At 45.5% G+C, this 72089-nt stretch overlaps 1 protein-coding gene across 1 annotated transcript; it reads left to right on the top strand.

Moving 5' to 3' along the window:
* Positions 1-36622: 36622 nt before the first annotated feature.
* On the top strand, positions 36623-57995 carry CA6 (carbonic anhydrase 6; the record flags this gene model as incomplete). The annotated part of the gene is made up of 8 exons (XM_079719688.1): positions 36623-36701; positions 38877-39056; positions 45311-45459; positions 46109-46201; positions 50322-50391; positions 53648-53805; positions 56701-56824; positions 57877-57995. The coding sequence occupies 8 exons, from the start codon at positions 36623-36625 to the stop codon at positions 57993-57995; spliced, it is 972 nt and encodes a 323-aa protein (XP_079575814.1).
* Positions 57996-72089: the final 14094 nt, after the last annotated feature.

The following is a 72089-nucleotide window of genomic DNA, read 5'->3' on the forward strand; positions in this document are numbered from 1 at the left end:
TGCAGGTAGTGCCTGCATGACATTTGCAGGGGGACATCAGAATTGAGGGAAGATGAATCTTCAGCAGCCTGTGACCCACCTGGATTACTGATTGTATCTGTGGTCTGCGCACCCCTGGTTGAAAACTGCTGGTCGGTGGAAAAAGTGACATACCTCTTTTGGAAGGCAGGTCTTTAGACAAATAGGAAACTTATGGGTTGGAGAAGCAGCCCAAGGGAGATCAGATGAGTGAGGAAGGCCCTCAGGGGATCTAGGTGGATCGCCCCTCCCCTTAACAGACTAGGAAGTTTTTGTGTTTGTTTACCACTGAGGACAAAGAATGTCACCTGCCTTATCAGTAAACAAAGGATGTTACAGCCATCAAGTCATCAGCCACTGCAGCCACCTCCAGCACTTTGTGGGGATTCAGGATGGAGAAGAATAAGAGACTGGCCCTAGATAGTTAAGGTGCATCTCAAAGCAATAATTTCATTTAGCCCGGATTCTTGTATCTTCCCATACACAGAAAAGTACTAAATTCATTAATTTGAGATGTCCGGTTTTTCTGTAATTAGCAGTAATCTCTTGCTGTTCAACTACCTGGGTCTTTTTTTTGCAAAAACTTCTGTATATCCTGGTTCCTCCCATACCTCTTTGGAATAGTCCCTCAGAGCTATCTGAGAGGCTGTATCCTGTGCTTAAGCCCTCGGTAAGTCCACTGAATAAGACATAATCCTCAACTTTTAGATTGTGCATTTTTCCCCATTCTACACCACTAAGTATTTAACATATACCAAAGACTGCATAAAGTATATCTGATGTAAAAAAGAATAAACGGAAGTGTACCCAACTTGCCAGCTTAAGAAGTGGATACTGGCAGTGACATTCACGTGCCCTGTGTATTCTTCCCCAGCCCCAGAGGTAACCACTGTCCTATATTTTGTGTTTATTTTCCCCTCACTTTTCTTTGTGGTTTTTAAATATTTTTTGAACTTTATATAAATGGCATCATACTGTTTCTAGCCTTTGCTACAATTTTTTTTGCTCAGCTTGACATCTGTGAGCTGTAGATGGTTTGTTTCAGTGCTGAATAGTATTCCATTGTGTGACTATCACACGTTTTCCTGTCAATGTACATTTGAGTTTCCCAGTTCTTTTTTTCTTGTTAATACCAACACTGCAGCTATGAATTTTGTTGCAAATGTCTCCTGAGTGCAGGTACAAGAAAGAGTTTCTCTAGGGCAAATACCTAGGACACACACCTGGACATGGAATTCCTGGGTCATGGGTATAAGCATCTTCAACTTTGTTTTCCAGAGTATTTGTATCTTTATGTACTTCCACCAGCAGTGAATACGAGTTCTGACCTAGATGTAAAAAGATAAAATTCAGCTCTTCCTTTGCAGTTCTTTTCTAGAAATTTGATTGATTTTTTTTTTTTTTTTTTTCTCACGGCATGTGGGATCTCAGTTCCTGGACCAGGGATCGAACCTGTGCCCCCTGCAGTGGAAGCGCGGAGTCTTAATCACTGGACCGCCAGGGAAGTCCCTACTGATTTTCAATTTAACATCCTTTCCAAGTCCTTTGCTTAAGGAAACCCTCGTGCCCTCTGTGTAAGTTACAGTCAGCATTCTACCCTTATGATGGCTTTGAGGGCACCTCTTAGGGCTCCCTGCTGTCAACAGCCCCTCACAAAGTCAGCTGTAGAAGTAGGGACCGGGCAAGGCAGACGCTGGGGAGGCAGAAGGGAGAGCACAGTATGGTTTTTAAACAAAGTCATCGCTAGGAGGGCATTTATCAGGGGTGCCCACATGAGGGGAGTAAAGAGCAGAGGGATTAAAGAAAGAAACCCCAGGAGTCTCAGGGAAACCAGGGACTTCCCGGAGGAGCTAATGAAGAGGGGGCAAATGGGGACTGAGAGGGCTCTGTACCAGCAAGAGAAAATCTCAGGGAAGAGTTGCTGTCCTGTGTCAAAAAGCTCTGCATGGGGCTTCCCTGGTGGCGCAGTGGTTGAGAGTCCGCCTGCCGATGCAGGGGACGCGGGTTTGTGCCCCGGTCCGGGAGGATCCCACATGCCGCGGAGCGGCTGGGCCCGTGAGCCATGGCCGCTGAGCCTGCGCGTCCGGAGCCTGTGCTCCACAACGGGAGTGGCCACAGCAGTGAGAGGCCCGCGTACCGCAAAAAAAAAAAAAAGAAAAGCTCTGCGTGGATCCTCTGTGCCTCAGCTCCTTAATTTCTGAAATGGGTGTGAAAAGACCACCCTCAGGAGGCAGTTTTGAGCCGCAACAGGCTTCTTACCATCAGTTTGGAAATCATTGCTTACAGCTGGAACGGAGGCCTGCAAGGCACTGGTATCTCTAAATAGCAGCTGCATTTGGCCCCCTTCCCCCCAGCAGTTTCCCTTTTCATCTCTGTCTGTCCCCATCCTGATTTTCTCACAGTTCTTAAGGTTGTCTCTTAAAGGGAGGCCCAGGGCAGCTGCAGCCCGGCGGCCAAGAAACCCCAATCTGCAGTCACCAGGCCGGCAGCCCTCCTAGAGGCTGGAGCACCAGACCCTCGGATGGCCCGCTCCAAAAATGCCAGTTGCTGTGAAGGAAAGAGAAGTCCTGTAATAGGGAAGACTCCATATTAGATCTGTTTCTTTGACTTTAACCCTTGTATTCTATTGCTTTTGCTTTGCCTTAAGAGTGTTGCCTACAGCGCATTCCTTGGCGGTCCAGTGGTTAGGACTCTGCACTTGGCGCTTTCACTTCTGGGGCCCAGGTTCAATCCCTGGTCCGGGAACTAAGATTCTGCAAGCCTCCTGGTGTAGCAAAAAAAAAAAAAAAAAAAAAGAAAAAGAATGTTGCCTATAGCCTGAAATATACAGGACAGTTCATTTTCAAGGCTTTGACCTTTAAGGGTATAACACTTTCCCATTTATATGGAGATTAAAAGTTGCAGAACAGAGAATAACATTTATCTTGTTGGAGGTTTACAGGAACATCGTGACCTGACCTACCTGGACGGCTCCGAGAGCAAAGGAGTCTGACACCAAGAAGTCTGCAACAGCCAACCATGCCCCTCCCTCACCTGGCCTTTAAAAATGCTTTGCTGAAACCCTTTGGGAGTTCCGGGTTTTGGAGGCATGAGCCACCTGTCTCCTTGCATGACCCTGCAGTAGACCTTTCTCTGTTCCAAACTCTGACGTTTCGGTATTGCTTGGCCTCTGCGCTGGGCACACAAACTTGCTTTCGGTAAAAGTCTGAGGATGCAGTGTGTGAGCTCCAGATGGAAAAACAGGAGCCAAGTCCTTCCTTCAGAAGTAAGTGGCCCCTTGTGATTCGCTGAGAGTAGGGTTTCTACGGAGGCTTTGCATGGCTGGCCTGATAATGAGAAATTCCTCCCTTCTCCTGTCAGTGACTGATCAGTGACTGAGGCCATGTTATCTGCCAGGTGTAACTCATTTAATCCTGCTTCCTGTGGCCATCTCTGCTTTTCAAGGCACAGAGAGGTGAGCTGAGCTGCCCAAGCCTGAAGCTAGTGAATGGAGGCGCGGGGTTGGGGGTTGGGGATGGGGGGTGGGGAACCAACCCAGGCAGCCTGGCTCCCCAGGCCCCGCCCCCAACCATTCAGCATCCTGCTCTTCCGAGATGAAGTTCCTTTTGACCTTGGATTTGGATGAGATGCCACGACACTAAACTTAGCCCAAAGAGCCCTCCCTGAATTTGCACCTCTAAGCCGTGATTATAACCATACACGGAATTTATTTTTTTATTTTTATTTTTTGCGGTACGCAGGCCTCTCACTGTTGTGGCCTTTCCCATTGCGGAGCACAGGCTCCGGACGCGCAGGCTCAGCAGCCATGGCTCACGGGCCTAGTTGCTCCGCGGCATGTGGGATCCTCCCGGACCGGGACACGAACCCGCGTCCCCTGCATCGGCAGGCAGACCCTCAACCACTGCGCCACCAGGGAAGCCCCATACACGGAATTTAACTGTAGCAGCATCAGGTTTTGAGAAGCAGGACTCAGGAAGGTTTCATGTCTGCTAGATACTGTGTTCTCTCTCAAATAAATTTGCAGCTGGAAGATGACAGCAGCCCACAGAATGGGAGTGGCAGTTACACTGTATGGCAATTCGAGTTCCAATCACAAAATGTCCCCAACCCCACACTCGTGGTGGCATTTGCTGGCATTTCCTAAACAAAAGGGGAGAAACTGATTTTCTACAATCTTTGACGGTTCCCTTGAAGCGAGATCCCTGGTCCTCCTACATTGGAATTCCGTGACTGATCTGGTGTTTCATTTGTTTATTTCCTGGTGGCCAGGAAAGTGAGGAGGAGAGAGTGGATTTCAGCACAGCATTTGTCAGAATCCATCAAGATATTCTTGTGGCCAGAAGAGCCATGCAGACTGCAGCGGCGGGGAGGGGTTTAGACCTGGCTGCATGGGTCTCTTAAGGGGCTGATCTCAGACTAAAGGCTCGCCCCTGGATGAGTGTGGCGAGGACACTCAGCTGTAAATTCACAGATCAGCAGAGCTGGGCGGGACAGCTTCCCTAGTGAAGAGCTGACTCAGGATTCACACCAGAAGGGCCAGGATTCACACCAGAAGGGCCAAGCAAGGTGCTAGGCCGATGAAGTGCCCCCTTTTCAGGAGCTTATGAGTGCCTGCCACTTTCACAGAGCCTTTGGAAGGATTTCGCAGACTGGGCAGTCCTTGGCCACCTCCACACAACTGACTGGACTGAGGATTAGCACCACATCTCTCTCTTTTTATAAGCAAGTCATACTGGATTTAAAGCCCACCTTAATCTAATATGACCTCATCTTAATTTGATTACATGTGCAAAGACCCTATTTCCAAAGATGGTCACATTCACAGGTTCCAGGTGGACATGAAGTTTTGGGGGACACTATTCAACCCAGTCCAGCCTCTCATCTTGCAGGGTATCTCCCTGTAGCCCCTCATCATTCAGCAGTCTAGCCCAGGGGTTGACAAACCATGGCCCATGGGCCAAATCTGTTTTTGTAAATAAAGTTTTATTGGAATACAGTCACTCCCCTTTGTTTCCATATTGTCTATGGCTGCTTTCAAGCTACAGTGGCGAAGTTGAGTAGTTGCAACAGACCATAAGGCCTGCAAAGCCTAACCTAACCCTTTTTCTTTTTAAATTAATTTCTATTAGAGTATAGTTGATTTACAATGTTATGTTAGTTTCTGCTGTACAGCAAAGTGAATCAGTTATACATGTACATATATCCACTCTATTTTAGATTCTATTCACATGTAAGTCATTAGAGAGTGTTGAATAGAGTTCTGTGCTATGCAGTAGGTTCTTATCAGGTTTTGGGTTTTTTTGGCCACGCCACATGGCATGTGGGATCTTAGTTCCCAGACCAGGGATCAAACCCATGCCCCCTGCAGTGGACATGCGAAGTCTTAACCACTGGGCCGCCAGGGAACCCCCTTAGTCATCTATTTTATATACAGTCGTTTGTACATGTCAGTCCCAAGCTACGGATTTATCCTCCCCCCTTTCCCCCTTGGTAACCATAAGTTTGTTTTCTACACCTGCGACTCTACTTCTGTTTTGTAAATACGTTCATTTGTACCATTGTTTTAGATTCCACATATAAGCCATATCATGTATTTGTCTAAACCTAATCCTTATAGAGAAATTGTGTCCATCCCTTGGCCTTGTCTGTCCCAGCTTCTCTCATGGCAGCGGTAGCCCAAGAAGCATCCATCCAAGAGGACAAGACTCAGTGTGCAAGAAGTGATGGAGATGCCTCTTGCTGGTGTCCTATTGGCCAAAGCGGGTCACATGGTCAAGCCTAGCATGAGTGTGGGAGGGGCTGCCCATGTGGATACCAAAAGGTTGGCTCATTGGGGCCACCAAGACCAGTCTTCCACAGGGGCAGGGCTGGAAACAGGAGGCCTGTCTAGGGGAGAGACCATGGTGGCTCCGTAGGAGCCTAGGGTGGTAGCAGTGGAGGTGTGAGAAGTGACTGGATTCCAGATATAGTTGCAAACAGAGCTGATGTTTTTTGCAGATGGGCTGAATGTGAGCAAAGCACAGAATTCTCTATTTCTACCCCACCTACTGTTTTTTTTTTTTTTTTTTGCGGTACGCGGGCCTCTCACTGTTGCGGCCTCTCCCGTTGCGGAGCACAGGCTCCGGACGCGCAGGCTCAGCGGCCATGGCTCACGGGCCTAGCCGCTCTGCGGCATGTGGGATCCTCCCAGACCGGGGCATGAACCCTTGTCCCCTGCATAGGCAGGTGGACTCTCAACCACTGCGCCACGAGGGAAGCCCCTACCCCACCTACTTTTAAAAAAGATCTAGGATTCCTCGAAGGAAGTTTGCAATAAAATCAGTACATACTAAATCAAGACTGGAAAAATAAGCACCAAGTATCAAGGGAGAGAGGCAAACATGCATAGGTGGGGCAAAACCCATGGGAGCAGGGTTGCCCTTGGGCCAGAGCGCACCTGTGTGGGGATAAGAAAAAGCCACCTCTTCCTCGAGACGTTTTGCTTCCATCTTAGGAGTTTACAGTTATAATAAAAATATCAAAATGTCAAAATAAGAAAGATGGCCATGATGGAAATGATGCCTCTTTAGAGGCACCCTTGGGTGTTGCATTCTGAGGGCATGTATGTGATGACCCTGCTTTCGGATTTAGTTCACTGTAAGCATTGAGGGGGTGTGTGATTGGTCATCATAATAGTGTACATATTATAGAAGACTTGGAAAAGACTATGATGAGATTGCTTCCATTAAAGCCAGGAACATAAAATTATAATCAATCTTTTTTTTTTTTGGTATAAGTAAAATATTTAAACTTAAAATAATGTGAGTTTTAATACACCTACTTTTCAATTTTTAAATATTTTTTTCAACCATTTTAAAGTTCTGGAAAAAAATCAACTATTAAAAAATACATAAAAATATACTGGGGGAAAAAAAAAGAGACTATAAATAAAAATATATATATATATACTGGGGGGGGGGGGGCGCCATACAACTTTCCTCTTGTTTCAGGTTCTTATTTAAAATTTTGATATTTTTGCTTCTTGTGGAATTTTGGTGTAAATGTTGATGTTTTAAATATGATTTATCTCAATTCCTGAGGTTTTCAGCACCCTCTTGAATTTTTTTGCCCAAGGCGAGTGCCTCACTTGCCTCACCCTAATTCCTGGCCCAGGGTGATGTGGCTGCTAATATTTAATATTTAATAGAAGATGCCCGTCCAGTGTGAAGGTCAAGCTCTGGAGAAGGGTGCTGAGTTCTGAGTAACAAGCCCACATAGGACCTCTCTAGGGAGGTAGGATTGGGGGGTAGGTATGGAGGACCATACCCCCCTGTAGAGGAGTACAGACTTGGGGGGTCTTGAGAAGCAAACAAGAATTATTGAAGGATTGTTAGGCAGTAAAGGGCAGAAATTTAATTTTTCTGGCTCCAGAAATGAGGATGAGGACTACAGGGGGGCGGAGAGCTATTCAATTTAAGAGAAAATAGAAAGAAGGAATCTTTTCCAAAACGACACACAGTCCCTGCCACTGGAAATTGTTCAGGGAGAGAGTCTGGGGTCTGCAGTTGCTCGTGGGGTATATACATATGGTGAATTAAAATTAATTTACTTTCATTCCTTTTGAGATTTTTAGAGTATGTGAAACTTACTTTGGGATTAAAAAAAACAAAGATAAACAAAACCCGAAGGCTGATCGCAATTAAAAAAAAAAAGGCACACATCATAAAAACCACAAGAAATAGTTGAAAAAACAAGAAAACCAAGGCTGAGAATTAACATTCCAGTATCCTGCCTCTTCTTCCATTAATTGCAGATAGATTTTTGGATCCGGGAAAGACAAAGATGATTCAGCAAAGACAAAGATGCTTCTGTTACTTTTCAATTAAAGTCTGCCCCATTTGGATACTGTCCCAGGCCTCGCTAATGTGATGCCAGGGTCCCTCTCTTGGTCCCATCCTAATGGGGTCTTTGGGCTCACACTGGACAGAGCCTTTTTTTTGGGGGGGGGGCACAGAGCTTTTACTCCTGCCAGATCCACAGATACCAGCTCCGCAGGCAGGAGCTTACGTCTTGGCAGTGCTTCTTAAACTGTAAGTCTGATTGATTCTCATTCCTCAGAGGAGTCAATATACTAAGTCCCATTTACTGCAAAGCACAGTTTCTTAATCTGGGCAGGAGTCCCATGAACAAGCTGTTAGACGTCCAAGGAATGCCCCAAGCTGTGTACAAATGTGGTGTGTCTGTGCACATTTTCTGTGGCTAAGGGTTCTGCTTTAAATTTCTAAAGGGGTCCATGGCCCCCAAAGATTAAGAACCACTGCTCTGGGACTCCCCTGGTGGTGCAGTGGTTAAGAATCCGCCTGCCAGTGCAGGGGACGCAGGTTCGAGCCCCAGTCCAGGAAGATCCCACATGCTGCCGAGTAACTAAGCCTGCGTGCCACAACTACTGAAGCCTGCGTGCCTCAACTACTGAAGCCTGCGTGCCTCAACCACTGAAGCCTGCGTGCCTAGAGCCCGTGCTCTGCAACAAGAGAAGCCACTGCAGTGAGAAGCCCACGCACCACAATGAAGAGTAGCCACCACTCGCTGCAACTAGAGATAGTCCGCGCACAGCAACAAAGACCCAACGCAGCCAAAAATAAATAAATAAATGAATAAATTTATTAAAAAAAAAAAAAAAAAAAGAACCACTGCTCCAGAGGCTGCCCTGATTAATTCTGTCTTTGCATATCTGTATCACTGGAACAAATGAGTTAACTTTTCTATAAATTCTGTAAAATGTTGCTGTACTCTCTGACCTCAGATCATAGTTTTCCCCTTTAAGCTCAGGAACTGTGTTACATGAGCTGCAGAGCTCTCCACACTCTCTGAAGGAACTCATTCATCTTCTCTCCTCTTCTACCAGCTTCTCAGGAGATGTCCTTGGAAACAGGAGGTGAGAGGTCCCTCATGTGTGCTTTCCTGGCTCCCAGTCCTTTCCTGTGCCAGGCAATTTCTTGCTTGCACCTGTGTTGTGTATTGGGTATGTGTCGGTACTAGGGTACATCAAAGTCTTTGATTCTGGCATTTTACTCCCCAGAAAAATAGTCAGAAGCTTAGCTCAGCATCTTATGGATAGAGAATTACCCCCTGCCAATTTAATTTGGAGAATCTATGATAAATACGTCAGAAGAATATAACCAAAAAGAAAAGAAAAAAAAAGGCATGAATTTTTACCAGACAAATTGGTAGTTTTTACCTTTCAAAGAGTGTTTTATACCTTTTTTGAATGTGGGGTTCTCGCCCAATAAAAAAGTACATTTGTGTGTAGAGTCACGCAGAGTTTTGGGCTGTTCTTAAATGTAAGTAGGGGAGAGGGCACCCCCTTCTTGCTTGCTTTACGCATGAGCTATTCAGAAAAGTTTCTCACACAGAGGTATTTATTTAATGCCTTCCACCCACTAGCTCAGTGCTGGGGATTCCAAGATGAGTCAAATACAGTTCCTGCCTTCAAGACACCTGGGCTGGCTGAGTGGACAAAAGCATACACAACTGTGATGCAAAATTAAATGTTGATGGGGTCCGGGATATGGCCCTGTGGCATGAGAATTATTTTGAGCTGAAGGCATTTGAGAACAGGATTTTTTTTCTTCTGAGCTCCCTTATCTGCCCAAAAGCAGAACCTCCCAAAAGAACTCAATTTTTCATAAATTCCCTCTCTGGGATAAACCAGGGAAGATTGGCTCCTGTTTAGATTGTTTGTTTTTGGCCCCATGTTGCAGTTTGCGGGATGTCAATTCCCTGACCAGGGATTGAACCCAGGCCACGGCAGTGAAAGCACCACATCTTAACCACTAGGCCACCAGGGAACTCCCTTGGCTCTTATAAACAGACATTGTCACAAAACTGTCCTATGTCCCATCTATTCTCCTAAGGGCCCTTCCCTCCCTTCCCTTCCCCTAGTAAGATGGTATATAAGCCTCCAATTCTAATCACCCCTAGTTACATTTTTCTGTGAACTCCTCTATATATGTGAATAAAAATCTTTTTTTTCTTGCTAATCTGTCTTTTGTCAGTTTTAATTTGCAGGACCCCAATGACAGAACCCAAGAGAGTAGAGGAAAAGTTCTTCCTCCCTGACTGTCATAACTGGGGAAGCAATACCTTTAGTTTCTGATTTGTGATGAAATATGCAGGCTACATACTCTAAAGTTACCGTGCTCTTCCTCTACTCGTCAAGGCTCATTCAACAAATACTTATTGAGGGCCTGCTATCTACCAGGAACTGGAGATAGAACAGAGAACAAGGCAAATTTCCTGCCCTCATGGTGCTTATACTCTGGTGCAGAAAACAGACAATAAGCCAGTAAATATATAGATTCTCAGTTGGTGGTAAATGCTACAGAGATCATTAAAACAGTTCTCAGGGGGAAAGGGACTGCTGTGTGTATGAATAGTTTATGATCCATACGAAAATTCTCAATATAAAATTCTAGCAGTTTATGTCTTTAAAGATGCTCCCTTTTTAAAAAAAATTTTATTTATTTAGGCTGTGCTGGGTCTTAGTTGCGACACGCAAGATCTTTCAGTGGCAGCATGTGGGCTTATTAGCTGCAGCATGCAAACTCTTAGTTGCAGCATGCGGGATCTAGTTCCCCGACCAGGGATCAAACCTGGGCCCCCTGCATTGGAAGTGCAGAGTCTTACCCACTGGACCACCAGGGAAGTCCCTTTAAAAAAAAAAAGGGCAGAAAAGAAGCAGTTGAGTTTCTTGCTACTTGCTTTTTAAAATAACAAAAGTACTCTATGCTGGTTATAAAAAATGTCAAAACAGAAATATACTCCTTCCGTTTCCTCTTTATTTTGCTTCTCACTGTTAACAGTCTGGTGTGTGACCCTCCAGGTTTTTTTCTATGCACGTTCCAAGCAACATATACATATTCACATAGAGATGGTTACATACTTAAAAAAAAAAAAACTAAAATGGAATAATGGTATATACATTCTGCAATTTGCTGTCCTCCCACACTGTTTATCATGTGTATCTTTCCAAAAACACCACTGCCATTTATCTGTCCTTGCTCTTCTAAAGGCTACCTTGGATGTCATCGTTTAAATATCACTCAGGATTTAATTAGTGTCCCGCTGATGGACATTTAGGTTGTTCCCAAATTTTCACTCTTATGTGTAGGGCTATGACCAACATCCTGAGTGTGCAAGTGTTTCTGTAGGACAGATTTCTAGAATTTGCACTGCTGGGTCAAACAGTATGAATATATAACATTTTCATAGATATTGCTCAAGTGACCATACAAATTTCCATGGCCCCACTGCCAGCAAAAGAGAGCTCATGTCTCCATGTCTTTCCCAATATTTGATAATACCAATATTTTAATTTTTGCTAGTCTGTGAGGTGGAGGGCATTATCTTGCTTTAATTTGTATTTGTATTTATGAGTTTAGGCTAAATTGAGCTTCTTTTCATGTTTATTCTTTTTTAAAAAATTTATTTATTTAATTTATTTATTTTTGGCTGTGTTGGGTCTTAGTTGCTGCTCGCGGGCTTTCTCTAGTTGTAGTGAGTGGGGGCTATTCTTCGTTGCGGTACGCGGGCTTCTCATTGTGGTGGCTTCTCTTGTTGCGGAGCACAGGCTCTAGGTGCGCAGGCTTCAGTAGTTGTGGCATGCGGGCTCAGTAGTTGTGGCTCTCAGGCTCTAGAGCGCAGGCTCAAGTAGTTGTGGCGCACGGGCTTAGTTGCTCCGCAGCATGTGCGATCTTCCTGGCCCAGGGCTTGAACCCGTGTCCCCTGAGTTGGCAGGCGGATTCTTAACCACTGTACCACCAGGGAAGCCCCACAAAATAGTATATATATATATATATATATATTTTAAATTTATTTATTTAATTTTATTTTTGGCTGCGTTGGGTCTTTGTTGCTGCGTGTGGGCTTCCTCTAGTTGCGGTGAGCGAGTGGGGGCTACTCTTCGTTGTGGTGCACGGGCTTCTCATTGTGGTGGCTTCTGTTGTTGTGGAGCATGGGCTCTAGGCTTCATTAGTTGCAGCACATGGGCTCAGTAGTTGTGGTTCTCGGGCCGTAGAGTGCAGGCTCAGTAGTTATGGCACATGGGCTTAGTTGCTCCACGGCATGTGGGATCTTCCTGGACCAGGGCTCGAACCCGTGTCCCCTGCATTGGCAGGGGGATTCTTAATCACTGTGCCACCAGGGAAGTACCAAAATGAGATTTTAAAGGTCAGTTATGCTGCAAACAATAAATGCTGGAGAGGGTGTGGAGAAAAGGGAACCCTCCTACTCTGTTGGTGGGAATGTAAATTGGTGCAGCCACCATGGAGAACAGTATGGAGGTTCCCTAAGAAACTAGACATAGAACTACCATATGACCCAGCAATCCCACTGCTGGGCATATATCTGGAGAAAAACATGGTTTGAAAAGATAAATGATCCCAATGTTCATTGCAGTGCTGTTTACAACAGCCAAGACATGGAAGCAACCTAAATGTCCGTTGACAGAGGAATGGATAAAGAAGATGTGGTACATATATATAATGGAATATTACTCAGCCATAAAACGGATGAAATAATGCCATTTGCAATGACATGGATGGACCTGGTGATTATTGTACTAAGTGAAGTAAGTCAGGGAATGACATATATCGTATGATATCACTTATATGCAGACTAAAAAAAAGATACAAATGAACTTATTTACAAAACAGAAACAGACTCACAGACTTAGAGAATGAACTTATGGTTACCACAGGGGAAAGTGGGTCAGGGGGAGAGATAGATTGGGAGTTTGGGATTGACATGCACACCCTGCTATATTTAAAACAGATAACCAACAAGGACCTACTGTATAGCACAGGGAACTCTGCTCAATACTCTGTAATAACCTAAATGGGAAAAGAATTTGAAAAAGAATAGTTACATGTGTAAGTATAACTGAAACACCTGAGACTAATACAACATTGTTAATCAACTATGCTCCAATATAAAATTAAAATTAAAAAAAAATAAAGGTCAATTATGGATGACGGAGATACACTGAACACCGGGACCACCGCCCACTGGAGAAAAAGAACATGGGGCTCTCTGTGAAGACCCCTGGTCCTTCGATTCCACCCACTCCTTGCCCTCCTCGGGGGAGCCCATGGTCCTGAACTGTGTTTATGATTCCCTTGCATTTCTTTGAAGTTATATTACACGTGCTCGTATCCCTACATATTAGACTGTATCATTTACATATCTTTGAACTTCATAGAAATGGAATTATACTCTGTTTTCCTCTCACTCTGTCACCCCCTTCCTGTCCCCCCACCCCCACCCCTGGCTTCCAGTATTTCATACCTGAGATTACTGCATGTGGTTCTAACCCATTCATTTTCACAACACAATAGGGCCCTACTGTAGGAATAATCCAGCTTTGTGTTTCCAGTCTACTGGTGACGGATATTTGAATGCTCCTTTTTCTATTTTATTGTATTTTATTTTTGGCCATGCTGCATGGCTTGTGGGATCTTAGTTCCCCCACCAGGGGTTGAACCTGCACCCTCGGCAGTGAAAGAGCGGAGTCCTAACCACTGGACCACCAGGGAAGTCCTGGGTGCCTCCGTTTGAGGCAACAGAACTTGGATGAACATTGAACATTCTTGTTCTTGGGGCCACATGTTTGTCCTTTGATTTCTCACGATGACAACCCCTCCCATTCTCAGCCTCATCACCTAGTCCTGTTCACCTGTACCCAGTTGTTGTGGCAGAGTGCTGGGACAACCCACCCGAGTGAGTTTTCCAACCACCCTTATTGTATGTCTGGTTTCTACAGAGCTCTGTCCAGGCCTTTCCTAACTGGGGCCCGTGGGCAGCTGGGTTCTGGCCCCTTTGAACCACCCTTGGCTTTGTGATGGTTTTCCTTCTGGGAACTAGCTGATGCTTGTTGTCAGGGGATGAACCCCTGAGCCTGGGGCTCTCTGGTCCTGCCCCTACTTGGGACATCCCTTATGACTTTCAGTACCTCAGTTTCCCTATCTGCTAAATGGGGGAAGAAATACCTGTCCTGCCTAACTCAGAAGGTTGTCACAAAAAGGAACTGTTGAAAACTGGCTCCAAAAAATATCACCAACACAATCTGCTGAGAAGACCAAGTTGAGTTTATTGCTTACCAGGTAAGGAGGAATCTCACTTGGCAAAGTTTCCCCAGGGCCTCTGAAGGGGCAAGGCAAGGTCAGAATTGATTGAGAGTTGGAAGTGTGGCTTCAGGCAAATAGTTCAATGAGGAGACTTGATTAGGTCTGGGGAAGAATCATGACACAATGGTCCAGGATTTGTGGAAACGGTTAAGACGAGGATTTTGAAATAAGCCAAGAATTTGAGGGATGCAGAGAATCTTACGGTACAAACTGTCTCTTGGTGCTTTCCACTGAAGAACTGATGGGTCTTTCAGCAATTTCTTGTGATGATCAAACCATTTTCCTGGACAGGAGACTCTGGGCAGCACAAAGACTTGCTCCGGAAGACAGGGGAAGAGTGAAGTCACCTTAATGCAGACAGTCGGGTCTGGTTCTCAGCTGAGTGTTGGCGAAGATGGTTTCTGTTTCCCAAACCCAAGCATGGACTGGAAAGAATACAGCTCTGTACAAAGTCAATGAATTAGTGATATTCATAAATATGTCTTTATAGAGAACAGACTTGTGGGTGCCAAGGAGGAGGAGCAGTGGGGGAGGGACGCAGTGGGAATTTGGGCTTAGCAGATAAAAACTGGTGTGTATAGAATGGAGAAACAATAAGGTCCTACTGTAGAGCATGGGGAACTATAGTCAGTACCCTGCGATAAACCATAATGGAAAAGAATATAAAAAGGAATGTATGTATATGTATAACTGAATCACTTTGTTGTACAGCAGAAATTAACACAACATTGTAAGTCAACTCTACTTTGATTAAAAAAAGTATCTCTAGCTTTCTGGAAAGCACTGATGTCCAGATGTGGAGTGAGATGACCTTAGTTTGTACAACCCAGAAATACAGTGCCTGGGGAGGTAGAATTCCAGGTTCAGGGCCAGGGAGCCTGAGGCTCAAGGATAAGGAAGCATGATGTCCCAGCCCCTGTGCTCTGGTCACCCCTTGTGCTGTTTAGTAGGGTCAGGGGACAAGTGGGGAGGTCTGCAACAACCTGTGTTTCTGTTCGTGGGGTTTCTTCCACCTGGGGTACCGACCCTCTTCCTCTTTGGCTGGCTGATAAAAATGGCAGAACACCAAAGCCTCTTATGTTGCTTTACATAGAGCCTGTACGGAGGACTTGTAAACCAACTACTGCTTCTTCCATCTTCACCCTGCTCCTGACCCCCCAGACTGTGAACTGGGTTCTCCCTCCTCTGGGCTCCTTGCACCTGTGTATCCCACATCTAACACCGCCTGCTCGCAAGGTTGTCTCCCCCATCAGACAGGAAAGACCAGGCTGGGACTCCTCCTATTCACCGTCATGTCCCCACGTCCAACCCAAAGCAGATGCTCAATGCGTTTTCTTTGGATGGATGAAGTGCTTCTCCGTAGGGGATGTAGGATGCCATTTTCTAGCTTCCTGAGAACCCCTCTCTGAGTCTCAGATTACTCTCATTGTCCTCTCATTGTCTCAATACTGAGATTTGCTGGTGACCTTCTTCAGGAATCTACCTGCACCCGTGAGCATCTGAAGGAGAATGGGATCCAGGCTTTGCAGGCATCCAGATCCCCTTTCCAGTGGGGACTGGCTGTGGGGATTGCAGAAGACCCCTCCATCTTCCCGTAGCTCCAGCAGGATCTCTCTGGACTCTGGCAGGTACATGGATTAGTGGGCCAGTCACAGCTCTCCCCAGCCTCCTGGACCAAAAGGATGAACCCAGTTAGCAACTCAGCTCAGCAGGCTGCCTGAGGCAGCATTAGCCAGGCATCCATGACATGCTGGTTTTGGCACTGGTCTGCTGTTTGGATAATGTTTTTCTCCTGTAATCAGCAATTGACAAAGCACTCTGGCTCCAAACACCATGTCAAAGAGGGTGCGTGGAGCAGGCTGAGAAAACATCAGCTCCAGGCTGGGCTCAGTACCTCTCTGAATGGAGGGAGGGGTACTGATTTCTCTGCAGCTTGTGGACTGACCTTAGTGGGGGCATCAATAGAGGATCTTTAGCTTCCCTACAATCTCCACCAGCATCTCCCCCAAGTCATCTCCCCAAACACGATCTAGATAAAAATGTGCACGAGTGCAGTTTTAAGGCAAATCTTTGAGTCTCTCTTCTGACCCAGATGCTGTATTACCCAGAAATTCTGGAGCTCCTGCTCAGCTTGTATCAGTGTCCTCTAGGCTGAAGTTCTGTTTCCTGGCTAAGTTTATCCAGCCAAGTTAGCAAGGATTCCAAAGAGATTGTATGTGGTAACATTCTTGTGTGACGGTGAAAATAATTTTTTTCTAAAGAAAAAGGATCTCACATGACTTCTTCACACAACTACCCATTTCTTTCACTGCCTTTAACACCCATCTCAGATGTTTTCTCTCTTTTCATCTCCTGGGACACTTAGTGCTTCCACAGTGTTAGACCACCAGGCATTTTATTATATATCATTCACTGCTTTTCCATTTTGTAGCTGATTGTGTCACATTACTCCTCTCTGGAGGAAGGTATCCCAACTTAGCCCTTGGGATTACACAGACTAAGTTCAACTAAATACAGGCTCATGATACATGATTTCCAAACACATAAGGAAACCAGCCATCATGAGTGAGAATCAGCAGAAACTATGAACAACAGACTTAGCTTACCTAAGATTTCAGATTGTGGAGCAATCAGATACAAAACACTAAATAATGGTATGTGAAATAAAAAAAAAAGAGTTAAAAAATGAATAATCAGAAGAGACTTCCAAAAATGACCAGGTACAATTTTTTTTTTTTTTTTTTTTTTTTTTTGCAGTACATGGGGCTCTCACTGCTGTGGCCTCTCCCATTGTGGAGCACAGCCTCCGGACGCGCAGGCTCAATGGCCATGGCTCACGGGCCCAGCCGCTCTGCGGCATGTGGGATCTTCCCGGACCGGGGCACGAACCCATGTCCCCTGCATTGGCAGGCGGATTCTCAACCACTGCGCCACCAGGGAAGCCCGACCAGGTACAATTTTTAAAGAACCAAATAGAATTTTTAGAAATGAAAATGAATGGATTAAAAGCAGACAATTAGACACAACTGAAGATAGAATTGATCACCAGGAGGACTGAGTGTAAGAAGTTAGCCAGTATGCAGCACAAGGAGACAGAGACAAAAACCACAAGAGGTTAAGAAACACAGAGGACTGAATGATAAAGTTTAATGTAAGTTTCATTGGAGTTCCACAGCAAGAAGAGAGAATGGGGAGAGGCAATGTTTGAAAAGATAATGGCTGAGAGTAGTCCACGACATACATAGGTTACAGGAGAAAATCCATATGATGATCTCAATAGCCTGGAAAAATCATTTGAGAAAAGTCAACAGTCATTAATGGTAAGAAAGCTTAGCAAAACTAGGAATAGGAGGGAAATTCCTGAATCTGAGTGGATTAGTTTTCTAGGGCTGCCCTAACAAAACACCACAGACAAGGGGACTCACAACAGAAAAACATTTTCTCACAGTTCTGGAGGCTGGAAGTCTGAGATCAGGGTGTCAGCAGGCAGTTCCTTCTGAGGGCTCTGAGGGAGAATCTTCTCCAGGCCACTTTCCTTGTAGATGGCTGTCTTTTCTTGTGTCTCTTCAAACTGTCTTCCCTCTATGTGGCTAAGTTTCCCCTTTTAACAAGGACACCAGTCATATTGGATTATTCCTCCTGCCCCCACCCCAGCCAATGACCTCATTTTAGCTTAGTTATCTCTGTAAAGATCCTGTCTTCAAAACCAGCCACATTCTGAGGTACTGGGGGTTAGTATCTCAACATATGAAGTTGGAAAGGGGGGTACAACTCAACCCATAACATAAACTAGAAAATTCCTTAATCTGAGAAACCATCCTTTTAAGTTGGGAACATAACAAGTATCCTCACCATTACAGTTCTATTTCATATGAAATAGGAGGTCTTAGCTAATGCAGTAAGACAAGAAAAATAGATTAAATGTAGAAGAATTAGCAAGAAACCAAACAGTCATCATTTGAAGAGGACCTGACTGTTTATATCCATGCTATCCAATAGAAATATAATGTGAGCCACATATATAATTAAAAATTTTTAGTAGCCACATTAAACAAAGTGAAAAGAAGCAGGTGAAATTAATTTTAATACTACATTTTATTCAACCCAGTATATTCAAAATGTCATTTCAATATGTAACTAATATAAAAACTTATTCATGAGATATTTTCAATTTTTCTTTGAAATACAGTGTACATCTTAAACATACAGCACATCTCACTTTATCCACATTTCTGGTGCTTGGTAACCATGTGTGGCTCACTGGACAGCCACACATACCTTCAGCAGTGAAGCAGCCGTGTTTCTGTGGGAGGGTCTGTGTTACATCAGGCACTGTTGCAGCTCATACATGTTGATCATTACAGGTTCACCTTGTTGGTGTGGAGCCACAGGTGGTCCAAGGCAACTCCAGCTCCTGCCAGACCTCCTCCAGACAGGTTTGTGTGCAGCTCTGGAGGGAAAACCCCAACTTCTCTTGCAGGTCACCCACCATTGAAGTTGGAGGCATTGAGGAGGTGATAGACCAACATGGGTCCAGCTCATCCTTGTGGGTTCCAGTTATCCTTACTTTCCCCATTTTATGTCCATCTTTCCTGTTCAACTGTCTGCCTACACTGAAACACAGCTCTCCATAAACTATGTGACCAGCTCCCACATTCACCCAAGGTCAAAACCTCAAAATAGTACCTTCTTCTATAGTTCATTCTTAGTGGTTCTGGTCAAACCCTAATGGATATAGGAAGAATAGTAATGGAAATTCCCTGGTGGTCAATGGTTAGGACATGGTGCTTTCACTGCCCAGGCCTGGGTTCAATCCCTGGTCAGGGAACTAAGATCCCACAAGCCAAGTGCCACTGCCAGAAAAGAAAAAAAAGGGGGAAGAATAGTAGTTGACTGTAGTGAGTTCTACCATAATAAATATATAAATATCCACAAGTCAATAGTAACCAAGAAAAAAATACGAAAAAAAAGCTTAAAAATATGCCCGTCTCATTTGTTACCACTGGAGATGACTATAACACAAACTCTTTTCTCTGGAAATTGGTAATTGAAGGAAAAGAATGAGAGCATTTATCCTGGTAGAAAGTGTATTGCAGGGGCTTCCCTGGTGGCTCAGTGGTTGGGAGTCCGCCTGCCAATGCAGTGGACACGGGTTCAAGCCCTGGTCCGGGAGGATCCCACATGCTGCAGAGCAGCTAAGCCCGTACTCCACGACTGCTGAAGCTGAGCGTGTGCTCTGGAGCCCGCGAGCCACAACTACTGAGCTCACCCACCACGACTGCTGAGGCCTGCGCGCCTGGAGCTGGTGCTCCGCAACGGGAGAGGCCACCACGGTGAGAGGCCTGTGCACCGCGGCGAAGAGTAGTCCCCTCTCACCGCAACTGGAGAGAGCCCGCACGCAGCAACGAAGACCCAGTGCGGCCATAAATAAATAAATGAATTTATTTTAAAAAAAAGAAAGAAACTATTTCAGGGTAACCAAGTAGCATCCATTGATAGGGGAAAGCTCTGCTTACAGAAGAATGCCAGATAATAAATGTAGACTGATAAAATTAGAAAATAAACATTGTGTGTCCTCGATGCAATAACAATTATCAATGGATGCTAAAACAGTGAGGCAGAAGGTTGGTAGTGATGTGTGTGGTTGCATGAAGCCCAAATTCGCCTCTTGCACACTGCTTTCTGGCTCTGGGGGAGGCATGAGGCTTCTACTATCTTTGCCCTGTGATCAATCCTCACATGACAGTACCAGGACCAGCAGACATGTCCTCATGACCTGATGTTATAGAAAATACTGAGGACCAACGTCTGAAGGATTCCTGCTTAAAAAAAAGGAAACTGGATCTAGATCTGCCCTTTCACAGGACACACAGGAGACAGAGGAACAGGTTAAATTACATCACAAGGAAGCAATCCACATACTCCACATGACAAACGACACAGTTTCTCTAGCAAATCACAGTTGTAAAAAAAGAAATAAGGGGTTTCCCTGGTGGCACAGTGGTTGAGAGTCTGCCTGCCGATGCAGGGGGACACGGGTTCGTGCCCTGGTCCAGGAAGATCCCACGTGCCGCGGAGTGGCTGGGCCCGTGAGCCATGGCCGCTGGTCCTGCGTGTCTGGAGCCTGTGCTCCACAACGGGAGAGGTCACAACAGTGAGAGGCCCGCGTACTGCCAAAAAAAAAAAAAAAAAAGTTGGGAGAAGGGAGGATTTATTATTTGCAGAAAGTAAGCAGAACACAGAGGATCTTTCCCAAAGCAGTGTCTCTGATGAGTCTTTTAAATGTAGCTTCTAACTACCTTTGGATTTTTGCATTTCCAGCTTAGCTGAGCAGGCTGTCCCTACAAAGTAAATTGAAACTAATTCACATGTACAGATAGATCCTGCTGAAGGATTTTAAAGTAGATTGCAGGGACTGCCCTGGTGGCACAGTGGATAAGACTCTGCGCTCCCAGTGCTGGGGGCCCAGGTTCGATCCCTGGTCAGAGAACTAGATCCCACATGCATGCCACAACTAAGAGTTCGCCTGCCACTACTAAGGAGCCTGCCTGCTGCAAGTAAGACCCGGCACAACCAAATAAATATAAATAAATAAATATATAAACATTAAAAAAAAAATAGATTGCAGGCACTATCCCCACTTTCCAAGCTTCGCTCTTGAGAAGACCACTGTGTTGTAGCTCAAACTGGGTCTAATGTGTTTATAATCACATTCAGAAAGTTCTGTTTAAGAAAACAGGAAATCAAATGCTCAGTTTTAGGAAGCATTTCATCCAAAGTGTTTACCATATTTATCATGGGGGCTTAAAGGGAACTTTTGTTTATGCCAAGCAGCTCCTTCTCCATTGATGCTAAAATCAAGAATATTTTTCTGTAGAGGGCACCCAATACACCCCCTCACTGTTTTCTCCTTTTAAAGAAAACATGACAAATTAGTGACCTGGAAGCTTTGAATAAAAAACACATCAGGGAAATCATTGTTTTGAGAGTTCTTTTCAGCTTAATTAATTCACTTTGGCTGTCCAGATTCATTCTAGGTCTGCAGGCAATTTTCAAACAAAATGTTATGACAGAGTTCATACTAAAGATTGGGGGCAAGAATTTCTGTTTGCTGAGCTGTCATCTCAAGCTAAACAAATGCCAACAGAGAATCCTTAGGCAATTAACTTTCCCCTGAATGGGTTCTTTCATGTCACCCATCTGCATTCATTCCGGTGGGTACTTTCAGATAGGGCTAGCAAGTTAGATCAACGGGTCATTTGGGAAAATTTGATCCTGGTCTAAATGAAATTCTTCCTCTATCCATTTCAAAGAATCTAAAAATCTATTTCAATTTTCTCTCTCAATTTCAAGGAGCCTAAATTTTTTTTTTCTTCAAAAAGTTAAGTGGGGAGAGAGTGATAAATTGGGAGATTGGGACTGACCCATACACACTACTATATATAAAATAGGTAACTAATAAGGACCTACTGTATAGAACAGGGAGCTCTACTCAATACTCTGTAATGGCCTATATGGGAAAAGAATCTAAAAGAGTGGATAGGGACTTCCTTGGTGGTCCAGTGGGTAAGCCTCCATGCTCCCAATGCAGGGGGCCCAGGGTTCGATCCCTGGTTGGGGAACTACATCCTGCAACTTTAGGGGCAACTAAAGAGTCTGCATGCTGCAACGAAGATCCTGAGTGCTGCAACTAAGACCCGGTGCAACCAAAATAAATAAATAAATAAATATTAAAAATAAAATAAAAAAGAGTGGATATATGTATTTGTATGACAGATTCACTTTGCTGTACACCTGAAACTAACACAACATTGTAAATCAGTTATACCCCAATAAAAATTAAAATAAAAAGTTAAATAGAATTACCACGTGACTTAGCAATTCCACTCCTAGGTTATACCTAAAAGAATTGAAATCAGGTACTCAAGCAATGACTTGCACACAAATGTTCACAGCAGCACCATTAATAACAGGTAGAAAGAACGGAAATGTCCATTAACAGCTAAATGGATAAACAAAGAAATGGAATACAATGTTGCAAATGGATGAACCTCAAAAAAAATGCTAAGTGGGGCTTTCCTGGTGGCGCAGTGGTTGAGAGTCCGCCTGCCGATGCAGGGGACACGGGTTCGTGCCCCGGTCTGGGAAGATCCCACATGCCGTGGAGCGGCTGGGCCCGTGAGCCATGGCCACTGAGCCTGCGCGTCCAGAGCTCGTGCTGTACAATGGGAGAGGCCACAGCAGTGAGAGGCCCGCGCGTACCACAAAAAAAAAAAAAAAAAAAAAAAAGCTAAGTGAAAGAAGCCAGACATAAAAGTCACATATAGTACGACTCCATTTATATGAAATATCCAGAACAGGTAAATCCACAGCAACAGAAAGCAGATTGGTGGTTGCCAGGGCCTGGAGGAAGGAGGGAATGGAGAGTGATGGGCACAGGAGTTTCATGGGGGTGATGAAAATATTTTGGAGCTAGATAAAATGCAGATTGTGCAGCATTGTGAATAAACTAAATGACACTGAACTGTACTCTTTAAAAAGGTTAATTTTATGTTATGGAAATTTCACCTCAATTTAAAAAATTCTATCACTTTCTCTATAACCACATATTTGATGGTTTGGGAAATGGGATTTCCTGAAAATCCAAACCAACTTTTTGTTTTTGGTCACACCCTGTGGCATGCGGGATCTTAGTTCCCCAACCAGGGTTTGAACCCACACTCCCTGCAGTGGAGGTGCGAAGTCTTAACCACTGGATTGGCAGGGAAGACCTTAAACCACCTTTCCTGAGCAAAGACCCTAAACCACATTTTCTTTTCTTTTTTTTTGGAGTTGGGCACAATGGATGTTTATTAGGGACAAACACCTATGGAAGGAAAGGGCAGAGAGCAGGGGTGGGCAGGGGGGAAGTTCTGACAGATCTCAGCCCACCCCGGGGAGCTCTCGAGCCTATATTGTCCCGCAAAGTCATCCCTGGAGGGCTGAGATGGCTGGGCCTTTACACCCACCATGTGGTCCATCGCAGGGGTGGGCTGGGCTGGAAGAGGTGATCATTATAGGCAAGATGCCATCCTGCAGCTGAGGTAGTTCCTGAAGGAACCATAGCTGGAGGCTTCAATTGGGGCAACAAGTCCTTCTTTGAAGGGGGACCTGGGCGGTGCAGCTCCTCGTTCACCCCAAAAGAAGAGGTGAAAATATGCCGACCTCGAGATGTGACTGGCCAGTATCACAGGGGGATTTCCCACTGCGCGTACCAGGAATTGGGTTGTACAGCATTGTAGATCCTGCAGGAGAGCAGGGTGTTTCTAATCCTGCCCCCCTCACAGAGAGACACGTAACACCCCCTACATGAGGGGGTGCTGACCGCAGCACTTCCTATGACTAAGGTCTATGTTTTTCTGGAAGCTTGTGTTGTTATAGCGAAGGGTTAGTTAGAAGAGGCGGAGGCAGGGTTACTCACTGCCCAAGGACGAGTGGACAGCAGCAGCGGCTACAGACAAGGAATGAAAAGACAGCTCATCCACGAGTGTTCTGGGAATAGCTAAGTCACCTTTTCTGAGCATCCATCAAATAGGTTTCTTGGTCCAGCCTGGATTCTCCTTGACATCTCAGCAGCGAGATACCAAACTCATCCCTCTTTCACTGTGGATCCTTTATCCCTCTACAGATCAGCTGTTTGCAGTTACCCTGGCTCTTGTATAAAACTTTAAAAAATTCTGCATGGTATTATGCTGACCACTGGATGTCATGAGCGCACAGCATATGCTTCCGCTAGAAAAACAGCATGCGTAGGGGAACACGGCTTCATCCACTCTGGCAGCGCTCCTCTGCATGACCGCGTGGAGGGTGCCTGGCAAGTAATCAAGTAATGAGCCCTTGAAAAGTTTGTTTCTGCAAGCATGACTGAGAAGCAAACAAAATGCGGGTGATTGAAGATAAGCAAAAATACAGCACTGGCTTCTTCTTTGTGCTTTCCAGGATATTTCAATGGATCACCCGTTACGGGAAGAAAATCAAAATCTAACATAAGGTATTCTTAGGGCCACTTCTCAAGTATTTTGACCAAGGAAGGTGAGTGACCTGGGACTCTTTGACCTCAGAGAGTACAGGACTCTGCTCAACCAGAAAATTGAAATGAGGACGAGTAGATGCCAGTTGTCACTATCTTGTTTCCCACTGACTGGTCTTTTAATCTCACTAGAGAGTAACTTCCTTGTAAATAGTCCTGAGTACAGTTCATCCCATTTCATAATCGTATGATTATGGAAGTTTTGGCTGTGCCCAGTTTTGGCACCAGTACTTCCTCACTGATAAATGTACTCTTGGTTTCCTCTCCAAGCTGGGGTAGCCGAGGAAGCCCTGAATGTGCAAACCAGCCCCTTTAATTATTCCTCTTGGCTACGGGAAACCGCCTGTGTTGATAACATCATTAACATTTTTTTAATGAGGACGGAAGGTCAGTGAACAAAGTAGGAAGTAAATTGGGACTCTTGAGAGGTTAAATCTAATACTTCCAAGGACACCACGGAAGGTGGGTCATTTATCCACGGTGGGTCTGTCTGCAAGTTATAACGATTTTAATGGTTTGTTAAAAGCCTATTCATGTTCATGAAGGTGGAACTGTTGAAATCTGGGCTTAGGGAAATTGGAGCCAGGGGGCTGGAAAAAAAAGAAAATATCCACAAATTTGCATAAGACTTCTAAAAAATATACTTTTATTTCTATGAGGTATTCAACAATAGATGATTTAAAGCAGCAGCCCAACAACTGAGCAAACCGAGGAGTGAAGAGAGGGATGCTTTGACTTTGAGAATTCACCCCAATTATCCCCATCCTTAATGCTAAGGACTTCCAGCACGGAAAAAAGATCAGACTCAGAACTTAAAAAGAAGATTTGGCCAGTCTTCACAACTATAGCACAGGAATAAATATGAAGGACCCAGAGCAACAGGTGGGTGTTTTGGGATGGGTGGTCAGAGAAAGCTTTTCTTAAGAGATGGCCCTTGAGCAGTAATCTGAATGGGATGAAGGAGGAGCCATGTGTTATCTGGGGGAAGAGCATTCCAGGCAGGGGGAACAGCAGGTGCAAAGGCCCTGTGGTGAGAGCACGTTTGGTAGGTTTAAGGAACAGCACAAGAGGAGGGCGGAGTGGTAGGAGATGGTGTTGCAGAAAGAGCAGGGCAGATGGTGTAGGGCCTGGAAGTCATGGTGAGGACTCTGTTACCCTGAGTGAGATCGGAGCCATTGGATGGCTTTGAGCAAGGATTGCCCTGAGCTGGCTCATGTTTTAGAAGGATCTCTGTGGCCACTTGGAGAATAGACTTCAGGGACCAGAGTAGAAGTGGGAGGCCAGGTGGAGGTCACTGCAGGTGTCCAAGCAAGGGAGCTAGTGGCTTAGATCAGGCTGACGATGGATCAGGGGACTAATGGATTGTGTGTGGGTGACATTCACACTTACCGAGTTTCTTCCCACCTTTGGGTGGCCATCCTGGTGGGTCTCCTTTGCCATTTCCATTTTTCGTTTCTTTCCCTGAAAGCTGTGTGCGGTAATTCCAAGTGCCATTGTTGAAAAAAACAAACTACTTTTTAGATTGGTGCTGGTGTAGGTGGCCACTTTCCTCTTAGGCGTGTATTTTATTTTATTTTATTTTATTTTATTTTATTTTTTTCGGTACGCGGGCCTCTCACTGCTGTGGCCTCTCCCGTTGCGGAGCACAGGCTCTGGGTGCGCAGGCTTAGCGGCCATGGCTCACGGGCCCAGCCGCTCCGCGGCATGTGGGATCTTCCCGGACCGGGGCACGAACCCGTGTCCCCTGCATCGGCAGGCAGACTCTCAACCACTGCGCCACCAGGGAAGCCCCTAGGTGTGTATTTTAAAAGTTTGTTTGTTTGTTTTTTAATTAATGCCAAAAAGAAAAAGCATTATAATTTGTAAACTTAATTATATGTCTTGTATCTTATTAGCTTAGCAGTTGGAACCACTTAGTGTTTAGCTGCGAGACGGTTGCTATAGTACCAAGAAAAAAATGTTGTATGGGTTATGAGACTATACACTTTAAAAAAATAGCAATATGTAATAAAGAGATGAATTTTAAAAAACTGTTCTTTGCCAGGAATACTCTTCCCCTCAGATCTTCACTTTGCTCCTTCTCAGTCAGGCCTCAGCTCAAAAGTCACCTCAGAGAGGCCTTCCCCGACCCCCCTGCCTTCCTCCTCCCACCTTCCCCTCATCCTCTATCTTATTATCCTGCTTTATCTTCTTAATGTATTTCTCATTATTTGAAAAACCTTATCTACTTTTAATATTTGTTTCCTCCAACCAGAATGTAAGCTCTGTGAAAGCATAGCTTAGAAAAGTGACAGAAATATTGTATATTTGTGGATGTATCACATGCTTTTATATGCAGTTGGCAACCCCCCTCCCCCAACTACCAGAGACTCATTAAAAAAGGTATTTTTCTTGGATAACAAGAAGTCTAGAGGCAGTTGTTAACACTGCTTCAGCTGCTCTATGAAGCCATTGAGGACCCAACTTTCCTTTCATTCTGCTCTGCCATCACTAGCACCCTGGCTTTTTATCTTCATGGTCACACGATAGTTGCCTCAGCTCCAGGCATCACACCTGATTTTAGTGCCAAAAAAGGGGGAAGAAACAATGTTGGCAAACTCTCCTCTTGCCTGTTTTTATAAGAAAGCAAAAGATTTCCCAGAAATGTCCCCAGCTGACTACCCTTTATGTCTCAGTGAGAGACATGACTACTATTAGCTACAAGAGGGGCTGGGAAGTGGGCAAGGAAAAGGGGATGCTTAGCCAGAAATGGTGCCTTCCAGGGTTGAGTAAACGAATTGGAAGAGATTGATCAATAAAAAGATGACACTCATCTAAGGGACCCAAAAAGCCCAGTGAATATAGGCTGAAAACTAGGAAAATCTCAGGAAGATGGGACTTCCCTTGTGGTCCAGTGGTTAAGAATCTGCCTTCCAATAAAGGGGACGCAGGTTCGATCCCTGGTTGGGGAACTAAGATCCCACATGCCGTGGGGCAACTAAGTCCATGTGCTCTAGAGCCCTTCTCCACAACTAGAGAGCCTGTGCACCGCAATACTGAGCTCACATGTCCTAACGATGATCCTGCGTGCTGCAAGTAAGCCCTGACGCAGCCAGATAAATAAATAAATATTAAAAAAAAAAGTCTCAGGAAGACTTTCATTCATTCATTCATTCCTGTCTTGTTTAGGTTTTTTCTGTCCAAGTTCACAAGTGACATTGGCTTATAATTTTTCGTTTTCATGCTATCCTTGTTAGATTTTGGTGCCAAAGCTATATTTGCCTTATAAAATGAGTTGGAGAGAGTTCTCTATTTTTGGCATGTTTTTTTCTGTAAAGGGCCAGATAGTAAACATTAGAGACTAAATATTAGGCTTTGCAGATTCTATGATGTCTGTCCTAACTACTCAGCACAGCCGTTATGGTGTGAAAAGAACCACAGACGATACGTAAAAGAATTGTCCTGGCCAAGTTTGGCCCACAAGCTGTGGTTTACCTATCCCTGTTCTAGGCTATGTTTTATGTACATTTGTGAATTATTTGTTTTTTTAAATGTTTGGGAAAACTCTCCAGTAATACCTCATGGGCCTGTTTTTGACTTGTGAAAATATTTTTAAACAGTTGATTCAATTTCTTCAATAATTATAGGACTGTTCTGATTGTCTCTTCCTAAGAGACATTACGTTACGTTGTGTTTTTGTAGAAATGTGTCCATTTGATCTATGTTTTCAAATTAACAAAGAATTTTTGATTATTAACTCTTTTTTTTATTGTGGTAAAATACATATAAAGATATTCTAACCATAAAACTTAAGAATTTAAAAAAATTGTGGTAAAATATACATAACATAAAATTTACCACCTTAACCATTTTTAAGAGTATAGTTCAGGGAATTCCCTGGTGGTCCCTGCAGTGGGGTCCTGGTGGTTAGGACTCCATGCTCCCACTTCAGGGGACCTGGGTTCAGTCCCTGGTTGGGAAATAAGATCCCACAAGCCAAGTGGTGAGGCCAAAAAAAAAAAAAAAAAGTATGGTCCAGTAGTGTTAAGTACATTCACACTGCTGTACAACCCTTTTCCAGAACTTTTTTTACCTTGCAGCATTGAGCATTTTAGTCATTTTTAAGTGTATAATTTGGTGGCATGAGCACATTCACAATGTTGCAGAACCGTCACCACCGTCCATCTCCAGAACTTTTTCATCACCCCAGTTAGAAACTGTGCCCATTAAACAAAACCTCCCCATTCCCCTCTCTTCCCCAGGCCCTGGTAACCTCTATTCTACTTTCAGTCTCTGTGAAGTTGCCTATTCCAGGTACCGCATTTAAGTGGAGTCATACGTTATTTGTCCTTTTGTGTCTGGCGTATTTCACTTAGCACAGTCTTTTCAAGGTTCATCCTCGTTGTAGCATGTATCAGAATTTCATTCCTAGCTAATGCTATGGTGGCAATCATTTTGCAATATTAACAAATTAACATGTTGTACACCTTAAACTTACACTATATGTCAACTATATCCTGATAAAGCTGGGAAAAAAATTTTAAAAAAAGAATCTCATTCCTTTATAAGGTTGAATAATATTCCATTTTATGGGTCTACCATGTTTTTAAAAAAATTTAATTAATTAATTTATTTTTGGCTGCGTTGGGTCTTCATTGCAGTGCGCGGGCTCCCCACAGCGGCAGCCTCTCGTGTTGCAGAGCACTGGCTCTAGGCGCGAGGGCTTCAGTAGTTGAGGCTCGTGGGCTCAGTAGTTGTGGCTCACGGCTTAGTTTCTCCACAGCACGTGGGATCTTCCTGGACCAGGGCTCAAACCCGTGTCCCCTGCATTGGCAGGCGGATTCTTAACCACTGAGCCACCAGGGAAGCCCTGGGTGTACCATACTTTTTTCACCCACTCATCTGTCGGTGGGCATTTGTTTGCACTGTTTGGCGATTGTGAATAACGCTGCTGTGAACATGGGTGTGCAGGTATTTGAGTCCCTGCTTTCAATTCTTTTGTGTCTACACTGAGAAGAGGAATTGTTGGCTCATATGGTAATTCTATGTTTAACTTTTTGAGGAATTACCAAACTGTTTCCCTTCATTATGAACTTTTTGATTGAAGTTTTACATATTGAAAATTGCACAGATCATAAATGTACACTTCATTTAATCATCTCAAATCAACATCCCTGTGTAAACTGTCACCAGTTCAAAATCATGACCAGCTCTCCAGAATACCCCTTATGTCCCCTTCCATTCATTTCTGACACCATTGATTAGTTTTGTCTATTTTGGAACTTCATAAATATAAAATCATATCTTATTTATTCTTTTGTGATTGACTTCATTCAACATATTTTGAGGTTCATCCATGTTGTTCCCTGGAGCAGTAGCTAATTCATTCGGTTGTACAAATATACCACCATTTACTTATCCGTTCTTCTGTTAATGGGTATTTGGGTTGTTTCCAGTTTGGGGCTATAATGAATAGGGGCTATAACAAATATTCGTGTGCCTGTCTGTACACAAATGTATGGATTCCTGTTGGGCTATACCTTTGCGAAGAATTGTTAGGTCATAGAGTTTGTTTATATTCAACTTCAGTAGATACTGACAGTTTTCCAAAGTGGCTGAATCAATTTCATGCGCTCCCACTAGAAATGGACGGGAGTTCAGATTGTTTTGCAATCTTGATGGCTTTAAAGTGTTTGCCATCAGGGTAAGGATGACTGTGTAGTGCTACCTCACTGTGGTTTTAATTTTTATTTCTTTTGTCACTAAAGAGTTTTAACTTTTTCTTTTTGCGGTACGCGGGCCTCTCACTGTTGTGGCCTCTTCCGTTGTGGAGCACAGGCTCCAGACGCGCAGGCTCAGCGGCCATGGCTCACGGGCCCAGCCGCTCCGTGGCATGTGGGATCTTCCCGGACCAGGGCACGAACCCATGTCCCCTGCATCAGCAGGCGGACTCTCAACCACTGCGCCACCAGGGAAGCTCTTTCCTCAGTTTTTAAAAAAAATTATAAGTGGATTTTGATTTTCTCTTCTGGATGGTGAATTTTATCAATTGATTTTTCTCCATATGTTGAAATGCTTTTGGTATCTTTTTCTCCTTTTTTTTTGTTACGTTAATTTTCAAATGTTAAACCAACCTCGCATTCCTGGGACAAACCCAACCTCTGGTGATATATTATCCCATTTATATAACTCTGCCTTGATGATCTCTGATGCTATTAGAGAGATTAAAAAAAAAAGTAATTTGTCCCACATTTGAAGTATTGGGATAACCTTCACTGAAGATTTTTAATTTCAGTGTACTGTTCTGTCCTCTAGAGGGTAGTGTGGGCACAGAGCAAAGGATTCTGTATCTTATGCAGAGGCACCCCATGCGTGACTCAGGCCAAAGGCTGACCGTTCCTTCTCCCACGACACATTCAAAGGGTGTTGGTCCCACCCACACCTGGCAGATTGGCTACATTGGGTCTTTGACCCCTTCTCCTCTGTGCTATTGACACTTTTTCAGGCTACTGGGTTGCTGTTCCAGTCCAACCAGCTGACTCTTGTCATACCATTATGGCCATTGAGCGCTCAGTGAAGTGCCTGGCGATTGTGTGTTCTCCCAACAGATCAGCTCCTGTCCATCTTGTTCTCCCACAGCCCCTCCTTTCCTGGTGTATTTCATGACATGGTGGATCTGTTCCTCTGTTCTTTAAAGTCTAAATCCCATTTTCAGCTACTCGTGGCTTCATTTAGCTTGGTAGTCCCCTGAACCCTTGTGGTAGGCTGAATAATGGCCCCGCAAAGATGTCCACATCCTAATTCCCAGAACCTGTGAATGTTATAAAAGAGACTTGCAGGTGTGATTAAGTTAAGGATTCTGAGATGGGGGAGATGATCCTGGGTTACCTGGGTGAACCCTAGATCTGATCACAAGGATCCTTGTAAGAGGGAGACAAGAAGGTCAAAGGAGGAAGTAGGAGATGTGATGCATGAAGCAAGAAATTGGTATGATTCAAGGAAGGGGTCGTGAGCCAAGGAGTGCAGGTGGCCTCAGGAGCTGAAAAGAACGAGGGATGGATTGTCCCTTGGAGCCTCCAGAAGGAACCAGCCCTGCCGATGCTGGACTTCAGCCCAGTGAAACTGATTTTGGATTTCTGACCTCTGAATCTATAAGAGAATAACATCGTCTTGTTTTAAGCACTGAGTTTGTGGCAATTTGTTACAGTCTTCTACTTGTGTAACCAGTCCCTTGGGGGTAAGGGGAGAATTAGGACTCACTATAGATTTGGAATTGCATATTGAACAGTTCAGGGTGGAGGTGAAGGCACACAAACCTGTCCTACAGAAATAAACTAGGGGAGGAGTACATAAAAGGAACTGAAGCAAGACCTGGCCCAAGAGTCTTCCAAGAAGCCAAAGGGACAGCCCAGAAGGAGAGGCAAATGGGACTTCCAACTCCAACAGCAGTTCCTACAGTGAGTTTGCACAGACAAGGGGCACAGAATGTGGATGGCAGGCTGAGCTGTAAATATTTTTAGGTATTTGGATTCTATTTTGCTTATCCCTATATTAATAATGGAGAATTGGAGCCACCAGGGTTTTGGTCTGGATGTTTTCTGATGTGGGTTACTGGTACCCAGTAAGGAAGAAGGATAGATATAATGGAGGTAAATGCCTGCCGGTCAACTAAATGGTAGGTGCCGAGTTCTAGGAGGACAGATGAGACTGGAAATACCCTATAAGACGGGGGAATTCATCCACTAAGAGGCTGGTGAGAGAAAACATGGGCTCCACTGAATTGGGGCTGGATATGTTTGCATATTCTGCAAGTAGGTTATTTAACTTGACAATTCAGTAACGCTTCACTTATATGGGTATAACCAAAAGTCAGAAAGGAAATAAAAATTTCGTGAGTGGTCAAAACGAATATTTCAGTGTTTGCGTTCTTTGGTTTTAGAACAGCCTCTGGACTCTCAGTTCAGCTCTATCCATTCTTCCTGTGCATATAATTCTAAGAAGTGCAGTCATCTGACCACTGGCCAAATAGGTCAAAAACAGCAAGTAAGAAGTCAGGAGAGGAGGGCAGGCAAACGGACAACTAAGAGGTAACAGCTGGCAGCCTATGTTGCAATACGAACTATTAAAAAGTGAACATACACACCCTGGTATCTCCAGGGCCCCAGCCGCCCAGCTTTTCCCCAGGATCTCCCAATCTCTTTATAATCCATCAACTAAAGGGTTAACTCCTGGCAGAGCAGGGGCTTCCGGACCCTGCCTTAGCACGAAGCCTCCTTTCTGTTCTGATGGGTCCTGCCCTGGCCTTATGCATGTTAATCATTTGGTTCTCACCCATGAACATAGGTGTACATTGCTTTAATATTTGAGCAATTGAATCCCCCCCTCAATATCTAAAATAAGAAATCCAAAAGTATAACAGTTAGGGTTGTTTCACATAGGGAGAAGGATCTATAATTATAGGCCCAGCAGGCGTCAATATATTACAATGCAGGATAACAACTGATATTTATATTAGTGGGTCTCAGTCATTAAGAAAAGTTTAACTAGGACTTCCCTGGTGGTCCAGTGGTTAAGACTCCACGCTTCCACTGCAGGGGGCGCAGGTTCAATCCTGCTCGGGGAACCAAGATCCCGCGTGCCTCGTGGTGCGGCTAAAAAAATAGATACATATTTTTAAAAAAAGTTTAATTGCATTCAGCTTAATCTATTTAAGAAAGCAGGCAAGAGCATAGTATACTTTATTTTTTATATATTAAAACAATTTTAAGTTTTATATTGGAGTATAGTTGATTAACAATGTTGTGTTAGTTTCAGGTGTACAACAAAGTGATTCAGTTTATACATATACATGTATCTATTCTCTTTCAAATTCTTTTCCCATTTAGCTTATTACAGAATATTGAGCAGAGTTCCCTGGGTCCAGTTTAGAAGTTTTAATCCAAAGTGGACTAAACGTCTTGGCGCTTAAATAGAATTGAGCCTTTACTCATCTAGACAACTAACTTGTCCAGAGTGACTCAGTCTTCAGGATGCCAGAGCTGGAACTCCTGAATGAAACAGAACAATGGCCTGTCTGTATTACTTAGAGTCAAAATGTGCATATTCTCGTGTAGCCAGATTCTTTTTTTCAAAAATTATTTATTTATTGTTTGGCTGCATTGGGTCTTCGTTGCTGTGTGCGGGCTTTCTCTAGTCGAGGTGAGCGGGGGCTACTCTTCGTTGCGGTGCGTAGGCTTCTCATTGCGGTGGCTTCTCTTGTTGTGGAGCACGGGCTCGAGGTGCATGGGCTTCAGTAGTTGTGTCTCGCGGGCTCTAGAGCGCAGGCTCAGTAGTTGTGGTGCACAGGCTTAGTTGCTTCCTGGACCAGGGATAGAACCATGTCCCCTGCATTGGCAGGTGGATTGTTAACCACTGTGCCACAAGGGAAGTCCCCCAGATTCATTTTCCACGCCAGCCCTGTGCAAACCTGAGCATTGGCTCACCTGGGCTGACGGTGCCGCCATGCTCCCCTGGGTTTATGGTACTTCCCTGTTTGTGTGGGCTGACCACACCTCTCTGCCCTCCCTTTTTCTTGGCCTCAGTGGGCCTCCATCACAGAGCTGTGGTGGCACCAAGGAAGAACAAATCTCCTTCCTCATTTCTGACATTGCGTTGTGATTAAAAATGGCATACTTGTCAACTTGTCTCAGACAGCCACTCAAATCATAGGCTCCAGAAAAACAAGAGTTGAGCATAAGATACATCCTTGATGAGCTGGAGATGTGGTTGGATGAAGGCAGAAAAAGCAAGTTCAGAGTCGAATGTGGCACACAAGAGAAACAGAATCAAAGCAAACAATGTGCTTTGCAAATTGCAAGGCGGAAACTCATGTTCAAAGTTAATGGAAAATGTTAGGGTTGAAGAACACAGTGAGTTAGAAAGTAGGCAACAAAAGTGCCTGATTCGGTGTGGATGAGATCCCTGGAGTATGCTACCTAGGAGAGGGAGGGAACCCCCACCCCTCTCTAGCAACGTGCCTCGTTAGCAGATGGGTCTTGACTAGTCTGATTGCTTTATTAACTTAATTACTCAGTCTAACCACTTATTCTCAGCATTAGCTGCATAGATTACCAGCCAGCCCTGGCTCTTCCTGAGCCAAAGATACGGAGAAACCAGGGCAAAACTGCAGGTCTGGTAGGGCTCCATGGGAGGGTTGCTAAAATTACAGATGCACAAAAGTAACCCTGCACTCCCTGCGAGGATTCTGTGGGGCAATAAAAGCACCAGGGTTCTCCTGGGCATCCCAAAGCTTTGACCTCAGGACTGCACCTCCCATGAGAGCCCAGGAACCACTGGAAGTGTCTGTGTGGGTCCAGGAGCCCTGCTTTCTCCGAGCATCTGTTCCCATCTCCTCTCACTCCCCACGGCCCCTTCTGGCCTCCCTCTCTCTTCAGGTTCCCCTGCCTCACGGCTCGGGCTTACTCAGAGCTCCTTCTCACCCCAGCAAGCCTCCCTGGCTTCCCCACATCGTGATCCTTCTGGCTCCCTCTGCAGTTCCCTAATTCTTTGTGTGATTCTCAAGAAAAAAATTCAGATGTCTCAGTTTCTGTTTTCTGAGCAGGATGTCGGGGCTCCCTGGTGCATCTAAAAGGTCCTAAAGGGGCTTCCCTGGTGGCGCAGTGGTTGAGAGTCCGTCTGCCGATGCAGGGGACACGGGTTCGTGCCCCGGTCTGGGAGGATCCCACATGCCGCGGAGCGGCTGCGCCCGTGAGCCATGGCCGCTAAGCCTGCGCGTCCGGAGCCTGTGCTCCGCAACGGGAGAGGCCACAACAGTGAGAGGCCCGCGTACCGCAAAAAAAAAAAAAAAATAAATAAATAAAAAAAAAATAAAAGGTGCTAAAGGTTGATGCCCATCTTGCTGTCCTGAGCAGAGCTGGCGTCTCACAAGGTGGCCCTTTTAGCCAGACTGGGGCCCAGCGGGCAGGGATCTGACTTTCTTAGCGAAGACTGGAGAGTGGGTTTCCTATTTCTGAAATCATGGGAAGCAGTTCCATGAGTTGGAGATCGAGTCCTTCATTCTCACCTCTAGTTCCCTTACAAACAGGCTGGGCGACAATGATGTCATTTCCTTTCCCCATAAAAGGAGAAAGGAAATGATACACACCAGGTGCTACACCAGGTGCTACTTACACACAGATTTGTTATTGAATCCTCAGGAGGAGGTACTATCATTAAATCCTATTAAACTGGGGAAACGGAGGCACAGAGCAGTTGAGTAACTTGCCCAAGGTCACACAGCTAGTAAGTGGCAGAGCAGGGATCTGAACCCTGTGGGTCTGGCTGCAGAGTCCTTGCTCTTTACCATGGTTAATTCATGCTACCGTATTGCCCTTCCATCATCCCTCAGACTCCAGCAAAAAGTGGGCCATGAGATAAAAGGGGCTGCAGAGGGCGTTAGTTCTGTTCTGCAGAACAAGATGGTCCTTTGTTTCTGGCCAGGAACGCTGCTGCCCGTCACCTGTGCCCTCTCTGAAGGACATGGGAAGAGCAGGCCTGTCAGCAGGTACAAACTCAAAAGTTCCTCCCTCCGCTGATTTCAAGGACTGTTTACCTAAGTGACGGCAGGAGGATTAGGCAATCCACTGATCCGAGGTGCCGGGTGGGTTTGGGTGTGACCAAGCACACTGTGGCTGTCTGCGGCTGTCAGGACAAATCCATCCCACGGAGAAACTCGGACGCCTATAGCAGCTCGGACAGCCCAGGACACGTGTTGGGATGTGACTCGTGGGCTAGGGGTCCACCAGCGATTTAAGAGTTAGGATGAGAACAGGACTGCTGCCAGTTGGATTCTCCATTTTATGCCCAATACGTGGGACCCAGGCCACCTCTCTCGCCGCCTGGCTGAGGGCAGCCCTGAGTCTGCATGAGTGGCAGGTGTCGATTGCTGAGACAGGCAGGAAATACCACTCGGCATCCGGCTGGCGTTTTCAGGCACCCATGATGCCCCTCACCGGCTCCCTGGGCCCCCCTTGCCAGGAGCAGGGGCACAGGAAATGCCATTGTTCTGGGAAAGCCTCTCCATCCTGCTTCTCTCTGCCTTGGGCCATTCCCTGGCCTGTAGTCGCTCGTCCACAAAGGCTGCACTGTGGGACCCTGTGAGTGAGTTTTCGTAAATCAGACAGTGAACCACCAAACCCTTGGGCTAAGTGGACACATCACGGCTGACGCCAGAGGTGATGAGACAGGTGCACACCACCTGGCTGAGTGAAGCTGGTGAGAAGGCCGTGCTGTTTTTCAGTGGGCGCAGCAAAGGGTGGATCAGCTGACCAGACTTGGTAAATTGTTATTTACAGTTTCTGAGCTTTTAAAAGAAGAGCTTCCCCAGAATCGGCCCTGATTCCAGACCCACAGCGCCATGACGGCTCTGGTCACCCTGCTGTCCCTGCTCCTGCTGGGAGCCCAGGCCCAGCACGGGGCCGAGTGGACCTACTCAGGTAAGGCCCACCCCCAGGGCTGCATGCCCCCTTTCTGCCATCACATCAAGGAAGGGGGCACCCCCTTCCTGGGGACGAAGCCTGGCCTTTCGGGGCAACCATGCACGATGATTGTGTACGGTGCTTGCTGGGGTCTCAAGGTCTCGGGCTGGGGCGAGAGCGTACTGAACTTAGACCTCGGCTAGGGAGGGGAGGGCAGAGCTCTCCCCATTCCCGGATCCCTGAGTCACCCGTAGGGTTTCTGCTTTGCTGCCCCGGAAGCTGGCTTGAGAGCCCACTTAGTGCTTACGAGGGCAAAGCCATTTGCTCTCTTGGTCTGTGTAGACAGAAAATAAAGCAGTTGCAGGGGGCTCCCTGCAGCCCCACCGAGGGTGTGTGGGGTTTGCAAGAGCTTTCTTCCAGGAAATTTCATGATACACGGTTTATCCAGAGCGTCTCGACATGCCGAGAACCCAGTGACCATTGCATGGCCTCCAGGCTGGCCTCTCTTGGTCGCCGTGGCCCTGCTGAGACCCCAGTCTCACATCCAGAGCCCCACTTATAGGACGTGAAGTGGAAAACCCTGGCATTTAGCACAGGTCCCGGCCCACATGTGGACCAAAGAGAGGAAGACAGTGGGGTTCAGACACTAAACACCCCTTCCGTGTGGCAGGGGAGAGAGCGCCTGCCTGGTCCTCCTCTTTTCTGTCCTGGATGGAGGCGTGGGGCCGGAGAGGATGCTCGTGGCCGCTGGCTGATGCAGGATCCAGGAGCAAGCAGGTTTTTGAGCCTGCTCTCTGCACAGTCTGACCTGGCCACAGACACAGGGTGAAGCGTCCTCCCAGGGTGGATGTGTGTCCTCTAAGTCAAGGGCAGCAGAGTTCGGAGCATTGTGGCGAGGCTCAGGAAGTCCAGCTTCAGAGGGTGCGACAGCTGACTCTGACCAGCTGCTCTGTCTGGACCAGAGGATTCCCCTACCCGGCCCAGTGCCACGAGACCCCAGGGCTTCTGCTTGGTCAGGCCCATCGGTACTGGGTGTGGTTTGAGGGTAAGGAAGAGAGAGGATTCCGACAGTGGAGTGTCCTCCCCAGCTCAACACGGCCTCTGAGACGGGGCCCAGGAGAACTTGGGCAGCTGCTGCGAATGCCTGTCCGGGATACTTGAGAAACACCAATGCTGGTAAAAAACCTTTTGATCCATGAAGGGGCTGTGTTCAGGACGTCTGGCCTTGCTCCTGGCACCTGCCCCTAGGAAAGAATTGTCTACAAATTGGTTTGTATTATCAAACAGTGAAGAGAGGTGCAGAGAAAAAAAGGAATTGACTTTTTATCGAACCGAGAAGCTGTGAGAGGCCTAAGTACAAACATCTTCCTCCAAACAAGCTATGGATGATGCTGTCCCCTAAGGGGGAAAGAGAGCTGGATTCCCTATTGCAAATGGATGAGACCAGGACCCACAGTTGTTTGGAGGCCGAGTCACTCCTTATAATGACTTGCTTTTATCACCCTCTCTCCTCTCTTCTGTGATTAGTAACTACCTTAAAAAAGATAAATTTCCTTATTTTGATATTTTTTCAACTGATCATTCTAGGTCATCCTTGAACCCGATGCTTCTTTTTTTGTCCTGAATCCATAAGTGTAGGCACCCAGGTGGTCTTTACCATACTGGGAACCAGTTAAAGGGGAGGGGTCAAGCAAGGAGGTGGGGAGGTCCTGCCACAGGGCGTGGAGTGGGCCGTGGTATTGTTGGGGGCTGGAAAAGAGAAACTGCCACTCAGAGGAAGTGAGGAAAAGGCCCTGAAAGTAAACAGGGATGCCAAGCCCGAGTAAGTAGCCCTCGAGTACATTTATCAGCCGACAGTCATGCCAACGAAAAACCTAAGCTATGTATTAAAGACATCCATTGCTTTCAAAACACGAAGGCATGTTCTCAGGGCCAGTGGGTGCAACGGGGAAGTTACGAACCAGCCCCAAAGCCCCCCAGACACCAGGGTCCGTGGAGCTGATTTAGAGGCCCCTCCCACCTCCTTCTGGAGGCCTGGCCCTGCTTTCTAGAAGACAGGCCTCTGTTCTTGACTGTGGCCTCTGCAGGCCTCCTGTTGGGCAGGCCCAGCTGTGAGCTGCAGGTTCTGGCCCTGAGTGAGTGCCCACAGGGAGCCCCTTGCACTGTGACCCCCTGGACTCTCTCCTGTGTCAGAGGGGGTGCTGGATGAAGCACACTGGCCGAGGGAGTACCCCGATTGTGGGGGGAAGAGACAGTCGCCCATTGACCTGCAGAGGAAGAAAGTGTGGTACAACCCTTCCCTGAAGGCTCTGAACCTGTCGGGCTACGAGGCCCAGCGCGGGGCCTTCCCTATGATCAACAATGGCCACACAGGTAAGGGTGGGTGACAGGCTCCCGTCCCCGGGTGGGTATCGGGGGGAGGTAGGCAGGCAGGGCTGCCAGGAGCTGTATGCACAGAGATCCAGAGTGTGGCCTGGGGGCTACAGGCCTCAGACTCGGGGTTGGCCAGTGTCAAGTCCTGGCACTTCGTCCCTGGTTGGGCAGCATCCGTCTGTAGACTTGGTTCCCCACTGGCCCCTTCATCCTGCACTGACCTCTCTCTGAGCTCACTCTGACCCAACCAGCAGGAAATTCGGCGGACAGAGAGGCAAGCCACATGACCCACTGTCTGTTCTGTTGATCTGTGCCCAGGTCTGATCTGCCATATTTTCTATGTGGGAAGGTCAGACAGGAAAAGCTGGTTTTGGGGGCCTCCATTCCAGAAGCCTAGACTGCTCAACGTTTGCAGACATCCTTCTGATTTTTTTCGAGTGGGCTCGTCTCCTCTGAGCCTCATGACAAGCCCAGAGGGGGGCATTTTTTAAGCTGAAACCAGAGGCTTTGGGAGGCCGAGGGACTTATGGTCATGCAGTCTATAGTGGCCAAGCTGGATCCAGGCCCTGGATGTCTGATTCCTCGTTCATGTCCTCCTTGGAAACTTCCCTCTCCATTCCCACAGTTTACTGTCCATTCGCATGGGTGTATGGGTGGGGGGAGTCATAGGGCTCAGATTTCCTTTTTGCACTATTAAGAAAATAAAACCAATTGCCCTTGATGGGGCTGGTGAAGGTAGTAGCTCTCAGATAGCTGTGACTTGGATTACTGAACTCCACACGTAGTTCGTGAAAGCCTCGTTTTATCATCCATATCAAGTTCCTGTTTCCAAAGTTACTCTCTGAAGCTACCAGCAGGTTGGCAGAAGTGTATGGCTTCTTTCACTCAGTAATATGCATTTATGGTTCCTCCGTGGCTTTTCATGACTTGATAGCTCATTTCTTTTTAGCATTGGATAATATTCCATTGTCTGGATGCACCACAGTTCATTTATTCATTCACTTACTGAAGGACATTGTGGCTGCTTCCAAGGTTCAGCAATTATGAATAAAGCTGCTATAAACATCAGTGAACACCAGTGTGTAGATTTTGGTGTGGACATAAGTTTTCTACTCATTTGGGTAAACACCAAGGGGTGTGATTGCTGGATCATATGGTAAGAGTATGTTTAGTTTTGTAAGAAACTGCTCAACTCTCTTCCAAAGTGGCTGCACCATTTTGCATTCCCACCAGCAATGAATGAGAGTTCCTGTTCCTCCACAACCTTGCCAGCATTTGGTGCTGTCAGTGTTCTGGATCTTGGCCATTCTATTAGGTGTGTGGTAGCACCTCACTGTTGGTTTAATTTGTATTTCCCTGATGAACTATGCTGTGGAGCATCTTTTCATATTTGCCATCTGTATATCTTCTTTGGAGAGGTGTCTGTTATGGTCTCTGGGTTATTTGTTTTCTTATTGTTGAATTTTAAGGATTCATTGTATATTTTGAATAGCAGTTCTTTATCAGATGTGTCTTATACAAATATTTTTTCCCAGTCTGTGGCTTGTTTTCTAATTCTTTTTTTTTTTTTTTTTCTTTTTTTGCGGTACGCGGGCCTCTCACTGCTGTGGCCCCTCCCGTTGCGGAGCACAGGCTCTGGACGCGCAGGCTCAGTGGTCATGGCTCACGGGCCCAGCCGCTCCGCGGCATGTGGGATCCTCCCGGACCGGGGCACGAACCCGTATCCCCTGCATCGGCAGGAGGACTCTCAACTACTGTGCCACCAGGGAAGCCCTCTAATTCTTTTGATATTCTTGTTTGCAGAACAGAAGCTTTAAATTTTAATTAAGTCCAGCTTATCAATTCTTTCTTTCATGGATTGTGTCTTTGGTGTTGTATCTAAAAAGGCATCACTGTACCCAAAGTGGTCTAGGTTTTCTCCTATGTTATCTTCGAGGAATTTTATACTTTCGCACTTTACTTTTAGGTCTGTGAGCCACTTTGAGTTAATTTTGGTGAAGGGTATAAGGTCTGTGCCTAGGTTCATTTTTTTGCACGTGGATGTCCAGTTGTTCCAGCACCATTTGTTGAGGAGTCTTTCTTTGCTCCATTGATAATCTTTGCTCTTTTGTCAAAGATCAGTTGAATATATTTATGGGGGTCTCTTTCTGGGCTTTCTATTCTGTTCCACTGATCTATTTGTGTATTCTCCCACCAAGACCACACTGCCTTGATTGCTGTAGCTTTTTTTTTTTTGGTGACACCATGTGGCTTGCGGGATCTTAGTTCCTGATGGAACCTGTGCCCCCTGCAGCGGAAGCGTGGAGTCCCAATCACTGGACCGCCAGGGAAGCCCCTACTGTAGCTTTATAGTAAGTCTTGAAGTTGGGTAGCATCAGTCGTCCAACTTTGTTACCCTCCTTAAACATTGTGTCAGCTATTTTGGGTCTTTCGCTTCTCCATGTAAACTTTAGAGTTAGTTTGTTGATATCCACAAAATAACCTGCTGGGATTGTGATTGGGATCACATTGAATCTCTAGGTCAATTTGAGAAGAACTGACATCTTGGCAATAGTGAGTCTGCCTATCCAGGAATATGGAATATCTCTCCATTTATTTATTCTGTGATTCCTTTCATCAGAGTTTTTCAGTTTTCCTCATATAGATCTTATATGTAATGTGTTAGATTTATACCTAATTATTTAATTTTGGGGGGGAGGTACATAATGTAAATGGTACTGTGCTTTTAATTTCAAATTCTACTTTTTTTTAATTAATTTTTTTTTTTGGCTGCATTGGGTCTTCGTTGCTGTGCGCGGGCTTGAGGTGAGTGGGGGGTTACTCTTCTTTGCGGTGTGTAGGCTTCTCATTGCGGTGACTTCTCTTTTTGCAGAGCACAGGCTCTAAGCGTGCGGGCTTCAGTAGTTGTGGCTCACGGGTTCTAGAGCGCAGGCTCATTAGTTTTGGTGCATGGGCTTAGTTGCTCTGTGGCATGTGGGATCTTCCTGGACCAGGGCTCGAACCCATGTCCCCTGCAGGGATTCTTAACCACTGTGCCACCAGGGAAGTCCTAAAGCTTATTTTCAATTTCTCTATTTTGTTGTAAACAAGGGACAGTTAGTGGACCAGTACTGATTGATTGATTTTTGTTTTTTTAATTCCCCGAAACACATATGCATAGGCTCCAGAAAAGCTTAAAGGCTGAAGTACTGGGCCTGTAGTGTTCAAGGGGAAGGGCAACACTGCTCTCTTAATAGGTACTGTCAGCCACTCCATTTATTGGGCTCATTGAAAGGAGGGATGATCTCTCATTCATCCTTCTATCCTGGTACCTGGCACAGAGCCTGACATAGATTAATGTATTTGAGATGAAAAGACTTGTGCATGAAAGGATAAATCCCCAAATAGGCTCCATGAGCGATGCAGGATTCTGAGTAGGTTGTTGTTGTTGTTTTGTTTTTTTTTTTGGCTGCGTCAGGTCTTAGTTACGGCATGCAGGCTCTTCGTTGAGGCACCCGGGCTTCTCTCTAGTTGTGGCTTGCGGGCTCCAGAGCGCACAGGCTCAGTAGTTGTGGCATGCAGGCTTAGTTGCTCTGCAGCATGTGGGATCTTAGTTCCCTGACCAGGGATCAGACCCACATCCCCTGCATTGGAAGGCAGATTCTTAACCACTGGACCACCAGGGAAGTCCTCTGAGCAGGTTTTGATCTTTGAAAGCTGCAGGAGCAAGACTGGTTCTGTCTTTGTTTTTTGCTTTTTTGTTTTTTGGGTTTTTTTTTTGTGGTACGCGGGCCTCTCACTGTTGTGGCCTCTCCCGTTGTGGAGCACAGGCTCCGGACGCGCAGGCTCAGCGGCCATGGCTCACAGGCCCAGCCGCTCGGCTGCATGTGGGATCTTCCCGGACTGGGGCACGAACCCGTGTCCCCTGCATCGGCAGGCGGACTCTCAACCGCTGTGCCACCAGGGAAGCCCCCGTCTTTGATTTTTTTAACTTTTATTTTGAAATAGTTTTAGGCTAGAAAAAGTGCAGAAATAGTAGAGAGTTCCCAAGTACCCTTCTCCCACTTCCCCTAATTTTAATATCTTATAGCTGGACTGTGTTGATACCACATGATGAACTACACTCTAGACCTCATTTGAATCTCATCACTTGCCCATAATGTCCTTATCCTGGTCCAGCATCTAATCCAGGACCACACATTGCATTTTGTCATCATATCTCCTTAGTCTTCTCCAATCGCAGTCAGTTCCTCAGTCTTTTGTAACCTTGACGCTTTGCCGTTGTTTCTGGAGCACAGAAAATGCTCAGATCATGTGTTTTTTCTCTGGTCTGATAAGAACTTGGTTAAATTAGTTTCAAACAAAGGGGAGTAAGTTCTGCAAGTTAAATTAATTTTTTTTTCAGAATCTGGAAGGTTCAGCAAATTGATTTTTGGGAGGACAGATATTTGTCCTCACCTTTTCAAAAGCACAGTGATAAGCCCAGAATTGCTGCCATTTTTCAATCTGGCCTGTGCGATTCTATTGATACAGCTTGAGAATTGAGACATTCTTTCTGCAGGGAATTGTGTTTCAAGGGAAACATGCTTGTCTGGATCTCTGTTATTGCCCCTAACAATAACACTATCTCTCCTCAGCTCTCCAGTCTCTGGGGACAGATGACTGCATATCTCCTTTGAAAACCTCTTCCATTTTTCTCATGTGAGCAGTGATTTTTGAGGCCGGCTACAGTTTAAGCACTAAATACAAAGCACCTGTTCTGCCAAAGGGCGTGTGAAAATCTTTGAGGCTAGATTTCTGCCTTCTGGCATATTACATTATGAATTTCATCACAGCTTCCTGCTGCTTTAGATAATTTGGGAGGGAAGAAGGGGTCATTTGACAGATATCAAATACCCACTCTTTGCTCTTTTAGAAAATTTACTTGTTTATAACCATCTTTAATGACTTTAAATAGAAAAACCTTGTTATCAGGAGAGCTGCTGACTGTCCCTTTGCAAGTCCTAAATTATACCCTCATAGATATTTTTCTTGGTCATTTTCTAGGGTCACTCTGCATGTCTCCCTTTTGCCTGGGTCATTCCAAAATATAGAGATTTCTCTAAGACCTAAGCCAGTGGAATGAACAAGGCAGCTGTCTCACCAAAGTAACCTCCCTGTAGAAAGTCTGTGGGGCACAAGGCAAAAGGAAGCTGGAAGAGTGATCCATTTTCCCATAGGCAAGAACCTAACGTTTGGGGCTTCCCCGGTGGTGCAGTGGTTGAGAGTCCGCCTGCCGATGCAGGGGACACGGGTTCGTGCCCCGGTCCGGAAAGATCCCACATGCCGTGGAGCGGCTGGGCCCGTGAGCCATGGCCGCTGAGCCTGCACGTCCGGAGCCTGTGCTCTGCGACGGGAGAGGCCAGAACAGTGAGAGGCCCACGTATCGCAAAAAAAAAAAAAAGAACCTAACGTTTGAAAGCATCTGTTGATGATCACATCAAATTCAATCCCAAGCTAAGAGTCTGTGTGCTCCCTGACTTGCCACAGAATGTGGTCATTTGTCTTCTGAAGACAAGCTGAAGCCTATAATGATGATGTCCCGTCCAGGCCCAGTTCTGGCCCAGCTCTGCCCTGACCAATGAACTGAGTGACTCTGCCAATCTTTCTACCAAGGTTGGCTTCCTTGTCCATAAAATAAAAGTACTGAAGCCCCGCAGGGATGCTACTTTCTACGAAGTGGGATGGGTTGTTAGTTGGTCTAGTTCTAGAAGTCTATATGGGATGAAGATTTTAACCACATCATAGAGAAGATAATGACCTCAACTTGACCTTACAGAGTACTCACGCTGGGTAGTAATCAAAATAGTCCCAAGAGGCCCCACTTCCTATCCCTACCCTGTGGGCAAATTCCAAAATTGGCCAGAGGTGGAGAGTGGAATTCTGATTTCCACGCTCATTAGCCCTGTTTTTTCAGGGCTCCCCACTTCGTTAGGGCTAATGAGCTGGACCTGCCACTTGGTGGTCCTGCCCCTGACCTTCTGGTCCTGGGTGGGAAGGTGCGTGCCCTGGGACAAGTGCCTGTCCAGCCCAGCTTACTCAGTGCCTGGTCCCCATCCTTCCCCATGTGCCAGGTGCCCCCTCTCTGTTGGTCACCCTGCTCATGGCAGTCTAGGCCTGTCTATAGTACCAGCTTGCCCCAGGAGTGGGCAGGTGACTGGGGAAGCTGCCTCACCTGTAGGCCTGGCCCATCCACGCCCATCTGCACACTCCCTGGCCCTCGTCTTCTCTTCCAGTACAGATCAGCCTGCCCCCCACCATGTGCGTGATGGCTGCCGATGGCACCCAGTACATAGCCCAGCAGATGCACTTCCACTGGGGTGGCGCCTCCTTGGAGATCAGCGGTTCTGAGCACACCATTGATGGGATCAGATATGTGATTGAGGTACCCTGAGGATCCTCTTTCTTTCAAACCCCATAGTCACTTTTCTTATTAAAACAGCCAAAAAGACTTTGTGCAGTGGTGAGTCAAGTCACCCTGAGGTTGAGTTTATTTTTCATTCATTTACAACAATTCACTGATCACTGCTATGTGCTGGGGGTTCGGGCAGGGCCCCTGCCCTCACAGAAGTCACCCCAATGCAGGAGCTTACAGCCCACAGAGTGGGGCAAGCCCTCTTTAGTTTCAACTGGATTTCTATGTGGTAGGTTTGCTGGTTCCCCCTCTTGCTTAGGATGACCACAGGTTTACAGTGGCCTCCTGGGGTAAGGGGGCACATGCCCACTCTAGGGAGACCTCAGGAGAACCCAGTGGCCTCCTATGATCCCTTGGACTCTGCCAGCTTGTCTGCCTGGGGGAAGGTGAATTGCCATCTCCCCAGAATCCCACTCATACTCTTTGCATTCTTGGAGAACTTTCTGGTCTTGATAGATCTTGTAGCCCAGAGGGAGGGAGATGGTGGTCAGAGGTGTTTATGTGGGTCAGCTGAGGTGTGGGATGGAGCATCTTTTTTTATTTTCCTCCTTCCCTGAAAACCTGAAGCACTTGAGGTTTACAGGAACTGCCCTTGACTTATACTTTCTTGCTTCCACAGATTCACGTCGTTCATTACAATTCTAAATACAAGAGCTACGATAAGGCTCAGAAAGCACCGGATGGTTTGGCTGTGCTGGCAGCCCTCGTTGAGGTAGGCTGAAACTACACATGCAAAGTTATAAATTGGTGTCAAAACAAGGTGTTAAGTGTAGACAAAGGGTCTTCCTACTTGTCCCTCCTCATTTGTTCCTGAGCTCACAATTCTTGGAAACACTCACCCAGTGAAAGACCTACCCTTTTTCCAGTCCTTGCTCACAGTTGCTGTGTTCCTTCTGTGTCACCAACCTCAAGGACATTGCATAACTTGGACGAGCTGACTTAAAAGAGCTGGGATCACAGAAGGGTTCACTTGACATAAACTGCTCTGAGGGCAAGAGGAAGCCTGCAACCCCCTAGACAAAGCCAACATCTCTGCATTTCTCAGAAACTCTGGAGGGTGGGATTTATGTCTAGGTAGCAAGAAGTGGTCAGTGAGGGCTTCCCTGGTGGCGCAGTGGTTGAGAGTCCGCCTGCCGATCCAGGGGACATGGGTTTGTGCCCTGGTCCGGGAAAATCCCACATGCCGCGGAGCGGCTGGGCCCGTGAGCCATGGTCGCTGAGCCTGCGCGTCCGGAGCCTGTGCTCTGCAACGGGAGAGGCCACAACCGTGAGAGGCCCGCATACCGCAAAAAAACAAACAAACAAAAAAACCCCCAACCATATCAGTGCTCTGGAAGTGGACCAAAGACAAATAACAAGGTGAGGCATTTATTTATGATAAATGGCTAGAATTTTGAGTAAGAACAATGGGAGTTTGTGGACATCTTGCCTGGGGCTGTTCCCATCTCCTTCCCCTAACTTGGTGAGCAAGGTAGTTTTATCAGGGCAGCATGGACAGGAAAACCAGCAGCTTCGCTGTCTGGTACAAGGGACTAATTTGATTTGTAGTAGAAGTTGAAAACCCATGCCCAGGGGGCACTGCTGGTAAAAGTAGCAAACAACCGAAAAGACAGAAAACAGGGAAAACTTGCAGGTTTGATAGTCTGAGATTGCAGTCCTAGTTGAGGTGAGTGGCAAGTGGCAGACCAATCAGAAATACTGCGAGACGAGCCACAGAAAGGCTGTATAAGCTTCCCAAGAAACCCTGATGGAAAGTAAAGGCTGAGGCTGACTTAGTAACTGGCTGATCTTTGAATGTGCTTCTCAAGCTACATACAGATCCATCAGCAGAGGGTGCAAATCTTGGGCTCACGGGGTTTGAGCACAACCTCTGCAAAAATCATTGGCCACAAGACCATGTGGACCCTAGATGGCCCCAGGCTAAAAAATAAAAATAAGACTTAAGACCTAAGCAGGCTCATCAGCTGCTATGTACTGTTGTGAGACATATCCTGCAGAAGAAGTCCAGGCAAGTCACTAAACAGTCACATGAACAACAACAAAAATCCCTCAGGACAATTTTTAAAAATCCGAATTCAGATTTGCTGCCATGTATTATCTAAAATGTCCAGTTATCAAAGAAAAAGTTGGGCATGCAAAGAAATAGGAAAATGTGATCCATATTTAGGAGGAAAAAAAATGCAGTCAATATAAACTGACTCTGAGTAGACCAAGAGTGATTTAGCAGACAGTACGTTCTTTATTATTATTATTTTATTTTTTGGCTGCTCCACGTGGCTTGTGGGATCTTAGTTCCCTGACCAGGGATCAAACCCTGGCCCTCAGCAGTGAAAGCATGGAGTCCTAACCACTGGACCACCAGGGATTTCCCTAGCAGACAGTACTTTCAAGAGCTATCATAAATATGTTCAAAGCATGAAAAGAAAAAATGTTCAAAGAAGTAAAGGAAAAATATGATGACAATGATTCAAAAAGGATCTCAGTAAAGAAACAGAAACTATAAAAATGCACCAAATGGAAAGTCTAGAGTTGAAAAGTATCATAAAAAGATGAAAAATTCACTACATGGGCTCAAAGCAGATTTGAGGCAGCTGAAGAAACAACCAGTGCATTTGAAGACAGGTTAAATAAATTATTGAATCTGAAGAACAAAGGAAAAAGCTAGAAGAAAAATGAACAGAGCCTTAGAGACTCATGGGGACAAGATCATGCATCCCAACGTATATGTAATGGGGGTCCCAGAAGGAGAGCAGAGAGAGAAAGTGACAGAAAAAAATGTTGAGGAAACAATGGCCAAATTTCCCCAAATTTGATGAAAAAACAATAATTTACCAATCCAAGAAACTCAACAAACTCCAAATCTGATAAACACCTAGACACATCAAAATCAAATGGTTGGGCTTTCCTGGTGGCGCAGTGGTTGAGAGTCCGTCTGCCGATGCAGGGGACACGGGTTCGTGCCCAGGTCCGGGAAGATCGTACATGCCGTGGAGCGGCTGGGCCCGTGAGCCATGGCCGCTGAGCCTGTGCGTCCGGAGCCTGTGCTCTGCAACGGGAGAGGCCACAACAGTGTGAGGCCCGCGTACCACAAAAAAAATAAATAAATAAAAATAAAAATCAAATGGTCAAAATTGACAAGAGAAAAAGGGTTCATTATGTAGAGGGGACTGACAGTGCGTTAATGACTGACTTCTCATTAGAAGCAAGGCATCAGAAGGCAGTGGAATGACTGACGATCAGGATTCCTATGTCCAATCAACCAATCTTCAGAAAGGGGGCAAAATAAAGACATTCCCAGTTAAACAAAAACTGAATAATTGTTAACAGATCTGTCTTACAAGAAAAATTAATGGAAATCCTTCTGGCTGAAAGGACATCACACCAGACAGCAACTCAAATCCATAGAAAGAGATGAAGACTGCCAGAAATGGTAAATATGTAGGTAAATATAGAAGACTATATATATATATATACACACACATACATACACATATATATATACATATATACATATTCCTGTCTTCTTTTAATTTCTTTTTTAAAAAAATCCATAAGATTGTTTAAAGCAATAATTACACCCCTGTAGTATTAGCTTTACAATGTGTGACAAAAATAGAAGAAAAACAGAGGAAGAAATAGAGCTATATTGGAACAAAGTTGCTATATTTTACCAGAATTAAGTTAGTATTTACCTGATATAGGTTGTGATAAGTTGTATGTGGTAGTCACTAGAGCAACCACTAATAACTTAACATGGTTAAATGGTACACTAAAAGTATTTGTTTAACACAAAAGGTAGAACAGAGGAACAAAAAAAGATGAGACATTTAGAAAACAAATAAATGGCAGTCAGAAATCCAAGAAAGTCTGAATTTATACCCAGTGGAAGAATGGATCAGCATCACTGACTGAAAAGAACCATTGTCCATAGACCTTTTTCACAAAAAGCAACTATTCTGACTTCTAAAAAGTCAACACTCATACAATAAATAAAGGATGGTGGTGGTCAGAATTGGAGCAGTTTTGCCTTGGACATCTGGCTTTCCTTCACTCAGTCAAAAGTCCTGAGGATGAAGAAGGGAGCATTTAAGAGCAAGCCCCCGCATCACCATGAATCTGGGGACTTCCCTGGTGGTCCAGTGGTTAAGACTCCATGCTTCCAATACAGGGGGCATGGGTTCGATCCCTGGTCAGGGAACTAAGATCCTGCATGCCGCGTGGCCAAAAAACCAAAACCAAACAAAAATGAAAAAACACAGTGAATCTGACTGTGGCTGATATTACCCAAAACAGGGTCACTGGAGATATCTTTTTTTTTTTGTGTGTGGTACGCGGGCCTCTCACTGTTGTGGCCTCTCCCGTTGCGGAGCACAGGCTCTGGACGCACAGGCTCAGTGGCCATGGCTCACAGGCCCAGCCGTTCCACGGCATGTGGGATCTTCCGAGACCGGGGCACGAACCCGTGTCCCCTGTATCGGCAGGCGGACTCTCAACCACTGCGCCACCAGGGAAGCCCACTGGGGATATCTTGACAGTGACTTTTGCCCATTCCTTCAGGACATCACCAGTCACCACCAAGAAGCTCTTTTCCCTGGAAGCTGCCAAAATGCTTCAGATCTTGTCTTTCTGGAAGAGACTGGTGAGCCCAGGCACTTGGTGGCAAAGAACAGCCAGATGGTCTCCCCCAGCACAAGTGGGGCACGGGTGGGCTGCCTCCTTGCCCTTGCGGCTCTGCTCAATCAGCCAGTGTACAAAATAGCTGGATTAGCGGGGATAGTACTGGATGGACGGCCCTTCTCCATTAGGTGAACTGCTCTGTGTTTCTCCTGCAGGTCAAGGATAATGCTGAAAATGCTTACTACAGCAACTTCATTTCTCACTTGAAGAGCATCAGGTGTCCAGGTAAGGGAAACCAACAGCAGCTGCATGAGGGCAGAGGAATGAGTGTGAGTGTGATGGGGGGCCAGGGGAGCAGGGAGGAGAGTTGCTGGTGGAGAGGGTGGCAGATAAGCCTGCCAGGGGACGCTCCCCTCCCTGTGCAAGGTCTCTGGTTCCAGCAATTCCCAAGGTTGGCTCAGGCTGTGCACACCTCTGCGAAACCTGTTCATAAACTCTACCTGTCAATTGCCACGGTTGGAACTTCTGGATGGCCAGAGTTCCACTAATGAGGGATACCTTCATTTAAGTGACTCTTACCTCTGGCCCCAGCTGGTAGTGATGATCCTGGTCCCTAGAGAGAGATGGCCTCCTTGGCTTCAAGCTGAGAAGGATCTCAAGAGTGAAGCCTCTTGTCACGGTGCCTGTACACACAGACATAGGGCTGGTCTCCCTTATCTCTGCCGCCAGAAGGCAGGGTTCTTGTCAGAGTGTCTGCCCACTCCCATGGTCAACACTTGACCTTGAGCAGTAACCAGGTCTGTTGCAGCCTTGGTTGTGCGCATCCCACTTTGGCCATATCTCCCAGACTCCAGGTCCCTGACCTCAGTCCTCACCCCTTCCAGCAATCTGCTGACCTCCAAGCCGTGGACCTCCATGTTCTCACCATTAGTCACGCCTCATGCCTCTCATCTCTCTTCACCTAGCTTGGATTCCACGGACCACACTTCTGACACACCCACTCAAATGCCCTCCATCCTTCCACAAGCTCACATGGCAAAGCCCCAGACTAACTCCCACTTACTCACAGCCTGTAGCCAAATGGTTGAATGTAGCTAGAGAGAAGCACACAGACTTCTAACTTCATTCACAGCGACAAATATACACAAGTACTAACACTGCTCAGAAATCCTGAAATACTACTCTGGGCATTTGCTTTTCTCCTCTCCAAAATTACTGCATCATATTTTCTCCTCTCTCCCAAAGCCCCTCCTCTCTGGCCCCAGCTTCTCCCTTGGAGGTGATGCTTGGCCTCCCACTCCATGGAGAAGGTAGTCAGAAACTCACTCATCTTAACCTGCCTGCACCTGACCGAACTCCATGTCCCCTCCTCTGTTACACTGGATGAGAGGTCCCTGCTCTGGTCGAGGACCAACCTTCCATGTGGGCACCGACCCCCCCATTCTCAGGGCCTTTTCTCCTGCCCATCTCCCCTCTCTCCTGCTTCTCACCCTTCACCTGATCACTCCACTCAACGCACAGCACAGTGCAATCATTTCTTCCATTTCAAAACACAAACTCCGTCTCTTGACCCCATCATTCCCTCAGCTTCCACCCCATTCTCATCTCCCCTTGAAAGAGTTGTCTACTGTCCTGTTCCCTTTTCTCACTCACCCTAAGCCTTCAAGGTCATCCCGGTTGTCAGATCTCCTGGGCACTTTTCTCCTCTTCTCTTACTCCACCTCCAAACAGTGATGCATTACACGTGGCTTGCATTCTGGCCAAACCCTGCCCCCACCCCCAGCACTACTCTCTTGCTCTCTCTTCCTGGCTTCTGCCTTAATGTCAGAGGGTGCCAGGACTCTGACTTCTCTCGGTGACCTCATTTTTAGTCCCATGGCCTGAATTGTCATCTTCAGGCTGTGGACTCCAAAAATCTCTATCTGGTCCTCCAGACAGCCACAGCATCAGGCAGGACAGGTGAGGCAAAGTAGAGGCGAGAACTGTCTAGTTAATCTCCTGATCATGAACAAAGCCAGCAGGAGACACCACAGGCCTGTGGTATAACTAAGGAGTTTCCTTGAATTCACTGACCTCAGATATTCTATTTTTACTAACGGATCCTGATATATTTCCTTCTCCAATTCAATAAATTCCACTGCTGATCAATGCTGCCCACAACACTGGCCTCTCTCTGAACTCTGGATTCCTTCACCCAACTGTTTAGTTGATGTTGCCATATGGATCTAGAACTTAACATGGCCAAAGCCTAACTTATTCCCATCCCTTTCCAGGCTTGTCTCTAAACTGACTTTCTCATTTCAGCAAAGAGCATCCTCATCCATCCCCTTGTTTAAGCCAAAAATCCCAAAATTTTTCTGGACTTTCCTCTTTTCGTTCCCCACCCTGCCCTGCCACACCCAAACCATCAGTGGGCCCTGTTGTTTTTACCTCCCTGCTTCCAATTTTTGGGGTATATTCCCAGAAGTGGAATTTCTGGATCTTATGGTAATTCTATGTTTAATTTTTTAAGGAACCACCATATTATTTTCCACAGTGGCTCCACCATGGTTCTGGAATTCTTCACTCACTTGAACGTATTGGAGTTATGAAACAAAATCTATGCAATAGAGTCCTTTAGAAGGTTATATCTTGAAATCTATCCAATAAAAACAAAAGTTAGAAATCTTTTACTTATTCATGGGATTATGCACTACTACACTTCACAGCCTTGGTTAAAGAAACCTGTTTATGTATATATCAAAGTGATATCCTGTTTGCCATGAAAAAATGCAAAAGCGCTCAGGGAAGGTGAAGCAAAAGTCAACTCGACTCCGTGTTGCTTTGATAGTCTCTTGCTGAGTTCAGGGACTCAGCGTCACTGACATGAACAAAAGAGGAATTCTGTAGATGCAGCGATAAATGTGGGTGCTGTGGAGGCTTCAGATGCCTTGTGGATGTCCCCCTCTCTACACCTCACCTGTGGCTGAGCTTGGTTCCCAATGGGCATGGCAGGAAGCGCTCGTGACCTGATGCCTGCACCTGGACTCCTGCTTAGTTCTGATTCTGCCTTTCTAATCTCTTTCCCGCCCCTTCATTTATAAATGAGCACAACTCAAGGAATTTTGTTCTTTCTTTGAGAGCACTTACCCAAACCCCCTAGGAGTCATAATTTCTTTCATTTATCATAAAATGTATCCTCTGCCTAACAATGATGATGGTGATGGCTACACTCATGAGCACTTTCCTATGTGCTGATCCAATGCCAGCACTTTATAAACACATTCCCCTTTACTCTCACAGCAAGGCTTCTGGGTGTCCCCTTTTTACAGACCCAGCCAGGGCCACTCAGCCAGGAGGAGGTATTTGAGTGGGTTTCTGCCCAAAGTCTTTGCTCCTAACCCTCCCCTGGAAGCAGAACACTGGGGGATGTTTCCCAATGACCAGGTTCTATGTCCCCCTGCTTAAATCAGGAGATTTAAAGATGGTGAGATCTGAGCCAGAGCTGTCCTTGCAAGGGGCAGCAGTGGTCCCTAACATTCTTTTTTGTCCCCTCTTTTAGGACAAAGCACAGTTCTGAGGGGCCTTGACATTCAGGACATGCTACCTGGGAACCTCCATTACTACTACAGCTACTGGGGGTCACTCACCACTCCTCCCTGTACTGAGAACGTCCACTGGTTTGTGCTGGCAGATACTGTCAAGCTCTCCAGGACACAGGTAGTGTGTAGAATCACTTTATCAAAGTCTCTCCTTTCAACGACCTGGTTAACAAGAGTGCTCCCCAAATCTCACCTAATGCTGATACCTGGGCTCCTATGGTGTTTTCCATGTACAGGGCTGCAGTGCCTCACCTCTATTGCTATGGGTGATCTTACTAGTGCTGTGGCAGAAATGGGCAAACAGGCATCAGGGAATCCAAGAAACCTATAGGTGATGCAACAAAAAAACTGGGACGTGGTCCAAGTCATAGGACAAGAGTTGCAGAGTGAAGACAAATATTTACTGAGTGCTGCTCTCGCCAGGCACTGTTCTATATGAAGTAATACATTACTTCATAAATGACTTCATGCAAGAAGGATAGCTTCATATTTAGCCTTTTACCACATAAAATGCCTGTAGCCCTTTGAGGGGAAGAGCTGTATCAGTTGTCTTTTATCCTTCAGCATAGCATGGGTACATAATAAATATTTGTTGAGTTAAATAAAGGACAAATGTTATTGAGGTTTCAAAACAAAGCTGACATTTCCTTCTGGGTGATGTTCTTCCTCAGAAACAAATATTTCTTTTTTTAAACTTTCCATTTCCCTATTCCAGGAAAAGGTGGAAAAGACCCCTATTCTTATAACCACGCAAAAAACATTGCCAACCAGGTTGGAAGTGCCCTTAGATACCTAACAAAAGCCAATGTCAACTATCTCAGGAAAAATGCACCTTAAATCCAGATCTATAAGAATTTACAAGGGGCTTCCCTGGTGGCGCAGTGGTTGAGAGTCCGCCTGCTGATGCAGGGGACACGGGTTTGTGCCCTGGTCTGGGAAGATCCCACATGCCGCAGAGCAGCTGAATCCGTGAGCCCTGGCCGCTGAGCCTGCGTGTCTGGAGTCTGTGCTCCGCAACGGGAGAGGCCACAACAGTGAGAGGCCCACGTACCGCAAAAAAGAAAAAATAATAAAAAGAATTTACATGAATAAAGTTACCTGAAATGAGCTCAATTTTTTAAAAATCACAAAGTATCAGGAAAAAGGCACTATGAATGAGTGTCAGCAGAAATAGAACTACAAAGATTTCAGATATAGTAATTATCAGTCAATTAATATAAAATATTTTTAATATGCATAAAGAATGCATAGTATGTAAAATTAAACATATTTAGTATGTTTAATATGTATAGGAGTTTTAAATATGAGGAAAGAACAAAGTATAAAAATGACCAAGTAGAGCTTCTCTGGTGGCGCAGTGGTTGAGAGTCCGCCTGCCGATGCAGGGGACACGGGTTCGTGCCCCGGTCTGGGAGGGTCCCGCATGCCATGGAGCGGCTGGGCCTGTGGGCCGTGGCCACTGAGCCTGTGCGTCTGGAGCCTGTGCTCCGCAATGGGAGAGGCCACAGCAGTGAGAGGCCCGTGTACCACAAAAAAAATGACCAAGTAAACTCGAAGAAGAAAATAAAAACAAATGGGTTGTTAATTTCTAGAAATGAAAAGATAGTAATGAAATTAACAACCCAACAAATGGGTTTAATAGCATGTTAGACACAGTTCAAGAAAGAATTAGTAAACTGGAAGACAGAGCTGACAAAATTATGTAAAATGCAGCACAAAGAGAAAAAGAGATGGAAATATGAAAAAGAAGTAAAGAGATATAGAGAATATACTAGAAAGGTCCAACAAATGTCTGGTTGAAATTTAGAGGGAGAAGAGAGGTAGCATAGAGAAGAGGGATACTTTGAGAAATGTTGGCTGACAATTTCCCAGAGAATTGAAAGACACCATGTCATATATGAAGGAAGCCCAGTGAGTCAATGAAAACAAAAAGAAGCCCACACTAAACCATCACTGTGAAACCACAAAATATCAAAGACAAAGAGAAGATTTAAAAATCAACCAGAGAGAAAAGACAGATTTTCATGAAAGAAATACTATAGACCATGAGTGGATTCAACACAGCAACAATGAAAGTCAGAAAGCAGTGGAACCATATTTTCAAAGAACTGAGAGAAATGAATAGTTAACCTAGAGTTGTACAGGCAGCAAAAATGTCTCTCAAGAATATAGACAAGGGACTTCCCTGCTGGCGCAGTGGATAAGATTCTGCACTCCCAATGCAGGGGGCCCAGGTTCAATCCCTGGTCAGGGAACTAGATCCCACATGCATGCTGTAACTGAGAGTTCACGTGCTGCAACTAAGGAGCCAGCGAGCCACAACTAAGGAGACCATGAGCCACAACTAAGGAACTGGTGAGCCGCAACTAAGGAGCTGGCAAAACGCAACTAAGGAGCCGGTGAGCTGCAACCAAGGAGCCTGCGAGGTGCAACTAAGGAGCCCTCTTGCTGCGACTAAGGAGCACACATGCTGCAACTAAGTAGCTGGTGAACTGCAACTAAGAAGCTGGCGAGCCACAAGTAAGGAGCCCACATGCTGCAACTAAGGAGCCTGCCTGCTGCAAGTAAGGATTGCATGTGCTGCAACTAAGGAGCTGGCAAGCCACAACTAAGGAGTGAGTGAGCCACAACTAAGGAGCCTGCCTGCCTCAACTAAGACTGGGAGCAACCAAATAAATAAATGTTAAACAAAAAAGAATGTAGACAAAATACAGATATTTTCAGAAAAAACAAAAATTGAGCTTGCTTCTTGGTATGTCTCTGTTTACTTCTTTCTCTCCTTTCTACTACTGACTAAATACTCATAGAAATAGATTAAAAGAGATTGTTGGAGGAATGAATGGGTGGATTAATGGCCTGGCACATAGCACCCAGAACCACTTCTGGAATTGAGATCTTCTCACAACCGCTTTGTCAGGGTTATATAAATCCAAGCTCTAATTCAGTTGTTAGCTAAATTTAAAAACTCACCCAGTGCCTCTCCTCTCCATAATTCCCTTCATGTTGCCTGCAGGTTTGGAAGCTGGAGAATTCCTTATTGAATCACCAGAACAAGACCATCCACAATGATTGTCGTGAGACCCAGCCCCTGAACAACAGAGTGGTAGAAGCCAACTTCATGTCTCAACTTAATCAGCGTGAGTGAGATCAACTCTTGTTTGTTCTTTGCAATTTGCAATTATATTTTCCTGTTTTCCTCCTTCTCTGGGTGGACCATCTCTTCTGGCAATAGTAAGGGAAGGAAAAGGGACTTCCCTGGTTGTCCAGTGGTTAAGACTCCATGCTCTCAATGCAGGGGGCATGGGTTCGATCCCTGGTCGGGGAACAAAGATCTCTCATGCCACACAGCATGGCCTAAAAAAAAAATAGTAAAGGAAGGAGAGTTAGCTAAACAGCAGGAGGCTCAGGGCTGTACAGCACTTTGGCAAAGGGATGACTCATTTTCCCCGTCCAGGCAGTGGTACCAGTGAGTAGAACAGAGGGGACAATGAGTATGAGCAGCTACATGATTTATTACCCACCTAGTCTTGGCCAGAGACAGTAGGAGAAGCAAGATATTAAGCAACATCCAGATACTACCATAAGAGTTTCGGCTCAAGTTAATCTTTTTTTTTTTTTTAATTTTATTTATTTATTTTTGGCTGCATTTGGTCTTCATTGCTGTGCGCGGGCTTTCTCTAGTTGTGGCGAACAGGGGCTGCTCTTTGTTGCAGTGCACGGGCTTCTTATTGCAGTGGCTTCTCTTGTTGCAGAGCACAGGCTCTAGGCGTGTGGGTTTCAGTAGTTGCAGCACATGGGCTCAGTAGTTGTGGTTCACGGGCTCTAGAGCACAGGCTCAGTAGTTGTGGCGCAGGGGCTTAGTTGCTCCACGGCATGTGGGATCTTCCCAGACAAGGGTTCGAACCCATGTCCCCTGCCTTGGCAGGTGGATTCTTAACCACTGCACCACCAGGGAAGCCCCTCAAGTTAATCTTATCAAATCCAACTCAGATATTTCACACTTCTTTCTTGGTCTCTATTACAAACCCATCCACAGCTCCTCCTATAAATTCCCTCAAGGTGGGGTTAACTAGACCACAATTGTCTACTACCTTTTCTTGGGGATCAAGCTGCAGACACCAGGGTGCTGGAAGTAGGCATGAGGACTTCCAAAGTTCTGAACTTTTCCTATTAACTCTTCTTTTTACAGGCTCTGAGCTCCAGTTTTATCTAAACAATATTGACAGTAACCTTGAGTACTTAAGAAGGTTTATTGAACAGAAGAAAAAGCAAAGAGAAAAAGACAAGGGTAGTGACCTTGAAGAGTGAGCCCTGCCTTGTCTCCAAGAAGCCCTGTATGTCTGGATCACACCATTTCCACTGAGGCACCTGTTTAATTTATGATTAAAACAGGAGAAACCATCATCCATGAAAGGAAGTGAGATGGCTTAAATATATGAAAAGGGATTTGAGTTAGACAGCACCAATGGGAAGTGATTGGAATAGAAATTTAAAGGAGATGGAGACCTAACCATCCTCCTCTCGAACCACGCACATGGATGTGTCTAAATTACAAATCAGCCCAAACATCCCTACAGCACTTAGATGAAATAAAATAACTTTGGAAATTTGTTACTTAAAGTTTTCTCTTTTCTGTGCCTTTGTACCACTTCAAATATCCCTTCTTTGCTCTATCCTGAGGGACCCAGGTGATGGGGTAGAAATCAAGGTGGGAGGGATTTCCAGGACGAAGATTAAGAAAAAGGAAAGAGACCTGGGAATTCCCTGGCGGTCCAGCAGTTAGGACTTGGTGCTTTCCTCTTACATTAGGAACGTGTGGGTGTACACGTTTGGAGCAGTGATCGTGCCCAGTGAGTCGGAGAGAGACAGAAGAGGGAGGAGGCGGGCTCCCGGGAGAGGAGGTGGGGGTAGGGGCTGGGGGGAAGTGTAAGGGCTTCCCTGAGGTGGTGTCCTTGTTGGTCCAATGGTGTCTGCTCTCACTAGTCCTGGGTTCAAGTGCTAGTTCTGCCATTACTAGTCACATGGGATAATAAAATTACCTGTCTTTTAGGGCTGTGGTTTTGAGTAAATAAACAAGCCTGGGGAGCAGCCCGCAGAATGGCTGTTAACCTTTACTGGCCAGTTACCATCCTCTTCATGGAGGACCTTCCTTGTCCATCTTCAGCTTCCTCCTCATCTCCGACTGAGCTCACCCTCATTCTTCTGAATCCCTTTATCTGTTCTCATTACTACCTTTGTTCTTCCATGTTTTTATTCGTCGTATCCAAAGCACTTTCATATCTGACTTCATTGACCCCTCCAGGCAATCCTCAACGAATTTGCACTATCTCCAGTTTATGGGAAAAGAAACCAAGTTGCAGAAAGGCCAGGTGACTAACCCAAGATCGCCCAGGTGGTAGACGATAAAGTCGGGATTTGCCCAAGTCTTTTGTATCCAAGTTCCTTTAACTACAGAAGTTGTCCCTTTCATTTATTCAACAAGCTTTGTCAAGTACCTGCAGACATCGGGCTAAGTACTGGGGTGTAGAAAGGGGGATGGACGGTTCCTACACTCGGAGCTCTGGTCCGTGAGCAGGACAGACGTTTACATAACCAATCACCCTCTCATGGGGAGAACAACTTTAAAAATTCCACGGAGGGGCTGGGGCTTGGTGGGGGTTTGTAAGGCTGAGGAGTTCATCTGGTGAGTCAAGTGGGGCACCGCAGCCAGTGGGGTAGTACGGATGGTGAGAGTAGTCTAGTGTGGCCAGAGGACCAGGTTCAAGGGAGCTGGCAGGGAAAGTGGGGATGTGGCTGGGCGAGGTCAGGCATCCATCACTAATGCTTCCTGTGCCACTAAAGGTTTTGGATTTTACCCTGTGGGTGACGGGCAGCTGTTGCAGGGTTTTCTGCAGGGGATGACATGATGACATGATAAGAGTCATCCTTTCAACCAGAAATAAGTCTGTGGTGCATCGGAGATGAAGCAGTGAACAAGATAGCCAAGGACTTACGTTCCTGAGGGTTGAGAGATACTATAAACAAGTCAATGAATACACAGAAAAACAGGGTTACACAAGCCTGTTTGTGCTTGAAAAGGGAAAAAGGAGTTCCTGAGAAGTGGGCGCGTGAATCGCCGGCTGCGATCTCCGCGGCCACACCCGCTCTTTCACCTTCAAGGTAGAGGAAGAGGGTGACGTGGCCACGTGCTGGCTTTGACCATGCTCTGCTTCACCGAGGGGGCCAAACATGAGTGTAAGGTGGTAGAAGTCGTGGCCTGGAACCACGACCACCAGGAGATCACAGTCCCTGTGGCCAACCTCAAGTTGTCCTGCCAACCCATGCTCAGTTTGGATGACTTCCAGTTCCAACCACCTGTAACCTTCCGCCTGAAGTCAGGTTCTGGCCCTGTGCGGACCCCTGGGCGGCACCAGATTGTTCCTGTAAGCAATGACCTTTCTGAGGAAGAGAGCGAAGAAGAGGTGAGGAGGAAGAAGCTGAGTAGTGCCCCATCCTGCCTGCCAGGAAGCTGGGGGGAAGTGCTGACCCTCCCTGGTTAGCTAGCTGCCTGCCACGTGCACCATGAACCAGGTTCCTGTACAAGTTTCGAGAATTTTGTGTCTTCTCCATTGAAGAGGAAGGGTAGCGGTGGGGTGGGTGGGGTCTTGGTCTGGTGCTAGGAGAGAGGAGGTCCCATTCTCCATAGGGCCCTGGTGTTCTAATCCTGTACCACACCGGGAGCGTGGTACAGGGGTGGGAGGAACTCTGAACTTCCATCCTGACCCGCTCTCCCCACTTGCCTATGAGGTTGTAGTTCAGCATCTGAAGCTCAGGACTACACATTTTAAACATTTTTTACATTTTTGGATAAAGGTTGAAAAAAGGAACCAAAATTAATTACAATGGTTACCTAAGGAGAGGGTTGGTGGGCACGGGAAAGGGTGTAGGATGGGCTGGAAAATGGACTTTTCTGGATGCACCCTGTTTGGTAGTTTTAACTTTGAAATCTTGGGCTTTACATAGTTATAAGATTAAATTAAATTTAAATGATTTTTAAAATCGCTAAAACTTCAGTTAACTTAAAATGTAAAAACAGTAAAATGATTGAACAATCATACATTAAGTCGGTAGCATAAACACAGAGAGAAGAGTTTTTCCTTAAACACAGTATTCTTACTATCATACCTAGCAGGGTTTAATCCTAAGGACAAGAAGAACGGATGTGTGGGTGTGTAATTACTATAATATGTTACTATATATACATAAATAATTATGTTTATGTCTTTAGTAGCATGATTTTCAGCATAGGAACATAGAGATCCAAATATAAAATTTAAAAAGCTAAGTAAAAATAAGAACCTGCTGTATAAAAAAATAAATAAAATAAAATTCAAAAATTCAAAAAAAAGGGGCTTCCCTGGTGGCGCAGTGGTTGAGAATCTGCCTGCTAATGCAGGGGACACGGGTTCGAGCCCTGGTCTGGGAGGATCCCATATGCCACGGAGCAACAAGGCCCATGAGCCACAACTACTGAGCCTGCGCGTCTGGAGCCTGTGCTCCTCAACAAGAGAGGCTGCGATAGTGAGAGGCCCGCGCACCGCGATGAAGAGTGGCCCCCACTTGCCACAACTGGAGAAAGCCCTTGCACAGAAACGAAGACCCAACACAGCAAAAATAAATAAATTAATAAATGTTCCTACATCCCACGTTCCATAGTTCAGGACCAACTAAAGTTGTAAAAAAAAAAAAAAATTCAAAAAAAAAAAAAGCTAAGTAAAACCCCTGTATTTGTAGATTTGAATTGGAAATATCAGTATAATTTATAAAATATTTTTCTCTTTTTAAAAGCACATATTGGGACTTCCCTGGTGGTCCAGTGGTTGAGACTCCATGCTTCCATTGCAGGGGGTGCGGGTTCCATCCCTGATCAGGGAACTAGGATCCCGCACACTGTGCCACGTGGCCAAAAAAAAAAAAAAAAAAAGCAGGTATTTCCTAGCTTTGCGCACTCAGGTGTAGAAACAACAGTAACCCCATAGCAATGAACACTCTTATATCTAGACAGTGGTCTCTCAATGTTATTTCCCACTATCAGGAACCAGGGCTCCTTGGAGAAATGGCTGATTCCAGATCTGGGACAAAGATATACAAGATGAACCTGGGATATCTTTTTAGGCCAGAAAACAAGACATCTACCTAAGTCTACTGGCATCATGCCCAGAAGAAAGAGAGACCGTCTTTTTTTTTTTTAGATATTGAATTTTATTTTATTTATTTTTTTATACAGCAGGTTCTTATTAGTCATCAACTTTATACACATCAGTGTATACATGTCAATCCCAATTGCCCAATTCAGCATACCACCATCCCCACCCCACCGTGGCTTTCCCCTCTTGGTGTCCATACATTTGTTTTCTACATCTGTGTCTCAACTTCTGCCCTGCAAACTAGTTCATCTGTACCATTTTTCTAGGTTCCACATACATGAGTTAATATACGATATTTGTTTTTCTCTTTCTGACTTACTTCACTCTGTATGACAGTCCCTAGATCCATCCACGTCTCAGCAAGTGACTCAATTTCGTTCCTTTTTATGGCTGAGTAATATTGCATTGTATACATGTATCACATCTTCTTTATCCATTCGTGTGTCGATGGGCATTTAGGTTGCTTCCATGACCTGGCTATTGTAAATAGTGCTGCAATGAACATTGAGGTGCATGTGTCTTTTTGAATTATGGTTTTCTCTGGGTATATGCCCAGTAGTGGGATTGCTGGATCATATGGTAATTCTATTTTTAGTTTTTTAAGGAACCTTCATACAGTTCTCCATAGTGGCTGTACCAATTTACATTCCCACCAACAGTGCAAGAGGGTACCCTTTTCTCCACACCCTCTCCAGGATTTGTTGTTTGTAGATTTTCTGATGATGCCCATTCTAACTGGTGTGAGGTGATACCTCATTGTAGTTTTGATTTGCATTTCTCTAATGATTAGTGATGTTGAGCAGCTTTTCATGTGCTTCTTGGCCATCTGTATGTCTTCTTTGGAGAAATGTCTATTTAGGTCTTCTGCCCATTTTTGGATTGGGTTATTTCTTTAATACTGAGCTGCATGAGCTGTTTATATATTTTGGAAATTAATCCTTTGTTCGTTGATTCGTTTGCAAATATTTTCTCCCATTCTGAGGGTTGTCTTTTTGTCTTGTTTATGGTTTCCTTTGCTGTGTAAAAGCTTTTAAGTTTCATTAGGTCCCATTTGTTTATTTTTATTTTTATTTCCATTTCTCTAGGAGGTGGATCAAAAAAGATCTTGCTGTGATTTATGTCAAAGAGTGTTCTTCCTATGTTTTCCTCTAAGAGTTTTATAGTGTCTGGTCTTATATTTAGGTCTTGAATCCATTTTGAGTTTATTTTTGTGTATGGTGTTAGGGAGTGTTCTATTTTCATTCTTTTACATGTAGCTGTCCAGTTTTCCCAGCATCACTTATTAAAGAGGCTGTCTTTTCTCCATTGTATATCCTTGCCTCCTTTGTCATAGATTAGTTGACCATAGGTGTGTGGGTTTATCTCTGGGCTTTCAATCTTGTTCCACTGATCTATGTTTCTGTTTTTGTGCCAGTACCATATTGTCTTCATTACTGTAGCTTTGTAGTATAGTCTGAAGTCAGGGAGTCTGATTCCTCCAGCTCCGTTTTTTTCCCTCAAGACTGCTTTGGCTATTCGGGGTCTTTTGTGTCTTCATAAAATTTTAAGACTTTTTGTTCTAGTTCCATAAAAAATGCCATCGGTAATTTGTAGAGATTGCATTGAGTCTATAGATTGCTTTGGGTAGTATAGTCATTTTCACAATATTGATTCTTCCAATCCAAGAACATGGTATATCTCTCCATCTGTTGGTATCATCTTTAATTTCTTTCATCAGTGTCTTATAGTTTTCTGCATACAGGTCTTTTGTCTCCCTAGGTAGGTTTATTCCTAGGTATTTTATTCTTTTTGTTGCAATGGTAAATGGGAGTGTTTCCTTAATTTCTCTTTCAGATTTTTCATCATTAGTGTATAGGAATGCAAGAGATTTCTGTGCCTTCATTTTGTATCCTGCAACTTTACCAAATTCATTGATTAGCTCTAGTAGTTTTCTGGTGGCATTTTTAGGATTCTCTATGTATAGTATCATGTCATCTGCAAACAAGGACAGTTTTCCTTCTCCTTTTCCAACTTGTATTCCTTTTATTTCTTTTTCTTCTCTGATTGCCTTGGCTAGGACTTCCAAAACTATGTTGAATAATAGTGGTGAGAGTGGACATCCTTGTCTTGTTCCTGATCTTAGAGGAAATGCTTTCAGTTTTTCACCATTGAGAATGATGTTTGCTGTGGGTTTGTCGTATATGGCCTTTTTTGTTGAGGTATGTTCCCTCTATGCCCACTTTCTGGAGAGTTTTTATCATAAATGAGTGTTGAATTTTGTCAAAAGCTTTTTCTGCATCTACTGAGATGATCATATGGCTTTTATTCTTCAATTTGTTAATATGGTGTATCACATTGATTGATTTGCCTATATTGAAGAGGGATCGTCTTGAAGCGGCTCCTGGGACAACTTAAGCATCAAAAAGAATAACAGCAGAAAAAGAAGAATAACTGCAATGGATTGAAACACAGCAAATATATAGAAAGACATGAACTCATAATGGTGCTAAAAAAAAATGAAGGAAAACTCATTGGCCGGGACTTCCCTGGTGGCACAGTGGTTAAGAATGGTTAAGAATCCGCCTGCCAATGCAGGGGACACAGGTTTGATCTCTGGTCTGGGAAGATCCCACATGCCACGGAGCAACTAAGCTGGTGCACCACAACTACTGAGCCTGCACTGTAGAGCCCACGTGCTGCAGTTACGGAAGCCTGCGCGCCTAGAGCCTGTACTCTGCAACAAGAGAAGCCACCGCAGTGAGAAGCCCGCGCACCGCAACAAAGAGTAGCCCCTGCTCGCCACAACTAGAGAAAGCCCACGTGCAGCAATGAAGACCCAACACAGCCAAAAATAAATTAAAATAATAATAATAATAAAAAAAACCTCATTGGCCAACTTTGGAGGTTGCCAGGGAAACCACTTATTATTCTGTAAATCGGCAAATAGAGGAGGAGACTCAAGTATTTGTCCTGCTTTTCCTGTCCAAATTGTATTTCAGAGTACAGTAGCCTCATAGTTGGTTGTTTTTGTTTCCTGTGGCTGCTATAGCAAATGACCACAAACTGCATGGCTTAAAAGAACAGAAATGTATTTTTTCATAGTTCTGGAAGCTATAAATCTGAAATCAAGGTGTGGACAGGGCCACACTCCCCCCAAAGCCTCCAGGAGAGAATCCTTCCTGCCTCTTCTAGCTCCTGGTGGCTTCAGGTGTTCCTTGGCTTGTGGCTGCACCCCTCCAGTCTCTGCCTCCATCTTCAACTCACCTCCTCCTCGTCTCTGTGTCTGTGTCCCTCTGTCTTTCTCTTATTACTCTTGTCATTGGATTTAGGGCCCATCCCAATAATCCAGGACAATCTCATCTCAAAACCCTTCACTTAATTATATCCGTGAAGATCCTTTTTTCCAATAAGTTCATCTACAGTTTCTAGATGGACATATCTTTTTGGGGGGCCGCCAACCAACCCACTGCACGCAGTGAGAGGAAGCTCTTCCTGGAGCAGCTCCAGCTATTAAGTTCAGAATCATCTTGCAACTGAATGAACAAATGGGCCCAAGAGCTGATCATCACTGGTCCCTAACACCAGCAGATGGAAGGTTGACGGGGTCTTCATACCATGGATTTAAGGACACTTAGCAGGGTTAACGCCACTTGACGTGGAACAAGCTGACATTCTGGGCTTCTTGGAGTACCCAGCACTGCCCATGAGGACCAGTGGCAAAGAGAATTTTGTTTTTTGAACCTGGATGTAATTAAGGCTTTAACTATAACAAGCAGTTTTCAGGAAATTCAGAGGATAGAAGAACGTGTATTCACCAAGAAGATATAAGCTCTGTGACAATGAACTCCAGGGACCTCAGAGGAGTATCTGGTGCATAAAGGTGCTCAATGAAAATGTGCTGAATGAGTGAATCCAGACTGTATAAACAAATCTTAAAAATCAATAAAAAAAGGACCAGCAACCCCAGAGCAAATCAGAAAAGGGGATGAACTGACAATTTACAGAGAGAGAAAATGGGAAGGATCCATAAATACATGAAGAGACTCAATCTCACTAGTAATTAAGGTAATAAAAATGAAAACCTTAATGCGATACCATTTCACACCCCCAGATTGGGATCTGGCAATACCACATGCTGCTGAGGATGTGGAGCAAACTTCCTCCTGCTGGTGGGTGTGTGAGCTGGTCCAACAGCTCTGAAAGCACTTGGATGATACTTGCAAAATGTGCATATCCTATGACCCAGAAATCCCACTCCTAGGGATTTACCTTAGAGAAACCTGCGTATATGCATGAGAAACAAAAATGTTCACAGCAGCATTACTTGTAATTGAAAAATAGGGGAAATATTTGTTAACAGGATCATGTAAAATAACATACTGGGCAGCAGTAAAGAATGAATGAACCAGAACTACACCTACCAACATGGTAGAAAGTCACAAGCAACAAAACAAGTAGCAGGAAAAATATAGTGTTATATTATTTATAAAAGCTGAACAATAACAAGAGAATTATATACCTACATAATTTTAAGGTGTATTTAATAATACACAGTAAAGGTGATTCATAAGAAAAACTCCAAATTCAGAATGTTACTGAATGCACAGTGAGGCCAAACAAACCGAAATGTCAGAGTTTGGAGCAGAGAAATATTTGTTGCAGGGCCATGCAAGGAGAATGGGGGGCTCGTGCCCCCAAGGTTCTGAACTCCCCAAAGGGTTTTAGCAAAGCATTTTAAAAGGCAAGGTCAGGGAGGGGCATTGTTGGTCGTTGCAGACTTCTTGGTGTTGGAATCCTTTGTTCTTGCAGCTGTCCACATAGGTCAGGTCATGATGTTCCTATAAACCTCCAACAAGAAAAATGTTATTCTCTGTTCTGCAACTTTTTATCTGTGTATGAATGGAAAAGTGTTATACCCTTAAAGGTCAGAGCCTTTAGAATAGGCTATCCTATATACTTCAGGCTATAGGCAACATTCTTAAATGGAAGCAAAAGTACTAGAATACAAAGGTTAAAGTAAAAGAAACAGATTTAATATGGAGTCAGATTTGTTCTTCCCTATTACAAGAGTAGTGGTTGCATCCAGCATGGGGAGGGAGGGGTGGGAAGAAAGAGCCCTCAACTGTGTCTGTAATGACATTGCTTAAAATGGGTGGTGGATACATGGCTGGTCATTACTCTTTGTTAATTACTATTTATTCCTTTTAAAATATGGAATCAGGGCTTCCGTGGTGGCGCAGTGGTTGAGAATCCGCCTGCTGATGCAGGGGACACGGGTTTGTGCCCCGGGCCGGCAAGATCCCACATGCTGCGGAGCAGCTAGGCCCGTGAGCCATGGCTGCTGAGCCTGCACGTCCCGAGCCTGTGCTCCACAACGGGAGAGGCCACAACAGTGAGAGGTCCGCGTACCACAAAAATAAATAAATAAATAAATAAATAAAATAAAATAAAATATGGAATCACTTTCCTACTCAAAACCCTCTAATGGTTTCCCATTACACTTTGAATCAATTCCAAAGCCCTAATTTTGGTCTACATCATTTGGCTCCTGGCTACTTCCTGGACATCTTCTGTTACCACTTTCCCTTTTGCTCACTGAGCTCTGGCCATACCAGACATACCAAATATGTTCCAGCCTCAGGGCCTTTGCATATGCTATTCTCCCTGCATTGAATGTAGGGCATAGGCTCCTACTCTTTCTTGCTATACTTCTCTACTCACATCTCCACAAAAGCCACCAGACCACCTTCTGTTTTACCCTAGAGATTGACAATGAGCTTGAGATGACCCTGGCTCTCTTATGAAGCACTGCAGTGGGCTGCTTCTTCACCCTCCTGCCCTGAACTATGCTCCCAGGGTTGGGCCCATTGCTGTGTGGTCATTTAGGGCAGGCGCATCTGTGGATGGGGGAAGAGGTTGTAAAATGGCTCTGGAAAGGATGTGTCATGTAGAAGGTGGGGGGGGGGTACTGTCATTGCGGGTAGAATCGTGGTGGTCTCCAGGGTCCTCTCCAATGAATTCCTGGGCTGGATGAGCCACGTGCTCTCTGCAGCCTCCCTGAGCCACCAGCAGATTCAGACATTGCTCTGAGGAGACACACAACTCCAAGTATAAGGTGTGAGGCTGGTGGAGGCTTTGGGATGAGCTAGGCAGGAATTGGACTCAGCACTGACCCAGCTTCTAGGGACATTTTAATTACATAAAATTAAAACTAACTCACATTTATGTTGTGCTTCAAAAGTTACCAAAAGTTCCCACAGACCTTATTGAAAGGCTGAAAATGAAAGTTTCTAATCATCAATTGACATTTTTATCACTTTTGTAGAAACTATAAATACTACTGTTTAATTGTATTATTACTCACTGTTAATTTATGATGCTAACTTTTCACTATTACAAATGACACAGAGTAGGAATTTGGCTGAATTTAGTTTAAAAACTAAAAAAAACAACAAAAACAACAACAAAACCCCCCAAAACACCAAAAACCCAAGGAAAAAAATAAAATGGCTTCAGGTGGTATTAATTTGGGGCTAATGTTATTTCTCTAGATTGTCATTGTGAACACTTTTTAAACTAAATTGCTGTCAACTTTGTTTTCCAGAAGTTTTCTCCTGGGAGCCACTGAGGATGGAGGGCACATCCTCTCCCAGTGAAAGCAGAAAGAATCTGCTCTTTAAACAGCCTTAAAAACAGCTGCTGGTTGTCAGTGGGAAGAAAGTCACCTGGCCGACTGCCCCCCTCAAGGGCAAGGCTGGGTCCCCCGGGAGCAGAAGCTGGGAAGACCACCCCCCCTTAGCAGGTCCTGGGATTTCAGAATTCCAAAACTGGTTTCTGAGTTCGTGGTTCTCGAGAAAAGTTTTGAGAAACAAAATATCCCTTAGAAACAGCCCCTTAGCTGTTCCATGGTGTTCTCAGCTGATGCTCCTCTCTCACCAGTGCCAGAAATTTCCCCAAAGGCCTTCTGTGTTGGTGCCATTTTGTGAATAACTAAAGCAAAGGTGTTTGTTTGTGGAGGTCGGATTAGAGGGCCGAGTGGACGGGCTGCGTTTGCAGGGAAGCTGCTGCCCTCCAGTGGCCACTCTGAGGATGGCGAGGTCCGTGCCCAGGGTACCTTGGCTATCCCGTCCACCCTTCCCATCTTTCTTATTGGTAAACTGGGATACACAGGACCCCTAAAGGTCTCCTGTAAGTTACAGGCATGTCAGGGACAAACAACACCATGCATGTTCCTGGACTGCCATCCTTTCTCACACAATAAGACATAGGATTGCACTGGGCTATGGTCCCTTTTGCCTCTATGTCCTGCTTTTAGAATTTCAAAGCACTGTCACCCTGGATGATAGATCCCCAACCGTTCCCATCTACCCTCTTGTCACCTGGGGGGCCACCTCCCCTGCCCCCGCTGAATGGACAAGGCTGGCCACTCGGATGCCCCCTCTCAGGCCTGAGTTAGCGACTTGAGGCCCAGCTGACATGAGGCCGTGCAGAGGGGCCCAGGACTGGCACCTGGTAACCCCACACCTCACATAAGTGGATGTTGGAGGAGCAGACACCCTGCCCTCCCAGGGGCAGCTGTGTCCAGAGAGGAGGAGGCAGGTGCTGGAGAGCAGCAGAGAAGGACCTCCAGGCCTCGTGGGGGGGGATGGTCAGGGTGGCTGAGGTGGGGGGTGATGATGACCTGCTGGTGACCACTGGTATGGGCTGTACTTCCTGCCCTCGGAAATCCCGCCCCCCCTCCCCCCAGGTCTTGACTGAGCAGGTACGATTGCATTTTTCCTCTCCACAAACACACAATTCCCAACTAAGACACAACACGTCTTATTTTGTTGGAGCCTAGGAAGAAACCCGGGACGCTGGAGGGCCTGGTTTGATCACCTCCAGTTGAAGAAACTGGGACAAGAGAGTGTGCTCTGACATACAGCATCTCAGTAGGGAAGCGGGAACTCGAAGTCCTGGGCTGCAACCACTTTCTCGTTGGCCCATTGGACTGTTGGAACTGACTTAGGGAACAAGTCAGGAAGAGGCATCATGTTCATTTTCCGGGGTGCAGCTCAGCAGCCTCAGCTCCACCAAGGAAGACCCCTAGGCTGAGTTTTAGGGTGTCAGGACCCCAGTATCTCCCAGAAACATGGTAAATGTCCCTTTGGCCCCTGCTCCAGAGTTCCCCACCCCACTGCTGATAGCATAACAGGCTCCTGGGGGTGGAAGCTGAGAGAGAGAGAGGCCCCCCCACTGCTCCAGGGTGGGCTGCTCAAGCACTGGCCCCTCTTTCAGGGAGACGTGGGGAAAACCTGCTGATCACATCTTTCTTAGAGGCAGACACACGTGGGCAAACAGAGTCATCATTAGGCCCTGGATCAAAAATACCAGATGGGACCACTAGCCTTTGTCAAGAATGAAAGGACCCACCATCCATGGAAGGGTGCCCTGAGGCAGTGCCCCCTCCTCACGTACAACAAGGACGTGTCATATGTGCTTCTCACTCTGTCACCCCCTCTCCACCTGGTGAGCTCCACTTCACCCTTCAGGACGCAGTATCCTTACCCACGAGATAGGGCACCCATATCATGCATGTTTAAGAGCAAGGAACAGAGGTGAGGAGGTTAAGCAATTTGCTCCAGGTGCCTCGGGTACCAAATGGCAGAGCAAGATCTAGGGCCAGGTCTCCTGTTTCTTAGGTTAGTTATCTTTCTACTCATTTCCCATTTGAGGAGAACCACAGGGCTCCTGTCAGAAGTTTATACCATCAGAGATTAAAAATCCTTTATCGCCAACATGCTTCTCTTTGAATCCCAAAATGTGTTACTGAGCACTTGAAATGTGGCTAGTGCAAATTGAGATGTCCTGGGATTTCACTGACTTAGCATAAAAAATGTCAAATATCTCATTAATAATTATTTTTATGTTGGTTACATGTTGAAATAATATTTTGGATATGTTGGATTAAACCTAGAATATCATTAAGACTAAAAAAAAAAACCCCACAAGCTTCTCTTTGAAAATGAAAACATTACAGGGAGTTCATAGATTAGGCTGTTACCAGTTATTTAAATCTTAGTGTGAATTAAATGGCACAGCTCAAGCCCAGTAAATATTTGCAGGGTGAAGGACTGTGATACTTTTCCTTTGGGTTTAGAATGGTGGTTTTGATGAGGAGGAAGAGGTAGGAGTAATTTGGAGTGTCACAGGCTGCTGGCGGGCTAGGATTGATTGCGTGAGGGCTTGAGGTTGTTGGCTTGAGGGTTCATGGATACAGTGATGAAAGAGGGTCTGGAAGGTGAGAAGGCACTGGAAACTATTTTCTCTGTGGTGACCCATGGTCTATTGGCCAAGCCAAGGGTTTAGAGAGCTTCAGAACTGAGCCAAAGGAAACTCCACCTGAGCCTGGTGGGCCGTGAGGCCACCGTACTGAGCCTCATCTCCTTACTGGGCTCTGGGTCTGAATCTAGGAACCTCTGGGGCCACAGAAGAAGGTTTACTAGGGCATCAGTGGGGCTGTTCCTGGAAGGATGGTGGCGGTAGGGGAGGTACAGAGTGAAATGGATATGAAGACACAGCCAAGGTCAGACAGCTCAGGGGCCAGGCTCTGTGGGCAGAGGCAGGGCTGTCTGTGGCTGAGGGGGCATGGCCTGGGACCTCTGAGAGCCCTGAGTGCATGGATAAACCTGTGGATCCCACCCTCCATCACAGGAAGAAGGAACCACACCTGGGCTTTTGAGCACCTATATGGGCCTCAGGGGCTCTGTGGGCATTGTTAGTAAAATAAAATTAGGATGTAAGTCTTCCAAATGTGTATATAAAAATAAGCAAAGTTAATCAATATAGCAAAAGAATGGAAATTGAAAAAAGAAAATAGCAAGAACATATAAGAAGCAAAACATAAGATGCCAAAGAGCAAAACGTTGATTATAACAAATATAAATGGATTAAACTCTGATATTCAAGGGCAAAGACTCTCAGATTAGATTGCAGAACAAAAAAATCTAGCGCATGTCTAAAACATAAGACACAGAGAGGTTAAAAATACAGGGGTGGGGGCTTCCCTGGTGGCGCAGTGGTTGAGAGTCCGCCTGCCAATGCAGGGGACACGGGTTTGTGCCCCAGTCTGGGAGGATCCCACATGCCACGGAGCGGCTGGGCCCGTGAGCCGTGGCCTTTGAGCCTGTGTGTCTGGAGCCTGTGCTCCGCAATGGGAGAGGCCACAGCAGTGAGAGGCCCACATACTGAAAAAAAA

This window comes from Hyperoodon ampullatus (genome assembly GCF_949752795.1).
Source record: "Hyperoodon ampullatus genome assembly, chromosome: 2".
In the NCBI taxonomy this organism is placed as follows: domain Eukaryota; kingdom Metazoa; phylum Chordata; class Mammalia; order Artiodactyla; family Ziphiidae; genus Hyperoodon; species Hyperoodon ampullatus.